The following is a 72089-nucleotide window of genomic DNA, read 5'->3' on the forward strand; positions in this document are numbered from 1 at the left end:
ACTGAAATATAGAAGACCATCTCTTTGAAACAACATATTTCCATCACTACAGCCAATATTATCATTAATCAAAAAACAGTTGAAAAGAACTCTAATTTGCTGAGACCCTAGGCACTTCATGGATTCATTTTGTAAATACTAACTTTTGGTCATTTGTACATTTTTATCAGTTTTGAAAATGAATAAATTTACTTCCTAAACTTGGAATTTTGATCAGTTATGCAATCTTTGTTTTTGTCTTTTTTTTCTCTTTATGAATACTTAGGGTTATTTAACAGGGGAGGTATCTCCATGAGCCATTTTTGACTTCTATCCTCTCCTGCACAATGTTTTTTTCTGTCTTTCCTATACACACGTATGTGCAAAATAAAACTAAAATAAATCAAAGGGAATTAAAACCGAGGACAGCTTCATGAGTTCAACTCATCAAAAGTCATAAACACTACATGATGAAGTGCTGAGTTAACGCTAATTTAGTCACCTTTAAATGTGATCATTTACTTCCCAATCTACCTTTTTTATCCACAGTTCAAAGTTCCATTCTTTTTTTGCTACATATCATTTTCTTTCTCCATCCTCCCTGATATGTAAATGAATTTTTTTGTTGTTTGGTTGTTAAACATCAACACAGCTGAAACAAATCAATTTATCAATTAGTCAATTAAATTGACTGATGACCTTTCAAGCAAAAAAAAAAACCCCAACATTTCCTAGGACAGTATTTCTTGCTTTTCTCAGCTGTATATCATCAGAAACTGACCATGTCTGGGTGTCTGGCTGAACATTTGAATACATCACACTGGATTCTGGGGAGAGTGGAGTGGATTTTTCCCCGTTTTCTGATATCTTACAGATCACAAAGTTTGTCAAGCAAATAACTGTCAGAATAGTTGCAGGCAGCCCTAATAATAAATGATAGATGATGCACTGAAGAATGATGAGAATGGTTTAAAACTAGCTGAGTATTAATAGTATTAATAAATATAGTGTAGCTAAGTTAGCACAGACAGAAATTTTAGGTCTTAATATTTCTTTTATTTTTAGCACATCTTTCTACTTGATACTTGGACTTTGCAACTGAAATTAAAACAGCTAGAGGGATAAGGGTTGGCACTGTATGTTTCTGTATACCATGGATATGATACATTTGTATGTTTTATATGTTGCAGATTTGTTGACACTTAACTTTTTTAATTTTCATTTTTTCCCAAACTGTTTCCATAGCACAACACTTTCAGGTGTCAAAATGATGACAATTATAGGCTATTCATTTTATTTTAATGAAGCAATTAACTGAAAAACCTTTCCACCTTCTTTCACCAGATAACGTTTTTGGAAAAATTCTCTATTTCTCAGGTAAAAAAAGCGTGTCGCTCTCTTGAAATGAGATAGCAGGTCACATAGTGGGAAAAATAAACCAAGATCAGCTGATAAACTGGTGAAAAAAAAACTTGTTTTTAAAGAACCTGATTTTAAAGTGAATGATAAAATAACCTTCTTTGCAGGGTTCAATAGCCAAATGCAAAGCGCCTAAACCGTCGATCAGAGAGTGTTTGTGTGGTAATGTGGCTGCAGCGACACTGCCGTGTGAATGCTGTCCTGATAAGAGAGGAGATGAGAATGTTCTGAAGTTGATCTGAACCTGTTGTGTTGCTGCTGTTATGTCATTGCTGTTGCATCACCATCTGACCCTTTTCATTCTGACCACACACGTGTCTTGCCTGGAAACAGCACAATCGGGATGAAGGACACTGAGCCTGTAGACCTCTCAGACAGAAGAGGGCCTTCCACAGCAACACTGGCCGCATTCCTCACAAGTCTTCAGCATTCCATGAGCCTAATATTTTATACTAATTATATGTTTGTCTCGTCCTTCTACACATTTAAATCAGTCAATTAGCTCTCTACTATCTTGTCATTTTGTCCACGCAGTGGTATTTTTTTAAATGTAAAATATAAATTTGAATTTAAGAGTAGGGCAAATTTTCATAAATTAATTGTCCACAATCAACTACATAACCCATCAAATACTTCAACCAATCAGCTCACATTTTAGTCAAGTCATTTAGGTTATATTTTTACACACATGTTTTTTGAGAGGTAAGTGCTGTTTCAATAGGAAATTAACTGAATGACTTACTTTTGGTATCTAAGTGGAAAAACTTGTTCCCAACATTAATATTGGTATTAAAAAATATATATAAATATGCAGATAGGAGTTTTTACCTTTACTGGTAGAAATACCTTTCAATGCATAAATATCTGAATTGTTTTGTAAAACTAGTGTTTTCTTGATCAGTTTTTTGTTCGTTTCTTTTTCAATTTTTTAGGGTATGTGTAAGCGCTTTGGCACATTTCTAATTTCAACACATGTATTTTAACTTAAAAACCAAGCCAATCCTCTCTCAACTAAAAAACAACTTTGCAAAATTGAAGTGTGTTTTACTTTCTTATTTACCTGAAGAGTATGAAAAAACAGCACAGTTTTCCTTTTTATGCATCATTAAAATGAAACCTGACAGAATAAGTAAATCCAATTTATACATCAAATCATGAGATTTAAGTTTCTACTTTTCTTCACTGATTTTTTTTTACAGCACAAACACACTCTAAAATCCCTTCATTCATTAAAATGTAGTTGTTTAAATGGTGAAACCATCTGCTGTGGAGCGTGCTGTGAGATAAATCACTTGTGTTTGAAATGCTAATCAGCCTGAGAGAAGAATTTTCTTAAACCTGGTGAAATTATCTGTGAATGGGTGGAGTCCTATGATTTACCATTTTGTTTCACTGTATTTGAAAGAGCAAGTTTTAGATGATTCCATTCAGTTTCTAATTTATTCTGTTTCAAAAAAGACATTGTAACAGGAGGCCTAATCAATATGGGATTTTCTCTAGTTCAAAACAGTGTCACTGGATTGAAGACGGATCCTTCTGCTTTGGAAGAAAAAGAAGCTGCTGGCAAATCCGTTTCACAAAACTACTCTATAACATGTTTGGTCTAATTGAGGTCCAACACCGAGCACACAAAGACTTCTGATTCATTATCTGACTTCTGCTCCATTTGCTCTGAATTTTGAACATCCCTGACAGAGTCCTTTATACTGTCAAATATCCTTTTTTTAATTTCCATAAGTTCCATTCAGTCTAAATGGGAATCAAAATACTTGGTAAATTACTTTAAATTACCTAAAAGCCTACCTTAAATTAGTTTGTCAAAGAATCAAAAAATGAAATCTTATAGAATCCTGAAAAACTCTGTAAGACTCACCAGCTCTGCTTGTTTCTGCAACACATCTTTTTTCTTTCTTTTTTTTTTTTTAGAAAAAAAAAAGATTTCCCTTCACCAATAATTTGTCATAGAGCTACAACAATTAGTTGATTAATAGATCAGATTAAATCTGAATTAATTTTGGGATTAGTTCCAGGTAAAATACCAATCACCATCTGGTTTCAAATACAAAGATTTGTTGCTTTTCTGTTTTATATAATTTTATTATAGACTGGAAATATTAAGTCTTTGGACAATGGGCTGCGCAAAACAAGACATCTAAGGACATTCCTGTAGGCTCTGAGAAACTGATTTTTTTTTTCTATTTCACAGAATCAAATTCATACAGTTGTAAGTGGCTCTGATTTCTTGTGTGTTAAAAATATTCTCATGGACATTAAATACTTTATACTTTGAGAATGTTTCAAGACAATACATCATTTTCCATTAAAAAACAATATCCAGTCACTGTGTTTTTAATGGTAACTGTACAAAAATGCTGCTCTATGATTATGTAAAAAGCAATTTTGTCAGGAGAGTTACATTACTGACTATTTGTGGCATGAGAGGAGGGGGTGCAGCTCTTGTCACAGTGCTGCTGTTGACACAGATCTACTGATAGGGGAGGGAGTCAAGTTAGGACGAAGAAGAAAACACGACATGATGGATCACATCTGCCTGCGTGGCCCCCACCCCCGACCCCTCCACCCACTACCACCAGCAGCAGCCCCTCCTCCTTTACTGTACTCCTCCAGGCTCATCATTCAAGCATCACAGTGGGGGGGTTCGCATCCTGTCCCTGCCCCACCCTTTGCCAGCCGTCCCCTTCACCCTGCCCCGAGGGACAGGACAGGCCCCGGGCTGGAGCAGGGGCTGACAAAGCACTTTCTTTCAGTGGATCTGCCCCACCGTGCCAGCCTGCAAACCCCCACAGCCCTAACATGGACCACCTCCCACCACCCAACCTGTCTCCCTCCTTCTCTCCGCTCCTTCTTCTTCCTCTGAGTTCAATTACATTAGAACAAGCACACTTCAGTGAGCACAGAGTGGGAGGGGGAAGCCAAATTCCTGGTCAATTCAGAGATCAATGGGAATTGAGTTTGTTCTTTAAATGTGGTTATGTGGACGAGCAGGAGCAGGAGCAGGAGCAGGAGCAGGAGCAGGAGCAGGAGCAGGAGCAGGAGCAGGGTTTAGCTGCTTTGTTTTCTCTGGAACAATGTGAGGCTGCAGAAAGACTTCTCAACACTTCTCACCAGTCATTGATGGGTTAACCAGCTGTACTCTAACATCTGTAATATCTGTTTTTTCTGCAGCTGCAACTAACCATCGTATTCTTTTTTGAAAAATCGGCCAATTATTTCTTAAATACTTAATATGATTTTTTTTTGCCTATATAAAAAAATTTGAACGTCTCTGAATTGTGCAAGAGAAAAGCAGATTTGGCTGTTTTCTTGATTCATTACATCATGATTTGATCTTTAAAAGAAAGTACAATATGAAAAAACGGCTAAAAGCTAGAACCAGAGAATGTTCGCCCTTATCAAAATATTTGCCAATTATGCTACTCATTGGCTTACCAAAAAAGTGCCACTTTCTTTTTAATGGATTTTATATGTCATATATATTATTATGTGATTTTCTACAAATAAATAAATAAAAAAGAAAGAAAGCAATTAACGTAATTAATCTTATTTGATCAGTCCTTTAGATACAAAAAGATGGGAAAGAGGCCAGCTGAAATGGAAATTACAAAAAATTAATTAAGCTATGTCAAAATGAAAGCCTTATTTAAAGGCTGATTAAACAATCTTCTTTGGTTTATTCCATTAATTGTCTGAATTGGTTTGTTTGTATATAGTTCGTTAATTTATGTGTTTTCTTTTATTCCATTATAACAGATACAAAAAATATATAATAGACATGATTAAATATTTAAATTCATTACTCTTTAGTTCAGCAGGACTGACACTAACAATTGTGTTCATTATTGATTAATCTGTAGATTATTGTTTCAATTGACAGAATGCTTTATAAAATGTCCTAAACAGTAAAGAAAATGGCTGTTATCATTTCATAAAGCCCAAATTGATGCTTAAAAATATCTGGGTATGTTCAACCAAATGTCTGAAACCCTAAAACATAAAAATAACAGAGGCAATAAATCACCACACTTGAGTAGTTGGAACCTGAGAGTTTTTCTGCCTGCAAAAATGTCCTTAAATGGTTAGTTTAAAATAAAAATTTGGAAGTTTATTTTCTGTGCATGAACTAATCAACAAATTGTTTCAGTAATAATTATACCATGCCTCAAAAAAAGCTTTTGAAGTGTTAAATTTATAATTTTTAATCATTTATCAACATAAAATGTTGATAAATGATTAGCCTACCTGGTGATAAATACCTTTTTTTTATCTATTTCTGGAAGTTTTCTCTTTTATTTGTAATTGTAAGAATTCTCTATGCAGATACCTCGATTACTGGGCCAAGAATTATTGGGGGACAAAACAAATCCATCACATGTTTGTGCAGACCCTCTTAACTTTTTAACTAGGCTCACTGGCCAAAGTCTTATTCCACAATCTAGTGACACACATAAAGTACCGATCAGAAAACACAGTCTGCGTCACTGGTCACGGTGAGGGTTCTCGGAGCAGACGGACTTAAAGGAATTTTAATCTTGGAAATGTCAATAAATCTTCAGTCATCCACATGCGTGCATGATATGAGACTGGCGCCTGGGACAGGCACTGCTGCAAGGCATTGTGGGGCGTAGGCCTGGAACAGGTCAACATGGAACATACGAAGAGATAACACACTGAAAGCAAACTGCACGAGACGGCAGCTGCGGGGAAACTTTTTTTTACAGTTTGGCCTCCACATATGTAGCAGCAAAGCCACATGTCACTGAAAAGCTGCGAGATTAACAGATCTGATCTCCAATCACCTTTGAAGCCACCTTTCACATTCCTCTCCTTTCATTCTCCTCGCATTCATTTCCAGCTCGCCATCCTGTGCAGCGCATGCAACACCGGATTTTGGGGACTAAACAGCTAATGGCTTCAGGGCATTCTCCAAGTTCAAAAGTTCACCTTTTACGATCTCCCCGAGCCTGACTGGCCACCTCCAAATAAAAACATTCCTACCTCTGTTCCCAGCAAGCCCAGCTCCAGCTATTACACACACACACACACACACACACACACACTCACACAAAGCAAACAAACAAATCAATAACTCCGATAATGCAAACCAAGGAAACAAACCAAACCAAACCACTAACATTTTAAGCGCTGTCTCGTGCAACTGTGGGACATTCGTTTCACTCGTTAGGCTCAATTTCACATTTGAAGTCTCAAACTTAGTTTCAGCAGATCGAAATTACCACAAAACACTTTGTTACTGTGTTGTGCACAGAAAGTGCAGTTGAAGTATCTCTGTTGTGTGTGCAGGCAGCGCCTGTGGCAGCTCGTGCAGCACTGATGATGCATTGATAGGAGCTAATCAAAAACCGTGCAGCCATGCTGGAGTGTCTGGAGGTGAGTAAAGGTGTGATCCCGCCACGGACAGCGGCACGGTGTTGTGCGGTACATGTGCTGATGTGTGTGTGTGTGTGAGAGAGAGAGACATGCTCCGGCTCGTGTTCGCTTACCGTTAACGGACTTGGCGTTGTTTCTCTCCGGGTAGTCGAACCCATTCGTCCTCTTCTCTATCTCCATCCTCCTGCATGGGCTGATCCCGAGTCAGCCCGACGTCGCCTCTCACCGCCGCCAAGCCCGTGCACGGTGCTGTCGCTGCTGCCGGTGCTGGTGAGGTGACAGTGGTGATGAAGGGGATGTGAGGCAGTCTGAAGTGGATCGAGCTGGCTCTGCTTTGTCCCTGTCCTCAGCCTGGCTGGCTCACTGCTCGGACCGCCGTCCCATGATTTAGCAGAGTGCTCTTAGTCAGCGGGGAATTACTGGATCCACACCCCCAAGGGTGGTGCGTTCAGGGCCTGGGAACAGGGTGGAACACAGTGGTTTATTCCATCCAATCACAAAGCGGAAGAAGTAGCCAAAAACACGGAAAGAGGGCCATAAGCAACAAAAGAAGGAATGACCCAAAATTTAGCAAGAAATTAAAAAAAAAAAGTACAAGAAGATTACCTGAAAATAAGTCAAACTGTAAAGCACTTTGATTTGCATTTGATTTGTTTAAAAGGCACAATTTAACTCAAATTTGTTTGATTGGTTGATCGATTGAGTAATGGACAACAATAAAATGCTGCTGTTTTTTTTTTTTGTGGGGGGGGTCAGATTGTGGTCTCTAAAGTTAAATCTTCTCAAATGATCTTCTCAAATGAAAGTTTGTGGCCTCAGGGGCCCTAACATGAAAAAGGTTGAGAACCACTGTTTTAGTATTTGGTTGGATTCCTCCTGCAGACTGAAGGCAGCACAACACACATCGGGCAGCGTCTTTAGGCTGCAGGGATCATGGGATATGGAGTCCCGTTTGAATCTGAAGACCAACCCTGTGTTCCAATAGCCATACTACCATACTATTTAGTATGCCAGAAAAGATTTAGTATGTCCCAATACGAAGTATGTGAAATGCAGTATGCCAAAGATACCAGGATGTCCTACTACATCATGCTGCATTTCACAGTATGCAAGCCAGCATGCTTTTCTGGCTATTTGACCCACAATCCTCTGCGCAGCCGATGATAGGTCACATACATCACGGTGTGTCCTGCAAATATAAACAAAGCTGAGAGAGCACAAACATTTGACAGCTCACTGACAGATGACAGTTGGTTTGACGGAATAACAATGACAGATGACAGCACATTCAAGTGTCAAGTATAAATCTAATAATGTTTTGTGACTGTGTACTATTAATATCTTAATATTCTAGCGCTGCACGAAGCTAAATGGATAAATGAGTGAAAAAATGTCAACCAATATTTGAACCAATGTTACGTCAGAATGGCTTAGTATGTCCCAATTGTATGTGCATCAGTGCATGCAACAGTATGTATTTTGAAAAGGCAGCTGCAGTACGTACTAAAAGTAAAAAGAAAAAGTATGCAATTCTGAACGCAGATCAGCTTTTACCGAGATGAGCCAAAAGCTAGCAAGCTAATGCTTATGCTGTCAATTATCGTTTGACTAGTAACACGAGGAGCCAAGTAAGTTAAATATATAGTACTATCAGAAACTTTCATTTGTCGTCAGGAGAAGTTTTTTTCAGTAAGAAATAGTCCAAAGAGAGTAGAGCCCCCTGGTGGTCACGCTGTGATACAGCATGAAAAAAAATTGTTTTCAATTAGCTTGAAGCCAGTCTCGGGGCTAGCTGGCCATCTTCCAATGATGATAAACAGTTATATGCAGATAACTGTTACCAGCCTGGAGCTAAACAATACTTTATCTGCTATCCAAATAAAAAAAACTCTTTAGCATTTCTCACAACTAAACTGACATATTTTAGCAATAACAAAAGTGAAGTCATTGCCAGAGGTTAAAGCAGTGCAGACGTCATTCATCATTCCCACCTGGTGGGAAACAGAGAAACCGTTGCAGCTCATTATTTTCAGTGCTGTTGTTACAGTCTGAAGGAAGAACAAGGTCTCTGTTTTATCAGCTGATGGCTAACTGTTTGCCCGCCATGTTAGGCGAAACAGAACTGTCTGTGACTGTGAAACGCATAAAGAGAAGATTGCCACTCCATTCTGTTGTTCTTTTAGCCCTCGTCTATTACCACTACTTTTAAGTAGGCTATGTGCATGATGCAGAGGTAAATCCATTTCAAAGGCAGTTAGGCTTTAAAGTGATTAACCCTTTGAAACCTGAGCAAATTTGTTTGATTTCTTTCAAAAACATGGAAAGAAGGCAGCAAGCACCTCAACAAGATGCACAAAATCTGTCTCAGTGTGTAGAGGGAAAGGTCAGGTGACCCAGAGTGTTTGTGACCCAAACTCACTGACAACAAGCTTGAGGAAGCTATATATCTTATAGAGTGAACTGCTGGATACCAGTAAGATAAGTACTCTTCTTTATAATAACATTTACTTTTTCTTTTTTTTTTTTTCTTTTTTTAAGATAAGGTAGTTTATGGTGATGTTTTTTTACAATAAATGTGTTAATATCTGGTTATATCCCTTTTAAACTCTATTTCATTATTATTTGTTTTGTTTTGTTTGTTGAGTAAAATATTTTGCACTATTTTTTTTCCTTGCACAGACTCAGGTAAACAAATATTAAAAAACTGATCAGGCCAACCTCCCACCCTGATGTTTTTTGATGCACAACAATGCCTTGGAGCAATACATGTAAAATTGCATTTGGTTCCCAACCTTTTTTTCTTAAGGGACCCCTTTTCTAGCACTGACTAAACTGAAACCCCCTGACTAAGTGACATATTTTATGTTGTATATATGTATATTATTGCATAATAGTACAGAACAACTGATAAACTGCCAAATTAATCCAAATAGTGAATGCAATAGCTGCAGGAAATTTGTGTAAAGTTAGTTATTTGGATTAATTTTGAGCAGAATATTTCTTGTGAGTATTGCATCAGACAGTTTGGGGTTTTTTGTTGTTGTTTTCGGAACATTTTATACAGTTCTCTGTCTGGAATATGTATTTTTATTATATTTGTGTATAATAATACAAGCCTAATAGGTGTATTTTTTGATAAATTAAATGTTCTCTTCTCCCTGAATCTTGGTTGTTGCTCTGTTGTTGTTTGTTTTGTTTAACTGTATATTTTTCAAAAACAGGACAAGGCTGTTTAGCAGAGAGTGAAGGCTCTGTGAATAGCTTGTGGTCAGATCTTCGCTGTGCCCTCACCTGTGATATAATTTTAATTTTAGATTTTTAACAAATATAAACTGACACCTAGGTTGGCAACCCAAAGTTTAATGCAATGAGGTTTCATAGGTTTTTGGAACAGTGCAAACTCTGAGAGTATTCTGTCCTCAGCTGAGCCAAGCTGCCACCTACATGGGATCAACCATTGCAGGGCCTCACCTCTGACGCCACCCTCAGGTCAAACAAAGCAATGTTTTTTCTCAATATTTTCATCCTTGCAATATTTTTTGTGTGGAGTGATCATTACATCCTTAAAGCATAGCCATAGACTTTTAGTTTGATTGTGGAGGAAGCATCTTTTTTGTTCGTCTTACACACCCAACATAATGCTTAATTCCTTCATTAAATACTTCTATTTCACAAATCTGTGAATTACATAAGGGTGATTCTTCAATTCGGGGCACTTTTGACTTTTGGAATTTTGAAAAAATAATTTTCTTTAATCTCTGTTTTTTCTATTTCAAAAGGTTTATCAATTGGTATAGAACAATGATCTTAGCATAGCTTTGATTGTACTAAATGATAATTTTGATATTATGATGCTTTTTTCAAAGTTGTCACAGCAAAATGTCATTACCATCACAACAACAAAACACTGATTTTAATAAAAAATGATTTGACAAACAAAGTTTTCACAATCATTCCAGTAAGTACAAAACATGCTCTTTAACAATCATGTTCTAAATATTTGTAAGTACATTTAAAATACATTTTAACGACATGTTCTCTCTAACTTTTTAATATATTGCCTTGTCTCAACAATGAAATATTGCGTACTAATCAGAATATTTGAATTGCAATGTATATTTTTTCAGAAAATGCAAATTAAGACTTTTAAACATTACCACAATGATTGAGGTAAAACCCAAGTTAACAAAAATGCAACATTTTCTATCAAAAAATGTACTGTGACGGTAATGACAACATGTTTTGGTAATGACAACATGTTTTGGTAATGACATAAAAATGAACACTGGTGGTTTTTTGTTGTTTTTTTCAACAAACGAAAGATAAAAAGCAACACCTTTAAAACAACACCTTTTGAACACTTAACCTTCCATTAAAATTAATCATTTGGTAAACTACCACAGCATTGCTTATGTAATAATATCTTATTATTGGTGGTTGTGGAGGTGTTTGGAGGTGTGTTTCCAGCTATATAACTTCGTATCTTCTCTCTGTTCTTATCACTAGCCCTTTTGTTTCTTTGATTAACTTTCCACTGTCGTCTCCTGCATCTTTGTTCCCGCTTTGATAATTGTGAGATGGCTTTCAATTTTCCTGTCTCTTTTCTTTTTTTGTATCTCTCTTTTTCTCTTTCAAGATATTTCTGATATTTCTCAGGATCTTCCTTGATTTTGTCTCTGTATTTTTTTGACCGTTGAGCTGGTTTAGCTGGGGCCATGTTGACATCTTCAAACAAAAATAATGTAAATTACAGTTGGTCACTGTTCAATTATGTATCATAGTAAAGTAGGAAATAGTAAATTAAGATAATATATTCTAGTTATAAGGTAATAAACAGATAAATTGTCATTACCATCACTGATTGTCATTACCATCACAGTCACTTGTGTGATGGTAATGACAATTTTCACTTTTTGCAGAAAATGTTGGTTAAGTTTTAGACTTGCTAGGCTAACTGGTTAGCTAGCATACAATGTACACTGAATATATGTAAATAAAGTGAAATTTTCTATTAATGAATTAAAATACTCAAATAGTAACTTGTTTGGTAATGACGCCTAATAAACATACTCTCAAATCAGGATTTATAAAACATCAAATTACTCACATATGTGGGCATCAAAAAATCAGGCTTCTGCCTCATGTCTGGGAATGTCCATCTGGAGCATCTAATTTGCATGCAACAATGTATGTAACTATTTGAAAAAACTTTATTGCTCTCAAAAATGTTGAGTGTGATGGTAATGACAGATGTATGAGGGACAGCGATATCTAACTGTAAATAAATTGCAAATTGAACAAATATAAACTATATGAATTTGAAAAATGGCTTTTTAAGTTGTTATGAGGAAATGAAAAGTAAAGTTTTAATGAATTTAGCACTTTTTATTGCTTTATTATAGAGGGATGTCAACAAGTCTGGGTTGGGGACAAGCCCAAAACAGTAAAATTCTTTCACATTTGAATTTTCAACAAACTGAAAAAATATTAAAATATCATCATTGAGACACAGTTATTTTTTTCATAGCTACTACAACCTAACTTTAACAAATACAATGATTGTTTTTTCTAAAAAACATTTTTTTCTTGAAAATCTACCCTGGGGACAGAAAAACTCCCTTAATTGAAGAATCACCCATAAACATGGCAGAATAACCCTTTAAATGCATTAAAACCATATGTAGGTATATTAAAATTCAGTGTCTTGATGTGCTGTTACCGTTACAGATTTGTGTTGATATGAAGTATGTTTTTGTGTCTGTGTCTTTTAGATCTTTCTGAGCAGCTGAGGGCCTCAGTGTGCTTCTACTCTCCTTTCTGAAGTGTTCACAGCCGCTCCAGTATGTTCATCTTCTTACCTGATCTCTGATGGTTTCTCACAGCTTCTGGGGATCTGGTGATGCTTTCAAACTTCACAGTGAGCAGATGACTCAGTGTAGCTGCTTGTTTGGTGTCACAGCTGTTTCAGCAGCATTATACCCACTAATACTTTTCATGACAAAAGCTTCAGAAGCCTCACATGAACTCACTGATGTAAAAATCAGTCTCATAATACACAACGTGACTTGTTATTTCTGAGTGTTTTATTGAATGCATCAGTAAACCACTGAAGTTTACCAGTGAGTGGGACAGTGGGTGTTCAGTGGACAGCTGGGATGGCGGCTGAGTGTGGTTTGGTTCACGTCCACTCTCAGGAGCTCCTGGACACAAGAGTCCTGAAACAACCAACACATCTGCTAGGGCTCTTTGTGTTATGTAAGAAGGACATTTAACACAATGGGCCTCATGCAAGAAACTATATATGAGCAACTTTTTTCTTATTTTTGGTCGTATCCAGGATTTATTCTTGTTTTGTTAGTACCCACTGATTTTTAGGATTCACCACTGTTTTTTTTTTGTTTGTTTGTTTGTTTGTTTTATTGCACTTCTCTTAGGTAAGAGAGAATTTTACCAGTGATCCAGAGCAATTGTACCAAGATAAGAGAAAAACATCTCACTTTCACAGTCCACAAATTATAGGCCAACATGAGACAAAATGAGTTTTATATTTGAAGAGCATTCTAAAAATATTATAATATTAATACTAATATTATTTAATCAAATTTAGATGGGGGTTTAGAGGAATTATAATAACTGGAATATTACATTTCAGGGGTAAAGGAATACTACTGTACCAATTACTGTAATATCAGTTACTGTGCGTCCCTCTGCTGACCACAGCTGAACTGTAATTTAGTACATTTACTCAAAACTGTACTTAAGTACAAATCTGAGGTTACTTTTACATTACTTAATTATCTCAATTTCATGCTATTTTCCCATTCTACCCCACTACACACAAACAAAAAAAGTGCAGCTGAAACAGTCAGTTGATTAATTAATCATCATTCCAGATCTCATATAACTCTATGTATGAGGAGTTGCTGCTTTTTTCATTTAATTAATTTTAATTTATAAAGTTTATTCAAACCTTTTGCCTTTTTCTGAAACAGACTACAACAGTAAAAAAAAGGATAAAGGATAAAATATGGAAAATAATAAAAAGGATAACAAAAAGAAAGAAAGATAAAAAGGATAAAAAGTAAAAGATAAAAGATACTGCCCTTAGCACTGTTAAAACCTCTGTAACCCTGTAAAAATGTGTTTTTAAAAGAGTTTTAAAAGTGGATAGTGAGCTTGCCAATCTGATCTCCTCAGGTAGGTTGTTCCAGAGGGTGGGTGCTCTGACAGAAAAAGCCCGGTCACCTTTGGTTCTCAGCCTCAACTACGGGATGACCAGCAGAGCCTTGGCTGAGGACCTCGGGTTACAATGGGCACATAGGGGGTGAGGAGATCAGATAAGTACTCAGGTGCAAGTCCACAGCATGCTTTATAAGTTAACAGTAAAATCTTAAATTCAATTCTGAAATGTATAGGTAGCCAATGAAGTGAAGCTAAAATAGAAGTAATGCGATCTCTCTTTTTAGTGTGTGTGATAAGTCGCGCTGCTGCGTTCTGGACTAACTGTAACTTTTGTAAACTGTGTTTATTCAAAACAGTGTATAGGGAGTTACAGTAGTCCAAACAAGAGGAAATAAAAGCATGAACAACTGTTTTGAAATTCTTGCTCAATAAAACCGACTTAATTTTTGACAGTCTCCTAAGCTGCATAAAACATGACTGAACAACTAAGTTGACATGCTGGTTCAGGCTCAGGTTTCCATCAAAGACAACACCAAGATTCCTGCACTTTGTAGTTATATTTCTCAAAAAAGAACCTAGGGGTGTCGTAACGTTGATGAGCCTGGTCCGATAATCATTACTTCAGTTTTACTGAGGTTTAGTTGAAGGAAATTTTGAGCCATCCAGTTTTCAATGTCTCTTATACAGTTATTCAGTAGGTTATCACTATTAAAATTGTTGGGATTAAAGGACAAGTTTTCAGGAGTGGTTGAACTATTGCTTTTTTGAAAACAGCTGGAACAGTACGAGTTAACAGTGCAGTGTTCATTAAGGTGAGGATAATTGGATGGGCTCATATATTTCTTTAAGAAATCTCACCGGCATTATGTCCAGAGCACAGGAGGAGGGCTTCATACTGTGAATTATCTTCGTGAGAGAGCTGATAGATAACGATGATAAAAGACTCTAAAAAGGCAGTAGTTTTAAAATAAACATTTGTTTCAGGGGTATGAGTGGGGATTTGCATCCTGATGCTTGAAACTCTGTTTACAAAGAAATTTAAAAATTCCTCACACTTCTTGGGAGACGAGTCCGTAAAAACACTTGTAGGAGCTTCTGTGACACAACTGATTACACTGAAAAGAGTCCTTGAGTTGTTTCGGTTTTTCTCAGTCTGATAGCAAAAATACTTGGCATTTTTTACCTCTAAATTAACAGTTTTCATACTGGGAGTTTGGAGGCTTTCCACCTGCGCTCTGCTTTGCAACAGTCCCTCTTTATGGCAGGGACACTGTTGGAAATCCAAGGCCTGGTACATATCGCCTGCTTTTTCTTTTTCAATGGTGCTATATGGTCTAAAATTTCTGTATAGTTCTTATTAAAATCATTTAAGAGCACATCAACATCTTTATATGCTTCTGCATTAATTGAGGAGTAAGCAAAAGCATCTATAAATTTGGAAGCAGAGGTAGAATTAAAAATACGAACGCATACATAATTTGGGTTATTTTGTTTCTGATTGCTTTGGACACAGGAATTAAACATGTTGCATTTATGATCAGATAGAGAAAAATTATTGCACAGGACATTTTTCATTATGAAACCATGTGTGAGGACCAGGTCAAGAATGTGGCATTTGCTGTGGGTGGGACCAGTGACCACTCTGCTTAAATTAAATGATTCAACAATATTTAAAAACTCATTAGCTAAACGATTATTGGGACAGCACACATGTGGATGTTAAAATATCCAACAAGTAGAACTTGGTTGTAATTTGGCATAATAATAGAAAGAAGCTCTGAAAACTGATCAAGGAAACCGGACACAGATTAGGTGGTCGGTATAATAAAATACAGTTTTTTTTACAGAGTTTTAAGTTCCCCTTTAATATTAAAACATAACATCTCAAATGAGGGAAAATTGTCTAGAGAGACTTGTGAACAGCTGTATCTGCCGTTATAAATTACAGCAAGTCCTCCACCTCTTCCAGATAATCTGGGCTGGTTGAAAAAAATTAAATTAGGGGGTAAGGACTCGATCAGGGGGACAGTGTCGCCCACATTTAGCCAGGTTCAGTTATCATGAAAAAATCTTAATTTCTTTATCAATAACAAAATCCTGGCAACAGAAAGATTTATTACAGTCTTATGAGATGGATTTAAAGTAATAAGATTCCCTGTATTTCTATACATTGAAGAATTGCTAGACATTCAGTTAAAACCATATAAATTGCCAACAGCAAGGGGTCTGTTACAACAGATATGCAAAAGGCAGGTGCATGTACAAGTTCAGTTGGCTGGGGGGTTTTGGGTGGAGATGAGGGGCTGTGAGTTTTAGCAACTGATTCTTTACATGTAGAATGGGATTGATGGAGGAAAGATGAAGTGGTTGGATTCTTGTTTGATACAGAACTGGATGCGCACGGCCCCTGAGAGCGTCAATTAAAGGCGGACCTGTCCGAGTAGGAGTACGGGTGACGCCCGTTGTCTCCACCAAAGTGTGAGGAACGGGAGGAGATAGAGTAAAACAAGTTTGCCGCAAACATTCGTGAACCTGGTCTACTTGGATGAAGTCTGTCTCGTTCAAAAAATGCAGCGCGCTCCAAAAACAGGTTAAAATTGTCAATAAACCTGTGAGGCTGCATTGTGACTGTAGCCAGGTATGAAGCTGCAGCAGTCTGGTAAAACAACCACAGCCGCAGCGGACAGTAGGGAGGGGGCCAGAGATAAAAATCTCATTCTCAATGAGTTTAAGGTAATTAAATAGACAAATAAAATCCTGTTTTATAAGCGCAGACTGCTGCATTGAAGTATCGTTAGTGCCCATGTGAATCACTACTTTCTTGGCGGAGGGATATTGAGACAGCAGAGTGGGAAGCTCGGCGAGAATGTCATTTACATTGGCATCCGGAAGGCAGTGTGTGGAGGTCCGTTTGGACCTGATGTCCCTGATGATAGAATCCCCGGCTATTAAAACAGCAGGCGGCGGCAGAGCTGGTCCAGTGAAGGAGAGCCCGCCATGAGCCATCACCCGTGAATGAGGGCTGCCTCCGGGAGCAGGTACGGGTCGGCAGAGCAGGGGCAAACTTTGCCGCCTACGGTCAGCAGCTCAGACAGGACCTCTGTCAGCAGTAGCTGAGGGGGTGGATCAAGGGTCAGGCTAAAGACTTCGCCACCGGGCACGGGGTGGACTGTACACAGCCAAGTTGCAGGTAGGCATGGCGTTGAGAGCACTGAGTGGCGAAGGGAGGTGACCGCTTGGGCCCGGCCGAGGGCGGCAATGACAGAGGAGACAAAGCCTCTGAAGATAGTGTAGGTAGCTCCTACAGGGGCTTCAGCGTGCCATCTCATGGGTACAGATGAGCTTCAAGCCCGCAAAGTCCAGATCCCTCATCCTGAAGAAAGGGAAAGTAGCTGAAAGGTTTCGCTTCACCCTGAGAGGCACCCAGATCTCTACAGTGTCTGAAAAAAGTCTAGTCCAGCAGACAAGGAGTGAATTGTCACCCTGGCTCTCTGCGATCGACAAGATGGGGCTACCGGGTAGATTCAAGGCTTGGATGTACCAGCATGGAGTCCTGCCAAGGACACTTTCGCCCATTCTTGTTATGAGGTACCGATGACCATGGTGGAGCAACAAGAGAGAATCATCAGCAGGTTCCTTCGCAAATGGTTGGGGCTTCCGAGGTCTTTGAGCAGTATTGCCCTGTATGGGAGATCCACCAAACTGCAACTTCCCCTGAGTGGCCTGACTGAGGCGTTCAAAGTCACCCGAGCCATGAGGACGTGATGATCACGACTCCTCAGACAGGAAAGTCGCTTCGGCTGGCATTCTCGTCAGGGCCGTAAGGAAGTGGATGGCACAGGAAGCGGTGAACAGAGCAGAGGCAAAATTGCGTCACAGCATCCTAGTAGGTTCCATGGTGGTGAGACGGGCAGGGCTGGGCAGCTACCCTAGGCCTAGTTACGATGAAGCCTGTGGGAAAGAGAAGCGTTGACTGATCCAGGATGAGAAAAGAGCTGAGGAATAGGAGGACTGATGCTGCAGGATTGTAGGCATGCACAAACAAGGCGCCTGGACCAGGTGGGAACAGACAGAATCCCGCGGTGTTGGGCACTAATGTAGAGGAGGTGAGACTGCCAATCCAAACTCTCTAGGGTCTGCATGTGAGGAAGTCCAGTATCCAGTTGCAGAGCATTGTACTGAAGCCCAGAGGGTTCAGTTTTCCAATCAGCTTCATGGGAGAGATTGTGTTAAATGCTGAGCTAAAGTCAACAAACAGCATCCTGATGTAGCTGTTGATGTAGCTGAATGAAGAGCAGTAGATATGCCATCCTTTGTGGATATGTTGGTTTTGAAAGCATACCGGCGAGGGTCTAGGTTGGCAGGGATGTTGTCTCTCATGTGCTGGAGAACCAATTTCTCAAAGTACTTCATCAGGATGGGGGTAAAAGCCACAGGGTGGTAGTCATTAGGGCTAGACACAGCAGACCTTTTGAGGTACAGGAATGATGATGGCTGTCTTGAGGCAGGATGGAACAGTCTCTTGTGAGAGTGAGATGTTAAAAATTAAAAAAGGTGATCAGCACAAATTTTTAGTACACGTCCAGGAGGCCCGCGGACTTGTTTATATTCACTCTCAGCAGGAGTTTCTCACATCTGCTGTGGTCACTGAAAGTGGCCAGTCCACTGAAGGCGAAGTAGATTTCACAGCTAAGTCCTTATTGCGGAGGTCAAAGTGAGCGTAAAATGTGTTCAGCTAGTCCGGCAGCGTGGCCTCACATATGATGGGGGCGCTCCTGCTTTTGTAGCCTGTGACATTTTGAATCGCCAGCCACATATCTTTAGTGCTGTTGCTGTTGAGGTCTCTCTCTAGTCTCTGCTGATGTCTCCTCTTAGCCTCCTTGATGACAGCTCTCAGTAATGCTCTGGCAATGATGTATGCCTCCTTGTCCCCTGACTAAAAGGCAGCTGTTTTTGGTCTGAGAAGAGCCTCCACCCCCCATTTATCCAGGCTTTCTGGTAGGGGAATGATCTCACCGTCTTTGTGATCACCACTTCAGCAACACATTTGCTGATATATGATGTCACTGAAGATGCATATTCTTCACGATCGATCTTGTTATCTTGAGTGGCATCACTTTTAAACATTTGCCAATCTGTGCACTCGATGATATAATATAATAAAACAGGCATTGTATACTGTATACAGGTAATTTACACAGTAGTAAAAATCAGTCTTTCTATCATATTATTTTCTAGCCTAGGTCACTTTTTTATGAATCAGAAACTAACATTTATTTACTTTTTTCATCCACAGTTAAGAGCAGCAGCCCTTAAGGGAACATAAATAATGGTGAGTAAGACAGACACAAAATATTTGAATTACAAGTGCTATTATGTGAACAAAAAAGTTTTGTGTACAATATCTAGCCAGTTTACACATTAGTATACATTACTCTCTGTATTTAAGTCGTCATATATTCCAGTCTAGGTCACTTTTTTTCTAAGTCAGAGGCTCATACTTTTTTTTTATCTGTGGTGAATGGCAGCAGCTCAGGTGGTGGACTAGGATTGGACTGTAGGTAGATTAAAAAATTAAAGGTTAGCGAGAATGCTTTTTGAATTTTTATAAACATATTATATTTAGAAATATATTACATTTTATATATAGTTTCTATACCTTTTTTGGCCATATTAAGGCATTTTTGGTTTCTGGTGACAGATTTTCAGGAAGTTTAATGTTCAGATTGCTTGATGTGAGGCAGACTTTAAACAAACAGTTTTGGGGGAGCTTTGTAGGCAACATGGTCCCTACAAGGCTCCCCCTGGTCCCATGGCTCATGTTCAATGTTCTGTTTTGTTTTGTTGTTGTTTGTTGTTTTTAGCAGACTTTAAAGTACTTTTGGTGAGCTTGGGTAATTTCTTGAGGTTTGCTGATATAGGACGTTCAGTGATTTTAGGTTCCACAGACTTTGAAACATGGATGGATGTCACTTTTCTCATGCTGTGCTCAGCCACCTTTCACATGTATTTAAACCTTTGAGCCCTAAGCAAATTGGCTTGATTACGTTCAAAATATTGGGAAAAAGGCGATGAACAACCTAATTTGCTAGAAATTGTTAATTTGGAAAATTATTATTTTAAAATTAAATCTATTAAACTAAAATATATTCATATAACAATATTGTATATTTTAAATTATTTTACAGAATTATTGTAATATTGAAGCACTTTACCTAACCCTAACCCTATGTCATGTGACCAATGGACTCAAAATCAGTGTGGGATGATAGTACTCCACTGGCTGCATGAGATACACCTCTTGTTTTTACATTTTAAATCTCCAAATAATTTTTATAAATTTTTTATATGTAGCATAGGAGCGAATGTCTGTCGAATATCCAACATAAAACTATCTTCACTGCGGTGTTACGCACGATAAAACATGAGCACCTTCACGACATCATGCGCAATCAAAAGCAGGGCTTCTGCTCAATAAATCACACACAGATCTGTTCTTTTCGGCACTCTAATTGTTTATATTTAATTAACATCACTCTCCCAAAAATGAGTAGATCATGCCGCATGGTGGAGACGGTGACACTTTGGACACAGGACGCGGCAGTCAATCAACAATCGCCCTTTTTCAAAAAATAATCGCGGCAACTCTTTTTTAAGAGGATGTCATTGCCTCCAATATAAGCTGTGTAAAACACAGGACGTAGCTAAAACATTTGAGCGCACAGAGCTGCATGCTCAATTACACACGACAAAACGTGGGCACCTTCGTGAAATCTAAGACAGGGCTTTTCCAAAAACAATCAAACCAAAATATTTGCTTCTCAGCTCAGTAATTATTGATATTTTTTAACGTCTTTCTAATTCATTTAAGCATTGCACACCATGCGGCGTAGTGGAGACGTGGCATTTTGGACGCAGGGCGGGCACAGTTATTACAGCATAACAAATAACTCATCTCTTCCCTTCATAAGAAAATATCACATGTACTAGCAAAGCATATTTCAGTGTTGTTACAATACTAACAGGTCAGGTAGGAGCTCTGAGTTATAACTTATTTAGGTCAAACAACCGTCAAACACTTTAATTCATTCATCTCTTTCATTCACAGTGAGAACAATATATCCATCTGTTTGTGCACTTTGTTGTCTGCTCCTTTTGAGCTACAATGTGTCAGATTACTGAACTAATTATCAGAAAATCCTCAAACATCTCTGGATAGATTTTAAGCAGCGGCCTCATCTCTCCACACAGAGAAACGGGCCCGGTTTGGTTACATCTGCACGCTCTGATGTCCTGACCTCTGCTCCTAATCGTTCCATTCTCTCCATGGCGCACAAAATAAATCATTTTTAAAGCATTATTCGAAAAATGGCCCAGGTGCCATTTTGTTTCCAGAAATTTCGAGGACGATTTTGAAAAACTCACCATTCTCAAGCAAAAGTGGCAGTGTTTCAGAATCCACATTCCACACTTTTCCCGCCAAATTCAGTACATTTTAAGCACAAAAAAAAAAAAAAAACGTGGAGTGTCACCAAAAGCTGTGTTTTGCTAACAGGCCAATTAGCATTTATTAATTGACCATCTTCAAATTCATCAATTTACCATGATTAAATGCAAATTTTTGTGGACATCCTCTTTTAAGTTGGTTATATGAGCAATGTAAGTTAATAAATCTAAATGAATTCTTAATGAATCTAAAGTTGACATGATATTAAAAGATGTCTTATTAGCAAGGGAGGTGATCAGGCGCCTGAAATGGGCCAGCAGCGCTGGAGTTTTCAGCACAGATATTTAACAATTTTTCTGTAGAAGTTGTTTGAACTTTCCAGCAGACAGGTTCACAGGTCAACTTACTGGTTTATGTATTGTTATGTTTATTTATATCTTCTGTGTAGAATGTCAGTTTTTTAGTGATCTCATGTATGTTTGTGTTCTTTTTTGTCTGACTTATTTTGTACATATTATTTGTTTAAAAAATAAAATTGTGTTAATGTAACATTCTGTTTACATTAACCCTTTGAAACCCGAGCAGACTGGCTTGATCTTTAAAAAACATGGAAAGAAGGTAATCAGCAACTTAAAAAGAAATCACCCCCCAAAAATAGCAAGAAATTAGAAAGAAGTTACAAAAAAATTACTTGAGAATAAGCACCAAAAAAGGACATGATTTTTAAAAGCGCTTAAAAATAAAATAAATCTAAAGCTACAAAATCTTGGATTTTTGGGACATTTGATGCTGAGTTGCTGATTGCCCATCTTTTTCAAAGAGAAAAATCTAAGCAACTTGCTGAACGTTAAAAGGTTTTAGGTACTTGTGAAAGGTGTCTGAATGCAGCACAAGAAAAGTGATGTCCATCCGGGTTAAATATAGTTTTCTGCTCATGTTCTTTGGCTGTCCTTCATTTGTGTTCAGTCCTGTACAAACCAACACAAAACCGAAAAGTGGCCCAAAACTGTAGGATTGGAGTTTCATAGCAATAACTGGCCAGCTGATGGCGCCAAAAGCCCTTTCAATTTCTAATGCGTTTGCATAACTGAGCTCTCTGCCTGATAGGATATATTCCTTTAAACTTCCACATAGTGATACTTCAGTGTGAGACATTATGTGCAGCGAACAACATCACTGTTGTGCTGCTTTCAGACACCTTTTATAAGTATTTAAACCTTTGAACACTGAGCGAATTAGTGCAGTTTCTTTCATAAAACATGGGGAAAAAAGCCAGTGAGCTACTTTGTGTTCCAGTGTGTGTTCCACAAATTAATAGATTCAGTAAAATTTCTTAAAAAGCTAGGTAAAATGTAAAAGGGAAAAAATCTAATTATCATAAATATTAATTTAAAATTATGTTACAAAATTATTATATTTTAGGCACCTTTTCAAGGTCATTGTCTTGCTTGTTTGATTTTTAAATTTTTCATTTTCAAGTATTTTTCTTGTACTTTTTCTTCATTTCTTGCAAATTTTTGGGTCATTTCTTCTTTCGTTGCTCATTGCCTTATTCCCATGTGTTTGAAAGAAATAAACCAGTGTGCCCAGGTTTCAAAAGTATAAAATGGTTGGTTAAATTAGTAGTAATTGAATACTAATAAATTGCAATTTATTTAAAACAAAACATCTTATTATGCATAGTTGTATACTACTACTACTATTATTATTATTATTATTTTTGTTGTTTTGTTTACAGATAGATAGATAGATAGATAGATAGATAAACTCTGCACTTCACTTCAATACATACAGAGTAAAATACAATGAAAACAACATTAAAACCCCACCCTCCTGTGCAAATACACACTACCACTAACAGCATGTTTGTACGTGTGTGTAAACCCCTCCCATCAGCGGAGGTCAGCGGATGACAGATGATGCGCTCTGTGCGCCAGGCTGAAAACGGAGCGCACTCTGCAACACGCACACTTACATCCATACACACTGTAAGATCCTCACTGTGTGGACAGGAAATGGAGTTAAAGTAGGCGCACTTCATCACCTTATGGACTAAACGCAGTGACTGTCGCTTCGGTTTTTGTGAACTTTACGCGCAGACACCCAGGAAAGAAAATGTGGAGATACACTAACTTGTTCGCCTGTCTGCTGGTTCTGTGTAAGGATGCGTCTTCACAGAGCAAGGTAAGGAAACACGGCAGAAGTGTTTTAGAAATCTCATTTCCCATGCATGATATATATCATATATATTACAAGGGCTGTTCCCAGTCAGTAATGGTTAATGTTCAATCACTGCCGGTCCTGTCATTGTAATATCTCTCTTGTGTTCTGCGTCGTGGTGCCTCTGCCTCAGACAAATAAGCTACTTGACCAACATTTCCCCCCAAGTCAAACCTGTCAATTTTCTGTCTAAGGCCAGCAGATGGTTCAGCCTTCATTTTTTCTGATAACCCTGCCAATGAGAGCTTTTGTGTGACATGAGTAACAATGGGTTTATGTAATGACACCTCGCACTCAGTGGGCTAACAGTAATATCTGGCTGCCCTTGTTTGTACAGCTGCTGGACTCCAGTAACCCCCTCACTCTCCCTCACCCCCCCACACACACACACACACACAGCCTGAAGATGACAGACATGTTGAGTACACATTATAAGACCTGAGGCTTTGTCTCATACATGTAAGACCATGTATGGTGTGTGACTGTCAACAGTTGTCTGCTCGGGTACAATCAGAGGCCAAATCAGCAAGAATTTAGGTCAGTGCAGAGTCAACCGCCCATGCCCATAGTTGTTGTTATGAAATGCTGGTAGTATTATAGTAGCAGCATTAATTGCAAACATGACAGACACAGCATGTGTTAGTATAGCCGTAAGAGTCATTGTGGTCACCTGGTACATTTCTAAGATGTTAGAAAAAGTGGAACTAATTACTGTATTAGTTTGACTAAAACGGGACTGTTAAAAATACACATAAACATCCTAGTCACCCCACCGACCTCCCTTGGTGGTTAAGGATAGGGACTGTTTGTTTTTTATGAGGGGGGAAGGGGTGCCGCAAAACAGGTCAGGCACTTCAAATTTAAAAAACAAAAGTAAACTCTGAAGAGGGACTTGTGTTTTTAATTTTGGCTTAGTTGAGGGACATACAATTTGAAAAGGTAGTATTTTATATTTATCTAAAATAAAAAAGTCACACCTTAGCCTCCCCCCTCCTCTGATAAATAAAGTACCGTCCCACAGCACTGGCACACAAGCTATATGATGTCCTGCTGTGGACGGAGCCACAGCAAAACATATTTTAGCCACCTAAAAGAAAATCAGTATCAGTTTAATTGTACACTATATTTCAATAGTGTTTCCTCTTTACCAACAAAACAGCTGATGGAGGCAGCGGTAGAGCAGCAGCTCCACTGTTCAGTGGAGTAAAATGTTTTTCTCAGTGGAGTCTGGTGTTTTTGATATAACGGCTTCAAATCCCCATCTGTAAAGGCTGTCTTACAGCAAGTTAAAGCAGTGAAAATATTTCAAATATTATGTACACTTAAATTAATATTGATTTTTTTTTTTAGGTGGTTTAAAGTTTATCAATGAAGGCAGAATTTGCTCAGCACTGTTTGGTTATATGTACATGACGTGGAGGTTTTCTACCCCAAAGTTATTGTAAATAAAAAGTTATGATTGTGATTGTGATATCTCCACCTGCAGTGGAGGAGTCGGACTTACTTCATCAATAAATGGATTTTCCATCTCTGCTTGTACTGTATACTGGGACAAAGGACAGTAGTCAGATTAAATGGTCTGATCGAACTATAACTATAGCTCCATTTAACTGTGCATGAAAAGGTACTGACTGTAAGAATAAAATATTTGTTTGAACTTAAAATTTATACTCTGGGCTGCCTAAGGCAAAAATACCTCAACTTGTTTTCTCAGATTTGGTTAAATTTCAAGGTAACCCGGACACAAACTTTGTAAAGTTCAAACAAATACTTTATTTTGACAGTGTATTGTCGTGTCTGGTTTGGTTTCGACCCCTTACTTTAAATAAAGGCAACTGTCAAAGCTACAGCTCACAATATTTTAGAAACAGTGTTTCTCCAACTTTGTGGCAACAGTTTGTGTTTGTCTCTCCTCCTACAAAGTGCTAGGATTTGGCATTCTTCCAAAGCAAGTTTCCCTCAACATGATAGGTGTTTTGTCAGTCTGGAAAAGGATTTATCACTAAAGGAAGGGGCATCCTGGTCTGCAAATTGGCTTGATTTCTTTTGAAAACACAGACAAATGGCAATGAGCAACTTGTCAAGAAATGTTCCACAAATTGCATGAAATTAGTAAAAGATGAAAAGAAAAATGACTTGAAAAGAGAGGGATAAAATGATTAGAAAATTCTGAAAAAAAGGGGGAAAATGTAAAGAGAAAGACATTCTAATTATATATCCAAAATGATGTAAGAGAAATACATTTATAGGCTATATTATTTTAGCACTTTTTAACAGGTCCTTTCCTTGTTTGTTTTGGTTTTTCACTTTTCTTTGTTGCTTATTTCCAGGAAATATTCTTGTTATTTTTACAAATGTTTTGCTAAATTTTTAGGTTATTTCATGCAAAGTTGCTCATCACTTTCTTCTTGTGTTCTTGAAAGGAATCAGGCCAATTCACTCACTACTTATGGGGTTAAATAATGACGTCACATTGGAATCAGTTGAGGTGAAGAGTTTTGCAAAGGCAACTGACGGTTGTAGAATAAATCCACTATTTCTTAGCTTTACGTCCCCACACATCATGTCTGTCCTCATAACACTGTTCCTCATCATGCAGCAGTGTCACAGCTCCAGTGTTGGGACCACTGGAGACGCCCAGTCATTGTCTCTGTCGCCAAGCTGGTGGCAACGCCATTAATGAGAGACAAAGCCTTCTCAGAGTGGAGCATAGAGGGCATGGAGGGCACCAGAGGGTGGCGTGGGAATCCGCGCGTGCACCTGCTTGGTGTTGTGGGTGTAAACAAACCAAAGGACAATTGGCGCGAGGTCGGCTGAGGGCTGGAGAGACGGAAAGAGTAGACTGGGTTGTTCAGTGTGGCTCAGTGAAACAGCAGATACAGTAAGAAAGAACTACAGATTCACCTACAGGTGCTGTCAGGTGCCTTGTAGCTGATCGCCACAGTGTTCCCGAAACGACATTTTGTCATGCCATGTTATGCCAACATGACTTCATTTAACTGCTGATGTCACATGGTGCTGATGAAGAGTCAACATTATGAGTCTACAGAGAGTCCAGTCTCTCTGTTTGTGGTTAAAACAAAGCTGCAAAGCTGGTGACCCTGGAACAACCTGTGAAAGGTCAAAATTCACCATACGACACAGGTGCACGGACTGCATGTGACCATGCTTTATACAGTGCTGGAATGTAACTACATAAGTAAGTACATTTACTGAAGCATTGTACCTACAAATTTGAGGTGCTTGTACTTTAATCGAGTTTTTTTCTTTTCATTCAAGAGTTTTCTTTTACTTTGTTACATTTCAAAAAGAAATATTGTACTTTTTACTTCACTACATTTATCTTAAAGCTTTGGTTACTATTTACTTTACATATTTTATTTTTTGCATAAAAATATGATGTTTTGTTATAAATGAAATTAACAGTTTATCCATATACAGCTGAAACAATTAGTTGATTAATCAATTTATGATAGAATATTCGTTGATTTTTAAAAAAACATTTTTTTAAGATAAACATTTAAGTCATTTTCAATAAAAAAAAAATCTTTAGTTTTTTGGGGTGTTTTTTCAGTTCCATTTATTTATTGATTTTTTTTTCTGCAATGTGCGCTTATTCTTTGAATACTTAAAGGTCATTCTCCTGATTATAATCCCTTACTTTTACTTAAGTAATACTGTCAATGCAGGACTTGAACTTGTAACAGAGTATTGTAACACAGTACTAGTACTTTTACTTTTTAGTAGGAAGAAAATAGCAAATAGATAAATATATTCATCACCTTTAAAACAAAAACAAAAAGGTACAAAACAACCAAAACAAACAATAATGAACAGATCACATAAATCAACAAAAACAGAGAAATAAGGATTGATAATATGCAAAATATGTGTAAAATCAGGTCTGATGCTGCTTGGCCTTGGTGAAAAATGCTGAACATGGATGTTACAGTGTTGTTCTTTGCCATAGATGGCAAGGATGACTTTGACCTCCTCCTACATGATTTTGAGTGTTTATAGGTTTATAAAATGTCTATAAATATTACACTAACTAATTAAAAGCTCGGCCATGAAATCAAAACCATATAGAGGGCAAAAACACAGTGGGTTTGTATTATAATAACTCAAACAAGCTGCAACATGCTTATCAGTGTAATCAAAGGGTCCACAGCAAATTACAGTTAGTAGTAAAAGAGAAGTGGAAGGACACCAAAAATCACATCACAAGCTTTCAACACAGCCTTGTTATTATAGACTCATTTACCCTCCACATGTTCTCAAATAGTGCATTTGAAAGCATCGCCAACCTTTCTGTTTGTCACGCTTCTCTACCTTCACAGATTTCAGCCTGTTTTCTCCCTCTGTGCAGATCACTTCATCCTAGAGAGCAAGATTTATGATCACCAGCATGGTTCACATTTAGTTTGTCTCTTGTCTGGAGCATTCTGGATGTCCTCATTTTTGTACGGTCTGAGTTTCATGGGATCTGTCAGGCTTAACATTTTACAGCCCTGGGCCCTTGTGTCCTGTTATTCTGTGTACAAACATGGCTGAGAAAACTTTGTGCACATCCAGCGAACAGCTACAAACTCGTGCAAAACAAATGTGCTCTTGAAAAGCAATATAAGCAATGTAGGAGACTTTCAGCTCTCTTGGCAGGACATATTTCTGTCAAGGATGAGTTGGAAATAAAAAACAGCAGAGCCATATTGTAATTTTCACATCACCTTGAGCCTCATGCATGAAATGATATACAGATTTTCTTTTATTTTTGCTTGTATCCACAATTTGTTTTTGTTTTTTTTGCTAGTACCTACTGATGATTGGGATTCACCATTGTTTTTTCTAATTTCTGTCCTTCTCTTAGGTAACAGAACATTTTATGAGTGGTCGAAAGCACTCTGACCAAGATATGAGACATACATCTTATTTTCACTGGCCAGCAGAAAGGAAAAAATGTTTGAAATTTGAGAAACATTTAAAAATGCGTGAATATCATTCACATTATATGAATGTAAGGCTAAATTATTTAATGTAATGCAGTGGGCGTTACATTAACACACACTGGACTTGACTTTCTCTGCTTATGCTGCACACTGTAGGTTCATCTAGACAGAACATATCTGCACTTTAACCTCTGCACTGTACAATTCCTACATTGCACTTTTTGTACATACATTTTGTGTTCTTTATATTTTATTTTTCATTTTATAAACTATATTGCTTCCATGTTCTATCTTATACCTTATTCTATTTCAAGTTACTTTTGTTATTCCTCCTCTATGTTATTGTTTTGCACCAATTCCTTGTATGCATAAATGTACTTGGCAATAAAACCCGATTCCGATTCGGATTTATTAGATTTAGATAATGTTTCAGATTAACTGTTATGACTAGATTACTAATTTCAGGGCCAAAGAAACACTACTATACTTCGTCCGCTAATCCCAATTACTGAACTTTCTGTTACTGTGAGTCTTTCCATTGACCAGTGGTCGAATGTAACTAAGTACATTTACTGAAGTACATTATTTATGAACTATTTTTAGACAAAATGGGCACAGGCTGTGGGTGAATGAGACAAAGGGCTTTGTCAGTCTCTACTTAATGGCAGTTCTCAGTGCCCATGTGCAGTTTCACATTGTTTGGGAAACCCAATGAGGAGAAAAATGGACAGACAGCTGGACGGAGTTTTCTTCATTTTATAGAAGGAAGTCGATCTAGAGTGATGCGACAGTTGCACTGAATTCCGAAACGGGTCTCATGGCCGTTCAGACTGAGGTCGCATTTCAAAAAGTCTGATCTGTATCTGATTTAGAGCCACATATAAAAGTGGCCCAAATCAAGCTATCATCAAACAATCACATCTGGGTGTGAAGGAAAAAATTCTGATTTGGGCCACTTGGGCCTGCAGTGTGAGTGTAAGTCACCACACCTGGTCACAAAATAGTGCAGCACATAATCCCCAGAAAAACGTCAGTGTCTTGTTTTACACTTTAAAGCTCTGTTGTTGTTTTATGCTTTTACTGTTTTCTCTCATTTCCATTATTTTTGCTAAGTTGCTGGGTGTAGATTCATATTTACGATACAAACACAAGAGTGCTGTCAATCTTCTTATTGAAGTGGTTGTGTTTGTTTCAGAGACTGTGTTGTTAGCCATCAGGCTTAAAAACTATTGTTTGTGGATGTAGATCAGATAGTAACTGTAGCTGCTGTAAAACCAAATTCATTTTTTGGCATGCTTTCATTGTGTCAGAGTGCGCATTTCTATCTACTTACTCAAACACAAATTCATCGTAACAGTGTTTCAAGAAAAAATGATTAATGGATTTTTAAACGGCTGTCAGACCAAACAATAAACATCCCTTCATTAGCTCCGATTATTGGCTATGATTAGAACCCACAGCATTAATCAACTGTTAGTGCTTCTTCACTGCCCACCAGAACATCAACTTTATGGCTGAGAATTTTATAACTTTTTTATTTGTTGGCTTAATGGCTGGAGTAATGTGTCTCTCTCTAAACATCAGCAAAGCCTGCAGCCTTTGAACATCTCCCATAAACATCTGCTGTAAGAAATCATCTGGGGAAAAGGCTTTGACAAACTCTGTCATTCCTTTTTGCTGCTGAGGTCACCAGACACACACTTATAATTAAGAAAGTGTCTCTTTATGCTTGTAAATGGTTTACTACATTATTGCATGTGGATTGTATTAGGTAGCTGTATTGACATCTTGATTTGTATCAGTGTTTTCACAGGATTTTCACCCTTAAAACAGACTGAAGAGAAAAATGCAGTTTAAAGGTTTTCCAGAGCTCTTTAACCCTTTGAAACCTGGATCGACATCACTTTTCTTTGGAAAAAAAGTAGGGAAAAAGGCAATGTGCAACTTGGCAAGAAGTGTTCTGCATCATGCATGAAATTATAAGATTTAGATTTTTTATTTTTATTTTTTTTAAGTTGGGGAAAAATTTCCAAAAAACAATACTTATATATTTTTTTAATTATGTATTTAAAATATGTTTACAGAATTATTATTATTATTGAGCATATATTTCCTTTTTTGTTTGTTTTTACTTCATTTTGTCTATTAAATTTTTGCTAATTTGCTCATTTCATCTTATGTTGCTCATTCCGTTCTTCCCATGTTTTTTAAAGAAACAAAGCCAATTTGCTCTATTTCCAAAGAGTATGTTTATGTTTCATTTTAGTATAACAATAATTCCATAAAGGACAATGTGTCTTTTTCTCTTTTATGTGCAATGATATTCTGTGAAGACTTAAGAGTTCAAAGAGTGTCGGCACACATAAACGGAGCCAGCAGGAATGTTGATATGTACCCAAAAAAGCAGCGAGTGCTTGATACACTTTGTGTGCAGCTAATTAACATCCCCGTGCTAATGCCAGTGTTGTTGTTTATAGTCGGAGCCCCTGACCTCATGTTTCATCCCCAGACTGAAGGGTTTAATAGAATCCCCCGCTTTGAACCAAGTTAATCTTTACGGTGGCACAGTAAGACTGTTTATCATAAGCACCACTAATTAGATTAAAAATCAGGCGGACTCTTTGGACTGGAATGTGGACCCCGCTTTTAGTCTTGAGTAGCTTTGACAGGAGATGATTTTAAAGGGATAATGCATCCTTTAAAATCATGAGCTTGATGGGATTAAGACTGCTTAGGACTGGTATTAATGGTGCATTTTTGTGCGTTTGTGGTAAAATAACTGAAAAAAGCAAAAAGGTTGAATGAGCTACAGGCCATAACTCATCCCAGCACTGGTGTTTGTCTTTGAAGGTTGGAACATGCAGCTGAATGTTTGAGCTCTGCCACAGGATGCCGGGCAGTTGTCCCAGTGATTCCCCCAGCTGGCACAGCGCTACAAGGAGAGGATATCCTTGTTTATATGAACAAGGCTGCAGATACAACAGGCCAGCGCTACTGAAACATGGACTTTAACTCCGAGGCTAACAAGTGCAGCAGCAGTTGTGTAACACATCTTGTGTTTTTAGCAATCCTGAGCACAATTTGGGCTTCACTTCATCACTGTCAGGGTGTGTTAGCTGTTAAAGGCTGCAGCGGCTGATCTAATGGAGCTGTCTGCGGCTCTTTTCCTCCCATTGTGCAGCCGTGAGTTCGTGTCTGAGCCGTGTTCTTTTTGACCCGAAACTTGACTGCACTTGACCCCAGAGGTCAAAGCCAAAGACTAAAAGCACAAAGCAGTAAAGACTTAAAGCTCAAAGCATGCGTTAAATACCTTGTACTCTTAATTATTAGCACTCTTAATTGTGTTGCCTGTTCTCATGCTGGTAGGTCAGCTTGGCACAGCAGCATATATGATTTGACAGGGAGGAGGAGGCAGCTGCTCTGATTGGCAGAAGGACTGAGATTTTTCATGATATACTGTTAAATCTGACAAGTTGGTTTTACTTTAAAAAATCTATAAAATTAAGTGCCTTGAAAAATGTTGGTAAATAAAACTATTAGTCTTATTTTATGTTTTTCAATTTTTCTAATTGTTAACTTAAAATTTAGTTATATTTACTTAATTTTGTGAAGTTGTAGCAACTTTAAAGTGACAAGTTAAATTAAATTAGTCTTTCTAAGTTGTAGCAGCTTAAGTAAACCAAGTTTACTGTGCTGTATATGTGTGTTCTGCTGGTTGCAAACTAGTCAGTTATATTGTGTTGTATTAACTTCATAATTGGCAAAATCCTCTTGTCTGATCAAGTTAAATCACTTTTTTGGTTTACTGAAGTTGCAAATACTGAAAAAGAGCAAGGTCATTTCACTTGTCATCTTTACATTGCAGCAACTTCACAAAATTAAGTAAAGAGAGCTAAATTTTGAGTCAACTTCACAATTAGATACTAAGTAAACATAAATTAAGATTAATAGTAATTTTATTTTCCTTTTTCAAGACAATCTGTTTCCTAGTTTATTTTTTGTCAGATCAACTTGTCAGATTTTAAGATGCTAACAGATCTCTCTCCTGCAGTAAACCATGCAAAGTAAAAGTGAGGTCCTTGACTAGACAAAGCATGAAGTACAAAAGTAAATCTGCCTGGAATTTCTCTGACTTCTCCAATTTAAAGCAACTTAAGCTGATGTTGCTATGCAGCAGTGGCTGTTGGGCTGGGGTTGAACAATGCGGCTCAGCATGGCCGTAGGCATAGCCTCCGCTAAAGAGGTTTAATCTGCTAATCCACTCTGTTTTCATGTGGCTGTAGGATTTGTCAACCTGCTGCCTTTTCGCTTGACATGGGTCAGGATTGGCTGGGCTTTTGCACACAGGAGTCCTGCCCCATATCAGGCCCCCTCCCAGTGTAAGTCTGCAGTAATGGAGGGGAGAGCACACACCCCTCCACATCTTCCCCCATCACTCAGCCCGCATTCCTCCACTAATGAGCCCCCCACCACCTCCCCCTTACCTGCTGATATCCTCCCTAAAAGACTTCCCAAACTGTTCAAGTTGTAACTACAGAAACCATCCAGTTAAAAACTTGACCAGTAATATTCCCTATCATATATCATCTACTGTTATTTTGTCCATCATCTTTAAATGGATGGATTTGGGAATTTTGTATTTCACTTTCCTATATTCAGATGAGTCATACATTTTTCACCATACTAAATTGTGTGTATGGTGGTAGCTGATGATGGGGAGAGAAGGCAGCATTTTTTTTTTAAATTTATGTGTGTCACTTTGTATCTTTCTGTGTCCCCTCTCTAAATTCTGAGGGGTTTATGGATTCTTGAACGCAACACAGGCGGAGCTCTCTATGACTTCTTTTTTTCCTTTAGCAGCAGTTTGTGACTTGCCATACGCTGGCGGCCGGCCTTATGGCACCGGTTGCGTGTGCATCAAACGCTGAAGGACAGCGTCAGGTTCCTGTGTGTGTTTGTGTGTGTGCAGCGTGGGGGTTGGGGGGGTCATACATAATTTAAACGGGTTCAGCGAGTTGTTCAATGTGACTGCTAAATTCATGCGATGTAGTACACAAGCTAACGGTGCCAACAACAGATCACAAATGTGCAACTACAATCATACTCTGCCGACACTAGATAGTCTGTCAAACAAAAGCCAGAGACTGTGTTGTATTAAGTTACTGTGAACTGCAGCTTTTACCAACAGTCAAGAGCACTCACTACGCAGCAAAGTCTGACGACCAAAATGTCCCACAGCACGTCAACTAGCAAAAACAAACAAACACACAAACAAACAAAAAAAAAGACTGCTCGACTTGAAGCTATCTCAGTTGACTAAGAGGTTTTCAAGTGAGGATTCAAATCTCTGTTGTCAGGGGCAGCTTTAGTTTATTTGCACTTATTTGTATCTCATCAAAACATTTATACACAGTCTTGGCTAACTTTTATCTGTGGACATGTGTCGGTGTTTGTATGTGAAAGTATGTGTGAGAGGCAGAGCGGGTCGTCCTCTAATGGGAAGGTCAGCGGTTCGATCCCTGGCTCCTCCAGGCAGCCTGTCGAAGTATCCTTGGGCAAGATACTAAACCCCAAATATCTCCTGATGCTGCGCCATTGGAGTGTGAGTGCATGTGAGTGGTTACTAAGAAGCAGGTGGCACCATGTGTGGTAACCTCAGTCACCAGTGTGTGAATGTGGATGTGAATGGATTAATGTGAAAATGTAGTGTGAAAGCGCTTTGAGTTGTCAAAAGACTAAGATACATCACTAGAAAAGCGTCACCAGCAAAAAACGTTTTCAAACAGCTGACGCAAAACGTCATGAGTAGAAGCAGAAGGCTGGTTAATACCAGATGCAAAAAGGACGATAGGAATTTGGGGCTTATTTCTTTGACGTATGCTGTTTTGTCTCGGAAAACTTCCTTACGAGGAAGGAATGGTCATCATTTCAGAGAGACTGAAAGACCAAAGAGATCAGTTTCTTTGAACTGAGTTTCTAAAAATGTGTTCTTCATCTTCTGTCAGTATTACCTATTAGCTTCAGTCACCTGAGGACAGGACCGCTGTCATTAATGAAGATTCTCTGCATTGCTCTGATACAAGTGATACTAAATGTGCACCCATCCTGCAGTTTATAGAAGTCCCTAAATCTCACCAGAGAGATGACAGTCCACACCTCCTCCAACAGATGCCCCCACTGTCCAACAGACTCCAAATAAACACATGCTGAACACAGGAGTAAGAGCCAGCCAGAAAACAAACCACTACAGTCATATCAGTTCTATAAAAAGCTGCTTAGATATGAACATGTGATACACAGCTTGAAATAATACATCTTGTCTTTTCAGTCACTGTGGTCATTTTCAAAAAGAATTACCCGTGGCACAAACATTTCAGACACAATACAACAACAGAGGATGCAACTGACACCTTAAAAAGACTGCACCTCCCGGTGGGTGCTAAAAGGTCAGAGAAGGTTTTATGACAGGGAGACTTTGAAGGAGAACTCCACTGATGTTACACAGCAAAGTCTTTCCAGCTGCTGGGGAGTACTTATGCATATGTGAAAAAACAGAAAAAAATCTTTAGCGTGTCCAGAGGGAGTTGTGTGAAATCTGATAAACCGCCTCAAGTGATGTCACACGAGTCAGTATCAGCTGTGTCTAAACACTACAAGATAAAAAAAATTTGGAAGTGTGGAGTGAGAGAGAAGGGAGCTGACAGAGCTGCTGCTCATCTCTGCTGTGGACTACAGGCTACATTTAGAATTGGACTTATGTTTTGACCTGCTGAATATTCCCTGCAAACTTCATGGAAAAATAGCCACAGTATTATATTTTTAAACACCTTGTTATTGAGCAAAGTATTCCAGAGAAGGACAGGTGGATCACCCATCAGACAATGATAGACGGACAAAATTGATGCAAGTTGCACTATGGGTAACGACTGACATGGTCTCAGCTCTCAGTTTGGTGCTACAGTCTACAGCAGGGATACTTTTGCATAATGACAGAAGGCCAAGGGCAAGTCACAGCAGCCCCATACATGTTTCTAGGGTTTTAGGATTGTTCTAAGACTTTAATATTTTCCAGGATTTTAGGGTTGCAAAATTTTTGGATACTTCTAGGATTTTATGATGTTTCTAGGATTTTAGGAAATCTCAATAATTTTAGGACATTTCTAGGATTTTAGTACATTAAGGGCTTATCTTGGACCACTGTTGGGTGTGTGGGGGATCCTCCACTGGCACTTTTTTGATAAACAAACTCTATTTTGATACTGTTTTATGCACTCTGGCACCTGATATATACTAAAAGTACAAAAACAAGTCCCAGTGTGAATCACTTAATTTTTATTATGAATTAGAAAATGATTCGGGGGCAACCTGGAACCCTATTGGGGGCCAGATTTGGCCTGCTGGCCATGAATTGAGTATCACAGGTATGCAGTATTCTTATTGCTACAGCTAGAGCCTGTGTGTTTGCCCAGAGTGTCTGTGTTGTGTTTGTGTGACTGATCCCAGCAGTTATATCTGCTGCCTCTCCCGTTTCTCTCCTTTTCTTTCATGCCTCTTTAAGTTTATGAACCAGAGGTGTAGAGCCTTGAGATATGCATTCTATTTTTGATCAAGCTGAAAAAAATGATCTCCAACTGTGTGCACTCACCCACTAGAGGACGACCATGGAGAGGAGTCTCACTACTGTTCCATCCCGCTCCAACAAAAATCACTCCTACCCTGTCCAGATTCTTGAAAAAATTATGTTATTTTTATCAGAACAACATATTTATCTATAAAAGCTGACCTATTGTTATTATTATTCCTATCCTGCCCTCTCCCATTGACTGTTTTTCCTGTCCAAGTTACATGATTAATAGGGAAATTCCCAGGACTTGCAGGATTCCAGAAAAATGTCAGCCAAGACTGTCAATGACCATTCCATAGCATTGCATTAACAATACATGTCAAAAAAAAGAAAGTGCTTTCCATCTGGACACAGCTTTATTCTGATATTGCAGTGGGCAGAACGATTCTTTTCACAGAAAAAAAGTGGCTCACAGTAGCCTTTTCTCTGTCTCATCAGAAGTAAATAAGCTTCTTGTTTGGAGATTACTAAAAGGGACAGCTGGCAGGATGGGACCATGGCCAGGTCAGGTGGGACTTTCTGACAGCATGTTGTGCATGTGACCCACAGTGAGAGATTTCAGTCATAATTAGATGAGAAAGGCCCTACTAAAATTGGAAAAGTCTTTCCTTTGCGTATAAACAAAAAATGCATTCATATAATAACAATGTGAGAATGATCCTTGTGTACACGGATCTGCAAAATTGTTGTTAGTTGTCCTCCTACTTGCACATAGCTGTTTGGCTGAAACATACTGTGCAAAATGAGCAACAATGTCACCGTTATCACAGGATCCACACATTGCCAGTTTACAGAGCGACAGATGGGGTGGCGTTCAGAACCTGGTTTCAAAAGTTTGCATTTTCGAAGGCCAATCCGCAGCAAAAGTTTAACGTTTCATGCAAGAGCCGTTGCTGTTTAAAAAGCCTCTAAGCAGTGGGCCCTATATAACAATATCTGTGTACAAAGGGCTTATGATAACGGCCAGTGGGAGGGTTTTCCTTATACACTGTGAGGGCCCAAGGTCAGTGGTAATGTGCAATAAAGTTTATGATATCCGGCTTTATAAATAAAACTGAAGTGAAAATTGAATTGAATTGGGAAAAGTAAGGGATTCATGAGCACTCAAACGTTCGATACAATGGCCCAATACATACCACACATAAAACACACAAAAGTCATTCCAATATACGCATTAGTTCATTTTCACTCATCACCACTCAGATCAGCGAACAAGATGTCAACTAATGGTCCTTTGAAAGGACACAGCTGTTGTAAAACTGATTGACAAATCCAACATACAGGGTTTCTTAAAGAAGCCCACTCTCCACTATGAAATAAGAGAAGATGGATTTTAGGAGACAAAGCATAGAAATTCACAATTCTCCACAGACCTCAGTGTTACCTCACCGTCACCACGTGAACAGTAACAATATGCACTGCTTCCTGTTCATTAGTGAGCTGGAGGCCAGCTGCTGATGCACAGTCCCTCTGAGTTGTGTTTGTCTCAGAGGTTTCTCTCTGAGTCACACCTGCTAACAGTCAAATAGAGGAAGTCTGTGGTTATTTTTCAGGATCACTTTTCCTCCCTTGCTTTTGTTCCCCTACAATAGAAAAAGGATTTATAACTCACAGAAATCCAACAGGGGTTAGACTTATGGAACAGATGACATTTTATGGGTTTGGATAACTGCACAGTGCAATCCAGGTCAGTGATATCCAAATCTGATGTGTTCAGTTCTTCAATAAAAACCACTTCATGCATCTAAATGAAAAAATGAAAGAAGGGCTACAGTGACAGCACAGAACAGAACACAAAATACCTTTGTACTTCGGATTTAAAAATGGGACATTGTGTCTTCCAGATCTTTGGGGAGACCGAGCCGGTCCGGATGACGTCAGAGGGCTCAGACTGTCGCTGCAAGTGCATCATGCGCCCTCTCAGCAAGGACGCCTGCGTGCGGCTGCGGAGCGGCAGCGTACGTGTGGAGGACTTCTACACTGTGGAGACGGTCAGCTCCGGATCTGACTGTAAGTGCTCGTGCACGGCCCCGCCCTCCTCCCTCAACCCCTGTGAGAATGAATGGAAGATGGAGAAGCTGAAGAAACAGGCACCCGAGTTACTGAAGGTGAGGCAGTGAAATTCAAAGTTGCTGTATGTTTACTATTTATGTGATCATAGCATCTTTCAAAGTATTCAGATGAGATCACTTTATGCTTGTAAAAAAAAAAATAGACAATTCTGTTTTCGTTAAATTTGCATAGTCTATTGTTTGTCTTCAACACATTCTAAACGTAAAGTGTTGCCAAAGTCAGAAATGTTTAAGTCCTACAAATGCAGAAGTACAAATGGTCAAAATTTTCAAAAAATTGAAAATGTATTACCTACTAATAATTGAAAATGTATAACCCTACTAATGACACTGCAGCCTCCACCAGTCATGCAGGAACATTCATCACCAACTGGAGCTGAGGAGGGGAGGGTTGTGTTCAGTGTTGCAATAAGCAGGGTGCATACAGTGGTCCAGTGGGTACAGCTCCAGTAACACACTTGTTTTACAGTTTTGCTCGTTTGTAAAAACCTTGGCAACAGTGGGGAGTAGGTCAGGAACATCCTCAGCAAATGTCTGATATAATGTATAATACACCCAATGTGATGTTTTCTCTGCGCATGTGGAAACAATGGCATGTGGCAAAAGTGAGGGAGTCACCAGAATCATTTGAAGTCATCCTCTGACAATAATAATTACTCATGCAAAAACCAATCTGAGCAGTCACTGGTCCAGAGAAGTGCCTTGCTCTGGACCATATGTTGAATAGGGACAAATATGGTGTGTTTGGTGTGTCCGTTTAATGTCACGGACAGACTGGAGAACAGGTAAACAGCAGACAGCAGCATGGACTGTCAAAACTACTGTTACTTGTCTTTACTTACTCAGTCTCTCTTTCAAACTCGGGGCAGACTTGGTGTTTTAGCACTGCTAAACCTGATGGTAATTAGCAACAGTGCATCATTGCATCTCACTATTTAAGTAGCTGAAATTTCCACATTCACAAAGGTGTTGTGTTTTCATCAATACTGAGCAGAGCCGAGGATAATAAATACCCATGACTATTCCAGAGTCATTTGACCCAGTTGTGAATGCCCATTGTACGCACTTCCATTACATTAAAAATCCTGATGTTAATGGAGTGGGTTTATTGTGCAGTGGAAGAGGCTTTAGATGCATGATAATATGTAGCGGAAAATTTACATTATTATAATGCTGAGGTAAACATGTTGTTAGGTCTGGGCACAAAAACTACTTGGTTACTTTGTTTTTTGTGATAATAATGATGTTGCCGGTGTATTATCATACTGCGACTGGTTCTGTACGGCTGACGATGTTCAGCAATGTTTCAGCAAAGAACATGGCTTTTGTTACGATCTCATACCTGAAGCACTGTCAAAGTTGCCTTATTTTATGAGTTTGGAATGAGAAGGGACTGGTGTCATGCCATCCACCATCCCCTCCACCCCCTGATGACAAAGTCAACTCATATACTAAACTTCACTTTCAAAACGTTTACATGATGCGTATGAAATGAACAAATGTAGAATTTTTGTGGTTTGCAGAAACATGCACTGATAACATTTTTTTTTCTGCTGACTGGGCTGAGGAGAATGTCAGCAAACACTGAAGTATAAAATAAGCTGTAAAATAGTAACGATAACAAGAAAAGAGAAAATGGAATGAACAGCCGAGCAGTGTAAGTACTACTTTCCCTCAGAGTGCTTGTAAAATAGAACTAAAAGTCAGAGCAATCAATGAAAGGGAAAGTCCCTGCAGTTTAAAAGCATTAAAGGTCATCCATGAACTCTTGCTGACCTGGCTTTAGTTGTATGTCATCGAACATCCTTTGTGAACACATCAGCACTTCTCTGCACATGCCTAAAGCACACTTTCATGTTTCACAGGGAGGAGAGCCACACTATGTACCATATGAAACAAAAGGCAGTTCCAGATGTCTGACTTCACTTTCTACTATAGATTATTCCTATACATCTCTGCAGGAAATGATTGCATTGAAAAGGTTTAAAATAATTAAGATGGACATCAATGGTGGTAATTAGAGCAAATGTTTTGAAAGGGCAGTTAAGCTATTTCTGCTGTTAAACAGGGGTACAGAAAGCTGTCAGCTTTGTGTTGAGGAGACGGTAAATAACACTAGTTCTCCTTTTATGGCATGAATGAGCAGCTCCAATCCATGGTGGATCTTCTGGAGGGAACTCTTTACAGCATGGACCTAATGAAAGTGCACTCCTACATCAACAAGGTGGTGTCTCAGATGAACACCCTGGAAGAGGTAAGCAAACAACCAAACTCTTCCTCATTTTATTACAGTTAAAGGGTCACCAGGACACAACTTACTGACTTTTCATGCTAACTTGTGTCATTATTTGGATCATGTTTGCTGTGAAAATATTGATGTTCTCTCACAGACGATCAAGACGAACCTCACACGAGAGAATGAATTTGTTCGAGACAGCATGACGAGCCTCACCAACCAGTTCAAGAGATATGACAACTACTCCAACATCATGATGAGCATCAAGAAGGAGATCTCCAGCCTGAGCCTGCAGCTGCTGCAGAAGGACTCCTCTGAGAACAAAGCACAGGTTCAGAGAAACACTTTCTGTGATGATGTACACACATGTTGGCATTAGAGCAACTCGCAATTCTTAGTTTTGTAGTTCTTCCAGTAGTAGTACTATTTCTAGTTGTAATACTAGTTGTAAGATTAGCAGTACATTACAAGTAGTGCTAGTCAGTGCCCTTGTGCACAGGTTCAATCTATCATTATTTCAGACTTGTCTCAGTAGGCGGAACCCTCAAATTGCACAAATTGAAATTGTGAATATAAAATAAAATTTTTAAAATTTTTGCAATAAACTTGACACACATGATGCTATGGCTATGCGCTCGTCAGTAGGCCAGCAGTAGCCTTTCCATTATTGCTCCATAACATGCCTACTACGTGGCCTTGGGTTAGAAATAATGACGGCTAGTGTGGTGGCTGCAATAGAAATAAAGCTACTAATGTTTAGAACATCCATCACCATGCTTCTTGGAATTTTATTTCCAGAGGAGAAGTCAGAGAACATCACTCAGAAACACAATCATCTAACAATTATGTTTTATCTACATTGTAAAGATTTTACTTAAGTTTTGCAAAAATCTGTAATGGAACCTGCCTTCTGATTCCACTGAACTGGTCTTGACTACAGACCTAACATAGTAATGCTTTTGACACAGACTTAATAGTGTCAGCTGCAGCACTAGTAATAATAATAGTCAATTAACACTATTAGTAGTATAGGCCTATGCATTTTTTGTACAATGTTTTTTTCACACACTGAGACATTGTCAATAGAGATATCAGTTGTAACTTTATTTAAAGTTGTATGTACCTAGAAGGTACACTAGCTGAATACATTCTTTCATAAGTATAATTAGCATATAACTAAAACCCACAGGCAAATATAACCAAGTGCCCTGACATAACCAGAGTGTCATATTTACAGGACACCAATGATGAGAAAACCAAGGATGCAGTAAAAACACCCAACAAAAAGACTTCTGCGGCCAAGCTTCCACCCAAACCGCCTAAAGAAAAAGTCGTGAAGCCCAAGAAAGAGGTCATTAAACCTGGGAAACTGACCAAGCCTGACCCTACAGCCAAAGCCAAGGTGGTTGGCAACCAGCCCGGTGTGGTGAGGGGCATCACATATTACAAGGCTGCCAAGAGCGACGAGGATGAGCACAGAGGAGGTGAGACTTTTCAGCCCGGCCGGGACATTCTGTATACTCTCCCAGCATAGTGGCCTGTTCATAGAAAGCCACCCTCTCTGAGCTAAAGCAAACATTGTGCTTGTACTTCAGCTGAGTTTGCACTCCCATCTGTGTGCGATCATCTGTGCGTGATCAACTGTGGGTGTTGAAAATGATCCAAATTTGTTTCTTCAGCGATCTAATCTAACCCCACATGACACTGCTGGATCAGGATCAGACAGCAGCCATAGAGTCGCCGGACCCAGAGTCACGATCTTCATTAGCTGAATTTAGTTTCCCATAGAGGACAATATAAAGCTTTCCTGAGAATGTTGTTTTACACAAGTGTGAGATAAGGCTGTGATTGTGTTGCAAACTTGACACTTAAGCGCAAGGCAATAAAACAGGGAATTCATCATTGTGTGGCACACGAGATCCCCTCGATGCAAGATTTATGTCTGTGTTGTTTTAAGCAAAGCTGGTGTAGAGAGCGCAGGTTCGGATTGCTGGTGCACATTCAGCGAACAGGAAATCCAAATCTTTTATTGACAAAATACATGGAGCTGATGGAATGCTGTGTCAATGGAGTGCTGCCACATCCATGACATGCCCCCGCTTCACTCCGCACAACAATGTGTGGGGACCCTCACCACGCAGAGAAAACATTTCCTGACTCCTTACAATCCTCTTTAAGTCTAGCTGAGTGAATAGGTATGCTGCGTTTGCACAGGGCACACGCATATAACGCTGTCAGACCGTGTGTTCTGCCGTGTATATGAACCTCAGCAAGCCCGGCCACCCTTGTCAAATCACTGAAACCAGTCAGATTCATTTCCATAATCTGTGACGAAGAGCAGGCCACAGGAACCTTTATTCATCCAGGAGAGGTTAATACCCCTCAGTGCTCTTTCCTGAAATGGCTAAATGCATCAAATTTTGTTAGAAAATGTCAAACACTCACTTTACCTCCCTGCAATGAAGCCCCATTTCCACTGCACAAAAAGCCAGCTAACACCCACTAACATCTGGTTATTTAATGTAATGGGAAAGGTCACAATCGACTGTCACACTTCCATCAAATGACTCTGCAGCAATCACAGGTATCATCACCTCCAGCTCCAATGGGCATTAATGGAAACACAACACCTGCGCTAATCAAAGTGTTAATTTTAGCCCCTTAACCACTTAAAACCTGGCTCTACAACAGTTGTATTGTTCTGTGTTAAGATGCCTTTCACAAGCTATTTAACCCTTGAATTCTTGATAAAATACATTTGATTTCTTTTGAAAAAATGAGGAAAAAGGCAAGAAATAAGTAATAAGTGACTTAAAAATTACCTGAAAATTAGTTTATAAAAAGATTAAGATTTAATATTCTAGCAAAACATGTCCAGAAAAATATATGTATAATTATTATTAGTAGTAGACCATTTTTGGGGTCATTTTCTTGTTTGTATTTGTTTTTTACTTTTCTTCTTTTTTTCTTATTTTCTGGTATTTTTCTTGTTACTTTTTTCTTTTTTACTTTTTACTAATTTCCTGCTAATTTTTGGACCACATTTTGAGAGTTGCTCAATGCTTTCTACCCATGTTTACAAAAGTCAAACCAATTTGCTTTTAAAGGGTTAACTGGCAAGGTGCATGACACCCAAGCAGTACTAAAACATCAATCCAAATCTGTCTCTGCCCAGTTTGAAAGAAAGACTGAATAACAGATATATAAAGAAGTAACCAGTGTCAAGTTTTCACAGGCCTCTATCCATGCTGCTTTCTAATGTTTACAAACGGGTTTGCCAGCCTGTCCATGATGTCAAACATGACACACCAAAAAAAAAAACAAACAAAAAAAAAAACCCACACACATAAATGCATTCCTGTCTTCTGCAGAGCCGTGTACACAGCTTTGGTCTACTAGCAACGGGAAAGGAGTCTATAGCTAGAGTCCGTGTTAGCAGACTTGCCTGTGCTTAAAAAAAAAACAGCATAAATGTGCTAATTGTAGTGGAAAATTGTCATTATTTTACCAGCCTGCACACTTGTATCAATAACTTTGTATGAATTGAGAAACTCACTATTTACAATTGGAGTTGTAAGATTAAGAAGATGTAAGCTGATGCTGAATATGGTTGGCAGTCTTGCGCACGACCTTTCAAAGTCTGAAAAAGTTGCATTACCACGGCATGAAATGCTGCAATAAGTGCTGACTGATTTGAAAAGTCTGCCCTGCAGCATGCAACGAGAATGCAACTTTGACAGCAATATAAGCAAGTACTGTGGTCCTTTGTTCTTTTTCCAGGGTCTCAAAGACCATGGTATGGTTTGGAAAAATGTTAATGAAAAAAGTAATGTCAAGCATATTGGATTGGACATATGGGCTACAGCATGCAAAAGAAAAACAAGCATGGTCCTTCAAAAACTACATAAATGTCTTCATCACAGTATCAGCATGTTTTAAAGTGGTATTTGATCTGTGTTATAGTAAAGAAACAAAAGTACAATGTGCATCCCATCTGCTTTACCGAACACAGATGTGTAGATGTCCACATGGATGTCACCATGTACTCTCCATAGAGTGTCATCAGCTGCACTCAAACAGAGAAGCAATGATTGTAATGATTTGTTTCTTAATTTTGGTTTGGAATTAGTGTCACATTTAATTCCATTTACAATTTAAAACATCTAAACATCTTAAAGGAAAACTTCACCCACAAAATAACCAAATAACTGTTTCAAGACACACTTAGGGTACATTACTTGTGGATGAAAGTGTTTTATATAGTAACATTTTCACAAAAATGCATGTTTGGGACATACTGAGCAAGTTGTGTAAGTGAATTTCTAAATATATGATTGTACCCCAGACTCCGATCATTTACATCCATGAATAATGTTCACCTTTGTTGATTTCTCCGTTCACCATTGAGGCATGCCAGAAAAACAAGTTTTCTTCATGAGTTAAAGTTGACTAAGTGATCATTTTGTGGGTGAAGCATTTCTTTAAGAGATTTATTGTCTCTCTGAAAATTTTCACTGTTAATTGTAAAGAACTTCTCAGAACACTGTTTCTAGTCCCTCGTCAGGTCCACGTGTTCCAGTGTACGTGTGGGAAGATGCACAGCTTATGTAGCACTGCTGTGATCTCCCCACATCTGTCTGGCAGCACAGGACATCAGACTATGAGGACCAGAAGGAGAGCAGACTCTCTCTCTGCTAAGACCGTATTTCTTTCAGACTGTTGTCTTTTTCACTGTAGACCACAAGTGACTATAGAAGCCTGAAACAAAGAACACAAAGAGTTTGACCAATGTAGGTTTTGATTTAAAAAAAAAAAAAAAAAAAGAAGAGTTGCATTGAATCAGGATATCACCAAAGAGACCTGAACGACATCTGCATTTGTATAAAAGCCACTTGGAATGCCGTCTCTCTGAAATGACCTGTGACTGGCCAAAATCTCCTATCACAGGCTAGATTTTCTAATGCCTGCACACAGAGCTGAAAGGAGGTGCAGAAGGTCAGTGTTCTCTCTGGCCACCTGAATACTTTTTAGTTTAGTTTTTTTAGTTACTCCAAAGATCAATTTAAAAACATTTGTCACAATTTTCATTTTCAAATGTTGTTTTTAATTTAGCTTTAGCCCCTTTTTATTGTGAAAATGTTGTCAATGAATATTTTCTGTCATGCTTTTCATTGACAAAATCAACACTGGCTGTTTGACAATCTGACAAGCACTTCATTTTCAAACATAGTGAGACGTTAACACTCTCCAATGAAAGCCAAAAATATAATACAGCAGTTCAAGGTTGCAGCTGTATCAACATTCTCAAGCATCTTACTAACAGTTTTGTTAAAAAGCAAAATGCTACCTCAGTATCTTTTACTGTAATAAATCAGCCTAAGCTCTTCGATAGCAGATCAAACAGTTAGGAAGGAAAAAAGAGAAAAAGCTTCAGAGAAAAGGAAGGAAGTTGATGTTCTCTGTGTGCTGCATTGTTAATGTGCCAGAACACAGCAGACTATAATATGTCTCCTGCTGTCCAAGAAGCGTATACTGTATGTCCTATACAGTGAATGAAAGGTTTAAAAACATGTTTAAATGAGAGCCCAAAGAAAATTTTATGACAATATCCCCTCACACTATTGAATCGTTCTGCCCTAATGTAACCAACCATTGACAAGAACAAGTCACTTGTTCAGTATTAGTCTCCTCTATCACTGCTCAGCCTCAGGACTGCCTCAACTTGATTGTCCATCTGCTGTATTTTTATTGAAATCAAGCTTGGTAGAATCTTAGATATCTTCTTTCCCCACTCTAGATAATTCTGCCAAGACGTACACAGTCCATCACATCACGGAAAACCAGTCAGAGGATGGAGGAGCTGAAATGGTCTTGGAAACATTGGACGCCACTGTGGCTGAACCCACAGCCACCACTACAGTTCCCACCACTACAACTACCACCACCACCACCACAACTATGGGCACCACAACTACACCCACTACTACACCCACTACGATCACCACACAAAGCACACCAGAATCTGAAAGACCAGCTCCGACAATTGTGCTGGTGCTGGACAACTCCAACAACAACAGTCGGCCCACTCTCCACAGAGCAGGTATGAGCTAAATGCCCAACTGTGATTAAAGGGATACTTTGCCAATTTCAACCAGCTTTTTATCAAAACAATGTGGGTAGTATGTTTAGATGAACTGTGGTAGACATCCCCCTGTCTAACCAGTGCCTAAATATCACCATCGACCAAACACCACTAAATAAATTGTGTAATTTTGTGGTGTTTCTTGGGGCTGTTGCTCAAACTGGCTGTCTGCCAACCAAGCTGTCGCCACCACAAACATAGAGTATACAGCTGTTTAAGAGATAGACCCATCCCTCTCTGTCTCTTAGACCTCAATCTGAAACATATTCTAAAGCCCTGTTTCCTTGTAATAACGAGAGTTTGTGAACAGGAAGCGGGCGCCACACTGCTTCCTCCGCAGTGAAAACAGAGTCCAAAAAAACGTAGATCAGACAGTAAAACCAAGCAGCGCTGATCAAATATAAACCAAGATTCTTACAGTGTTGCATATTTCTCGTCTTAAATATTTTAGCTTACTGTTTAATTGTAATGCAAGATCCAGTTGGCCGCCATTGTTTCAAACGGAACAGGTTGCAGCACATGACCCACCAACCAGCAAGAATGTTTACTGCTCCAATTCATTCTGGTAATTGTTGGTTTTCTACCTTTTGAGCAAAAGCCAATGTCACAGTCCCTTTCAGACTATTGTCTCTCTACAGATGGCTTAGTTACATGGGAGGACTCTCTTTATCAGTGAAATACTTAATTCTAAGCTCAGTATTCTGTTGTGGCCTGTGAATGTGGTAGAAAAGTGTGTGAGTTTACTCTGCCAATAAAAGTCTGAGTGTGAAATCAATTTAAGCCAGTGTTAATGCATGTCATTCTTTCCCATGCAGACATGTTAAATGATGTGCTTGTTCCTTCCAGGGAAGATCCTAAACTGTGAAGGCACTCTGGCATCCATCGATCAACCAGAGAAGCAGCACAGTTATGGGCGCAACGAGGGAGCCTGGATGAAGGATCCTCTGGCTAAAGACTCCAAGATCTACGTCACTAACTATTACTATGGCAATAACTTGGTTGAGTTCCGCAACCTGGATAACTTCAAGCAAGGTGTGCTTCAACTGGGTCATTTTACAGTGCCTACCATAAGCCACATTTAAGGGCTTAGGTTTCAATTGTTAGTTCAGCGTTGGGTTTCACTTGTTGATGGCACCCACACAATACCAAAGGAATGTTTTGTACTTTATCAGGCCATATCTTGCAAAGGTTCAAATTACAGGGAGGAATATGATGCTTGGAGTCCTCCAAAACAGGTTAAAAGAACAGGGGGAGTCGAAACATTTATAGGTTTCATCCTGTAGATGGAAATATCACAATTTATTTCCCATATTCATGCCTGAAAGAATCTTGTAGTACGATTTCAAACACCTCTTAAGTGCACCATACCAATTCTTATTTTTGATGACAGTTGAATGTCTAGTCTACCTCACTCACTCCCATCACTGCAATGGCTGCCTTCTTCATCATCTGTGCCCATGCTTGTTGTGCAAGTCAATGGTGTAGGGTAATGTAAGCAAATGTCTGCAAAAGCATGTCAGTCCAAGTTTTTATTCCCTCGGTTTCTTGCCCCCCAGCCCTGTTGTCACTGCATCATTAACACTGGACAGAGCAAGTTACATCCTGGTCACCTCTAGACTTGTTTCACTACCCGATACACCACTCCCATAGAATTACCACTCATTCACTGTGACCACCTATCACTGGGCCATCCTGCTGTGTAGTTGCATTTTTGAGGATGCAGACAACAGCTCAGTATGGCTTATAGCAGATGTTCTGTGAAGCTTGTCTCCCAAGGAGGTCGCAGTTAACTTGAAGGGAGGAGGGACACAGAGGGGAAGATTCGAGAGAAAAAAGAAACTGTAAGATGTCAGCAGTGGCTGTAACCAACAGCTCATGGAGGCAAGTGCAGCACTTAAAGAAGCAAAGTTAAACAGCTTTTGATACTACAGCACTGCAACCTGAAACTAGGGGAGGAGGGTAAGAGGATATCTTGATTTTGTAGCTTCACTCAGTATGTTTACATGTACAGTTAAGTGGAGTATGGTTATAGTTTGATTAGGCCATTTAATTTGACTTCTGTCCTTGTCCAAGTATACAAGCACCAGAAGAATCAATTTATTGATGACTCCGCCATGGTGAATATTGCACCTTTTTCTGGTTGACCTATTATGTCATATAGCAGACAAGTTAGCAAGCAGCAAGGTGGTTGCATATTGAACAGTGACAGCATGGATACCTAACCCTAACCCTTGATTCCTTTGTCTTGTTTTGTTCGCCTCCCTTCTTCTTCTTTTGTTTTTCTGGGTCAAAGCCCAGTGCAGGGACTATGGAGCATGTGCAGAATGCCTAGGCTTGTTCAAGTCCTGTTGAGGTATATACATAAAAGAAAAATCAACCCCCAATCACATTTTTCTAACATCATGTGAACGTACTGAGTCAAACCCTTCAAATCAGGACCATAGATCGCTATTGTCTGAAGCACACCCATGTTCCAATCCCATGTTCGAAAAGCCACAAGGATGCACCCACATGTACCTCCACAGTCAGATGGTTTATTAAGGCCTTTTGAGAATGAAATATACTTACAGGTACATTTTATTGATTAACAGCAAGGATAATAATATCAATAGCCACAGCCAAAATGCTAGTTTCTACACGCTAACTATGACTTACAAACTATATTTTTGTCTCCTAAACAACAGATATCCATCAATCCACGGTGTGTCATGACTTCCTGTGGACCTCATAGGACCACTATAATAAAATGTGGCCCCCTCTGACTTGCTCTGTTTTGCTTGCTCCAAAATCTGTGTAGATTCATCTGACAGATATCTTAACTTTTATATCTTTTTCATCATCTAATTCAAAACACAATTATCATCCCAGCAGACCTATCTAACTCTAGCATCACCCTGTTTTTATGTATAGTTGTGTTTTCTCTAATAACATTGATGACAATGATTCATGCTGATTATCCAATGAGCTCTGTTAGACTGATGAGACCTCTGGAATGCAGGTCTTAGCCGTTTCATGGCTTCAGTGGGTGGGAAAATCAACTTGGAATCAACTGAGGAATCGGATTACACTCTCTAAGAGAGTTAAGATGATCTCCCCTCGTAGGACTAGGCTTGTTGATCTAGATGTGTTTGGACAATGGGTTTTCTAAATGCACTTACATGCGAGACGTCCTGCAGGGCGGTGAGCTCACAGCTGTGTGCGGATGACTAGGTATTTGGAGTGGCGGTGATTCCTGCTGTTCTCGGACATGTGCTTTGGCCCTTCCTTTGAACTGGGCACAGCAGAGAGGGATTAAGAGTGTGGGCTGGCCTTATGGATGGGGATGGTGGGGTGGGGGTGTGGGGGTGTTCTGCTCTACGTTGTTTTTGTCCTTCACTTGGCTTTCCATTTATTATCATTATCTAAATCAGACTTCCTGAGGTTGGAAGGTTAGGAAAGCAGATAGGATGTGATTAGAAAACGACACCTAGAGTATACCACGTGTTTGTTCAGGAGTGAACCGCTAAACAAACTGTGTCACTGTCACATGAAGCCAGTGTGTACACAGTCTGGCTTTGTACAAACATTGTCATTGGTTTGTTGAGGGGCATAAGATCAGCTTTGCACACACACTGCTGAATGTATCTAACTCATAATCAGTAAAGAATAGTGTGTTTTAATATGTACAGCAGCACAGCAGAGGAACGCTCTAAAAATGGGTTTGCTTAATTTTTGCGAAAATGGCCAGCTTGCTATTTATTACCCTGCTTTTTGCATTTTACTTCAAGCTAACATCAACACAAGTTGGCCCCTCAGGACTGTCTAAAAGAAATTTTTCATGGGGGAAGTCCAAGTCGGTTCACAAGAAATCATAATCAAACTGCATGTCAGCTGCAAGTTTTGCAAACCTGAGTATCTGAGCATTTTCCTTTTATAGTAACGTGAATAGTGTTTTTTGAATAGCTGAGACCCTGCTCTTTCAATGCATGGGCCTATCTCATATCTGCATGATACGCTGCTGGACAGCGTCAGGTTGACAAACTGCCGGTCACAACATAATAAAAGGAGTATAAAGGTCCCTACAGGGTGCGCAGGAGGGGTGGTGGATGGATCCAACAAAACCCAGACTCCCTTCCCATCTGAAATTGAGTTTTTTGCTACACCTTACAATGTACCTCCTTACTCTAATTCTAACCATCCGTGCCCCTGTTGCCTAATCGTAACCTTCTATGCCAGCATGTGCATTTGTTGACGTCCCAGCATTGGTTGACATCTGCTTTTGTTGCCCTAAACATAACCATGTGCTTGTGTTGCACTTATGGTAATGGCATCCCTGAAATGTCAACAGTAAAGTCAGTGGGATACTAAGAGTGTAATATGTCGACGCGGAAGTCCACTGCAAAAGCGGTAATAGGTGACAATTTAGGATTGGAGTAGAAGTCGGGTATTGGAGAGCTGTAGGTCAGGCCTAATCATTAGTTTCAAAGCAAGCTCTTTACTACAGTTAACAGAGGCAGATACCCATCTGCAATCTCACCTGTGCATTTACCTCACTGGAAAGCCAATTTACTTGTTATCCTTGAACAGTTTACTGGTAAAAAAATAAAAGAAAAAAAATATAGCATACGGATACTGATTTAGGCGTCATACACCATGGCAACGATTGAAGCTTTTGCGTTAGATTTACATTATTCAGACATAATGTCTGGTTACGCAAGGCTTACATACTTTATAGGATGTTATCCCATCAAAATCAAAAGAAGAACCTTTTACTCGCTGCTGATCAGTCAAGGTAAACAAGACAAAATACCAGCCCATCCATCCATAAAGAAAATTCTGTTTGATTATCAGCTAATTACATCAGGCAAGTACATTTTGAGTCATAAGTCCAAATTCTTAGTCAACAGCTCAGCTAAAGACAGAATTTTTAATACAAGGTGCTGATAAGCAAATCAACAGAACCTTGGACTGTGGAGCTTTCTGGTCATGGAATGAAGACTAGCACAGACATAGTGTGATGTCTTCCATATGTGTCTGTTAAGGGACACTAGAGACCAGCATTGCATTTATCCCTTGATGTTAAAATCCATAAGGAGCAAGCTGCCTGTTGCTGAAGTGTTATGAGAAGGATTTTTGAGCGGACTCAAATACTGGTGAAAATACTGGAGGCTGACATTACTTTAGTTCAGAGGCTGTGGTGCGCTCATTTTTTAAGCGTAAGTCTACAGGAAGGAGGCAAAATAATACTCTAAACTTAGGCTGAATTTTGGCAAGGGAACAACTGGCATGGCCATGTTCACAGGGCTCCTGAACTCTTACCTCAAGGTATCGAATGAAAATGGGTTCTATGGGTACGCACAAGTCTTAACTAAACTTACAGAGGCTTGATCTTAGTAAATGTTATGTTTTTATAACAAATACGCTTCTTCAAATTGAAGCTTCATAGTTGCCTTTGGACAACCAACCAATTTGAAGAACAATCATTTGCCACAAACGTACAAATGCATAACACATTAAAACAGGGTGGCTGAGGAGCCCAAAATGTCACCTACTGGTCTATGCATATCAGATTATTAGTAATATTAAGAATAAAAAAGCATATCAGTGTGTAATTCCTTACTTTTGCAAATTGACATAGTTTTAAACTATCTCATTTTTCAACAGCATAATTCAGTCCCTGAAATTCAGTTATGGCTTTTGGTTTTGGTGCCACCCTAACATTTTTAGTGGCCCCATTGAACCGCCCCTATGAAAAATATCTGTGGATGTCTTCAGAGATGACATAGTGTTCTGTTTTATAGAACAGAATGTGTTCATTGGTATGTAAGAATTGATTGTTTACCCATACCTGGTAATAAATAAATGAAGCTAATGCAATATTCTTGTTTATCCTAGGCCGATGGAGCAACCTCTTCAAACTGCCTTACAACTGGATAGGCACAGGCCATGTGGTCTACAATGGAGCCTTCTACTACAACAGAGCCTTCACCAAGAACATCATCAAGTATGATCTGAAGATGCGATATGTGGCAGCCTGGACACTGCTGCATGACGTGGTCTACGAGGACACCACCCCATGGAAATGGAGGGGCCACTCAGATATTGACTTTGCAGTGGACGAAAGTGGCCTGTGGGTGATCTACCCCTCCATGGACTATGACTACAACCAGCAAGAGGTGATCATCATCAGTAAACTGGACCCTGGAGACCTGTCGCTGAAAAAGGAAACAACCTGGAGGACAGGTCTCAAGCGGAACTCCTACGGAAACTGCTTCATCATCTGTGGCGTCTTGTACGCCGTCAATGTGTACAACCAAAAGGAAGGTGAGGTGAACTTTGCATATGACACCCACACCAACACGGAAGCCATCCCACGCCTGCCCTTCACCAATGAGTACTCCTTCACCACCCAGATAGACTACAACCCCAAGGAGAAGGTTTTGTATGCCTGGGACAATGGACATCAGCTCACATATCGGGTAAACTTTGTTGACCAGTGAGCACAGCTAGTTTGTGGTACACATCACCTCCCTGTAGGCCTGCCAGTATGGCACCTAAAGAGAATGAAGATTTTCAGTATTTGACAGTCTAGAAGCAGCCATATTGGACTCAGGACAATGGATGAACCTTCACCAGCCTTCCAGTACCAATGCACGCTATTCAAACACCTGACCTCACAAAGTACCAAACATACATGCCTCAGTGTGTATTGGGATGTGACTGTACAAAATGTCAATAGAATGGACAATGAACAGTGAAAATAATCTCACAGGTTGAGTTAAAGCTCATCAAGCAGATCTAAGGAAAGCATAGATTTCACTGAGTAGATGTTCATTTACGAAATGTCAGCAGGCTGGCTAACTAGCAGACAAATAGCTATATATGGTTAGTTTAAAATAGGCAAACCATGTGTAACATCATAAATTGGTTTGTATAGGTACACTTTTAGTGTTGTGTTCGATTTATAACTAGGATGTTATTTTAGTCGTTTCTGAGGCTTGAAAACTCAAATTTTGGTGGAAATATGAGCAGTGGCTGAGTGCAATGGGTGCACGTCAGTTGAACAGATACCCAAGATTTGCCTTACTTCATCCTACCTGAACGCTGTTATATTTTTTCTTTTTCAGAGAGGAGTGTTCTTGAAGTTAACATCTAATGCAGCATGAGAAATTACCATTTACTTTCAGTATTCAGACATGTTTGCTGTCACTTGGTTTGAACTTTGAAGCTTTGAAACCTGAGCACATTGGCTTGATTTCTTTCATAGGCATGCAAAGAAGGCAGTGAGCAACAAAAGAGGAAATTACCTAAAAATAGCAAGAAATTATTAAAATTTGTTTGTTTGTTTTTTTAAAATGCAAAAATTAATTTAAAAAAAGAAAAAAATTAAAGAGCAAATGACCTGGAAAAAAATATTAAAATATAGTAATTTTGTACATACATTTAAATATATAATTATGGTATTTAGCTATAAATATAGTTTTTCCTGAGCATTTTTCTTTTTTTTCCCCAAGACATTTCCCCCTGACTTTTTAAAAATAATTTTGTAACTATACTACTTTCTTGCAATATGTGGAACATGTATTTCCAAGTTGCTCATTGCCTTTTTGCAATGAAATTGCACCAATAGGCTAAGGGTTCAAAGGTTTAAATATTTGTGAAAGGCATCTGGAAGCAGCATAAGAAAAGCAATATCACTCCAGGTTTCAAAGGGTTAAGATTACCTTACTAGCTAATCTTTTCGTTAACGTAGCATAGCAACCCCCATCAGGCTCCTCTCAGTTAGATACCCCATGTTTTATCTTTTGCCTTTTAAGCGGAATTCAAATATTTTACACAGCTAGTGTTATTTTGCTCCTCCCACCAACATTTAACTCAACCAATGAGATTATTTCTGCCTCCAGAGTAGCTCTCCTTCTGAGAAATGTTTGTAAAACTAGATTATCAGCTATTGTTTCACTCGCCCATCTACTCCATCCTTTCACCAAGCACTTTGAATCTGCTTTCACTAATATTCCGGCCTCATGATGCTCCCTGTTTCTTTACCATTGACGTTTTTTTGAGGGATGTGTTGAATATAATATGAACTCCAAAAACAAAACTATGTACACACGTTTTTAAGCTTAAGATTTTTTATATTCATTGACAGTATGATATTTTTTCTAATTTCCAAGTTTGTTGAATTTTTATGTTGTATAAAAATGCAGCTTTCATCATTGTTAATAACATTTACATAACCACTTCATTTGTTGTAATTACTGAGCATTTGAACATTTTCACCTCAATGGAAATTAGCAAGGGTTATCAGTAACACTAGTACAATTTTGGTCAAGTGTACTATTATCTGTGCTACCTTTAATGATGAAAACCACATACCATGAATGTTTTTTTTTTTTTTTTTTTTTTGTCAATGACAGACTACTATATGAGGCACATAATGGGAAAGGTAAGCTTTATGACACATGAGGTAACTTCAAAATGTTGTTTTGGGTTTGTTCACCGTTAATCATTAACAACCACATTATCTTGCTTGTTCTTGAACTATCAAGTGTTTTGTTAAGTTTATTCATAAAGAGGTATGCTGATTGCAATAAAGTCATTTGTTCAATTGCAAAGTCTTTATGTATAAATAATCATGGACTGTAACACAAGCTTCGAAACCAGCTGTGTGTGTGTTTCTGTGCTATGAGAAAAACTTCCATAATAAACCATTTTTTTAGCCTTACAGTATAAGTCAATTGGCAGTGACCCAGTAAATGCCATGGGATAGCAGGACTCGCCTTGCCCGCCTTGTGTTGAAGGGATGATGACTCGGATCTTCTGATTTTTGGATTATAAAGCTCTCATGAGCTGTGTTTAGTCCTCGGGTAAAGGTCACCATGCTCTGCTTGATCTCATTCCCAAAATACACTAAAAGGAGCAGCCCTGGGTCATGGTAATAAGGGCATGGCCGCCTGATTTCTTGGCTCGAAATTTAAAATTCCAATCTAAGTCATGCAATTCTGAAGGGAGACATTGAAATATACCAAGAGCTGACTAGTGGGTGTGGTAGATCCACGCATGTGGTCCTCATTTAAGAAAATCAACTCTGCAGTTCTATTTAAAGCAGATTTCAGTGTACGGTGTTCTTTTTTACACCCACATAATGAGGTTCATTAATGAGTGCAAGGCAAGGCCTTAGGTTTGATGAGTGCAGCACTAATGGTGTGTTCAATCACGAACTCTGTCACGAAATGTTGACATGTTGTAATGGAACAATGATGTCCAAGCTCGCCGTAGTGATGAACACTGACAACTCACATGACCTATGCTTCTTCAGTGCCTGCGCCTCATGGCCGACACAAAGGCTCTCCTGTTGCTAAATAAGGACTCGACTTGATCTTGTTCACATCAGCAGGGCCTCTTGTTCATCACCATCACATACTCATCATGTACCATCATGTCCTCACAGTGGCCACCATGTAAAGCCTTTGTCTCCATGTTACATACCACTGTGAAGCCAGAAACTGCTCCATTGAGGCACATCATTCATGTTTAAGAAGTAATGAGGTTAATACAAGACGACTCTCCAAGACCCCCTCACAGGCCTCTGCTATGCTGACGCCTTTAGGGGAACCTTCCATTGCTACTAGCCAACATACTGTACACACTCAGCCTTGCAAAACACCCACCACTGCAACACACCCAGCCCTGCACCACACCCTGCCCTGCAACAATTCATCAGGACCTCTGTACATTGGTGTTATTTTTTTAAACATAAAGAAAGCCCACATGTCCAGCCAAGAATATGCCAAAATCTTGAGTTGTGGAGTCAGGTCACATGACATGGACTCAAGTCATGAATCTGATGAGTTTAGACTTAGAGTTTAGACTCAGCTTTTACTTATCATCAATGACTTGTGATTTCACTTGGACTTCTGACTTTTGGCTTGGTATTACTCACCAAGCCCAAAGCCAAAATGTTTTTTAAAAAGTTACAATATTTTAAATCAACTTCTGATCACAGATACTTTGCATTAATCCAACAGCTGCCAATCATGTTGCACAAGCTGGCAGGGAAGGTGTGTTTAACAGAACAGTCCAGCAGGTCCGTCAATAAGATATTACGTTTAAAGTATACTATGCAGGATTTTCCTACAAACCATATATATATTCATTTTTTAAAAAATCCTATCAATCACCACTTATATTTATCATCAGACTCTGCCCTCCTTCATGACAATGGAAAGGACAGACTGACATATGGGTATTTGGATGGACAGACAGCCTGAAAATATAATGCCTCCAATCATGGCTTTCGTCAGCGTGGAGGCACTTCTTGGCGCGGACCTGCAACTTGATTTGGGACTCACTTGAGACTAGACTCTGGACTTCACAACCCAGAAGAGACTTACTTATTACTTGAAAAACACACTTTGTCCCATTTCTACCAGAATCATTCTGAACATTGGAACACAGGAAAAGAAACGACATAATGACTGACATGGCATGGTTTTCTGATGTGCTTCAGATCATACTGCAGCTCTCTGCATGACATGCTTTTACAATTAGATTAACGTTTTCAAAACTGAGCAAATCGGAAGAAGGCAATAAGCAACTTGGGAAAGAAATCACACAAAAATGACTAAGAAATTAGTAAAAAATTACAAAAAAAACCCCTGAAAATTACCCCAAAACAAACAAATGAGGAAATGACCTGGAAAAAGTGCTTTAAAATAATTATTATTTAACATAATTTATTATTTTATTCAATGGATATAGTTTCCTGAGCTCTTTCCCTAGCTTTAAAAAATATATTTTCTAAGTTTACAAAAATCTTTGCGGGACATTTCTTGCCAAGTTGCTCAAACCAGTCTTTTTAGGGTTCAAAGATTTAAGACGCACCGTATCACAAGAAAAGTGTGCTGATCCAGGTTTCTAAGGGTTAAGAAATCACAAGTTTTACAAAAAAGTGTAAAGCACTGCAGTGTGAGTCTTTCATATGGATCTTGTAGAGATTAGCACAATGCTGTAAGGTTTTAACAAAAACATATTGCAAACACATTAGTGCGCACATTGAAGCATGTGTAAACGGAAATGGGGCTTGTGACAGCTCAAGTGTTGTGCTGAACAGAATACGGAGAACTTCAGCGTGACTTTAATTAAGACCCTTTGGGCTATTTCCTGTAGCAGGCACTTAAGAGAACAAGTTGGCTGGACAGGATGTAAGAGCAGAGGCAAGACAGGGAACATGTATCCTTTTCAGTGCTGTATGGAAACTTATGCTTGGTCAGCCTTCTGTCAATCCCCTAATCTTTATGGAATCTCGTGTGTCAAATAAAGCTGGAGGTCTCAAACTCAATAACAGTCCAATCATGAAGAGCTTTTCTCTGAGCTCATCTATACGAGCTAAAACACTCTTAATAATGCCTCATGTCTTCTGCAGAAGGGGCTTTCCTGAGGTCTAGCCTAGTGACTGAGAAGCACACCAAAGAAGTCTATTGTACGAGACACAATGGAGGCCATTGGAAATTATGGAGGAGGAGTGGTTGTGTAAGGACCTCACAACATTTTGCAGCAGAGGCGAAGACAAAGATGCCCCAAAACACCCACGGATTTTGGCATGTGATAGGGACAACACTGAAGGGCACAAACAACTCTCAACAAAGGTTATTTATGAAGGTGAAACATCCTTCCAAATAAGGAAGCCAATAATGAGTCTGAAAAGCCCGAAATCTGTACTGACACTCTGATGGGGGCAATTTTGGGTTCAGTATTTTGCCCATGGATTATTTGTGATTACTGTCAGCATTTGATACCTGATGCTGTCCTTCAGTGTTTCATGCACACACAACCGGTTCCGTCCGGCCACCAGCATCCACCTGTGTATAATTTCAACATCACTAGTTCTGTCACGTTCTCATCTAATGCCATTCCAGTTGCATGCAGAGGGTGGCTTTTGGCATCACACTCATACACCAAAAGCACTGACAGAGTGGCGCCATTTCCCAACTTCAGAGTGAGAACAGGCTGAGAAGGACCACTCACGAAAGTATGTCTGAGTAGTTTTTCTGTAACTTTTCACCCCCATTTTGAGGACAAATTTTTGAGCTGTATGTTTCTGTAAACCATGGATAGGTAACATTTTTACCTCATTATGGAGAGAATATGTTGAAACTAAGGGGGTGCGATTTAACAATTTTAGGTCGTGAAGAATTACAATGTGTCCATGATCCGCCATCACGGAGAGATCATTGTATTCTGCTACAGTGCACATTCTATCTCTTGTAGTTCTATGCTCATACACATGATGCAGCCAAACTTTTTGGCTGGACCGCAGAATGTTGTTTGGCTGTGAGAGTGGCTGCGGGCAGTGCATCCTCCGTCGGTCACACGGGGATGTTCATCCCCGGGTCTGAGCGGAGCTGCAGAGGGAGGATGTGTTAATGATCAGTGGGTACAGCTCCAGAGAAAGCAGATGCCCTCCACTGTGTGACTGTGTTTAACATTGTAAGTGTATTGTTCTGCATTCTAACATATTTCAGGTTTGCCCATTCTCACACTCCTGGCATTTGACACACGCTTTCACCGTCACTTTCACACCAAAGCAAATCTCCGCCAAAACACTGCATGAGCAGAAGTGTAGAACAATCAAGTAATGCAGTGAAGGTATGACTGCAAAATACAGTCAATTATTTGTAAAAACGATCAAACAGCCGATCACCTGACAGCGCAGCGCGGTTCAAGAGAGACAGACAAACAGAGCGGAGCTTCTCTTTAAAGCACCAAAGTGTCTGACTGAACCAACAAATACTCAGAGGTGAAAAGTGACTTCTTTAGACTTCTAAAGACTATTTTGTGTTAGTTTCAGGTTTAGTCAGACTTTATGCGTATCGCTCCGTGTCTCATCCAGCAGCTCGCACTGAGCTCTCATTATTATTACCACGGGCAGACATCGTGATTTGGGGGCCTGGGGCCACATGCACATTGCCTTATTTTCAACCTTTCTCTTAATTTAATATGAAATATCCCTAAAATATGTCTTTAGTGTATTCAGTGATAGTAAATAAGTCCCTGAAAGAAAAAGGTTGTAAAGCACTGTACACAGTCCAGCCATATACTTGGTTTTACCCTTGTCTTGTTTTTTCACAGCTGAAGCATTATTTGCTAGTCCGTTTCATGCCTTCCCTATAGACACACAGATAAACCAATCATAGCAAACCGTCAGTTCTTGGCTTTCTTTCCCCTCCCCCTTTATTTCACAAGTGAGAAGTCATGGATGACAATGAAAACACAGAGTTCAACATTCAACATTGATAATACTTCACCTGACAAAATATCCCATCAAGACAGTGGAAAACAGAATTGCACACACAGATTAAAATCTGTTCAAAAGGGTGCTTTGGCCTAAATGTTGTGATATTCTTTTTTATTTTAGGGCTATATTTTTTTTAATTGGGAAATTTGCTTGGTTTTAAAATCTCAAATTAAAAAGAATTGTGATAAAATCGTGATCCTGTCTTAAAAAAATCTTGATATGATATTTTTGCCATATTGCCCACCCCTAATTGAAACTTTTTGTTTCAACAACATTGTGGTAAATGTGTGGTTATACTTAGGAACAAAAAACACTTGGTTATGGTTAGGAAAAGATCATGTTTTGGCTAAAAATAGCTGCTGCGGTGGAACAATTACAGCTGAAAATGCTGTGAATGTCTCACTGAAAAACAACCAGTTTCGTTGTTTGGTTGTCTTGAATAGTGGTTTGCAGCTGACAGTTGTCTCGCCTAAACGCGTTTATATTCATATCTGCACATCTATACTGCACAGCACCCCTTGGCAAAACTGAGTTCCGTGTGCATGTCCATAAGTCATCTTGATGAAGTGTTGAACTCTTGCCTCTGCTTCTCTTTGATCTGATGAGATGATAAGACAACAGTTGGGTTAATATATAGAGCCTTAAATAAAACTCCTGATGGAATCTGATATGTCATTCCAAAATAGATAGAAGATCTGCTTTTTATGTTTTGGCAAGGAAGGGAGCTCCATCTGTTCACTATGGTGACAGTAAAATAAATCTGTCAACAAACAGGAACAATAGAGCTGCTGCAGCTGCGTGACTTCTCTGTGGTGCTGTATCACATAAGATAAGATGAAACTGATAACATAAATGAGAGGCTAAACCGACCATGAAGCAGTGCTTTTCTTCACATTCATACAGTGCCATCCATTCAAACAACGCTGCTCCACAGTGTAAACTACAGCCAGTGCAGTGCCAGCAGCTGGCTCACACTGCTGCTGATAGGAGCTGAGGGCATGTGTCCACCACATTTTCCCAGAGCTTTACCAAAGCGATCAACATTCTGGCTCTTATCTGTCTATTTTTGGTTTTGTTTTGCTGTTCTCCATGTAATTCTATGCTCATCAGTGGGTTTTATTCAATCATGTAACCCCTTACAGTAATCTGATGGCAATGAAACATGTCAGTTTCTTGTCTGAATAAGCACTAAAGACACTTTTACATTCAAGTCACAATGGCAGTCTTATTACTGTAGATTGGACCAAGTATAATTTCCTGAACATTTTCAGCACAGCATATGTTTCATTATTTAATTATTAGATTAGTATAAAAAGACTGAAGCACCACAAGATACATGGAGAAAAATTTAATCCATGGCCGGTTTGTGTTTGAAACACTCTGAATGAGACTTTTTTACATTGCTAGGAGATTCTTGTGTCAGATTGAGCAATAAAAATAGTTCATTTCCCCTCCTGTGTGATGCAAAAGGGATAAAAATCCCTCTTACAGCCGCCATAGGAATCATATCAGCACTCTGTCCTTGAGCAAGTGTGTATTAACCCTTTGAAACCTGGAACTTTACTTCACATTTCTTGTCATTTCAGGTGCCTTTTACAAGTATTTAAATTTTTGAACCCTCAGCAGCTGGGTGCATTTCTTTCAATAAAATGGGGGAAAAAAGGCAATGAGCAACTCTGTAACCTATGTTCCCCAAGGTGCAAGAAATTTGTAGATTTTGAAAATCATTTTTAAAAACCTTCGGGAAAATGCCCAGGGGAAAACGAAAAAAAAACCCAACTATATTTATAAGTAGAATTATCGCTAATTATCATAATTATACATTTAAGACTGTGTAACAGAATCACAATTTTTTAGCATTTTTAAGACCCCCCCCCCCCCCCCCTTTTCATAAACACATTTCTTATGTTTTATCTGTTTTCCCACATTTTCCCCCCACATACAAGTAAGGTTACACATGTGTTTCTTTTGTACTTCTTTATGGGTTGTGGTACATTTAATATCCTCCCATCTGCTCTGTTATTACTGTTTTGTTTTTGTTCTGCTCCAGCAATAGCCCATCTCTCACAGAGCAGGACTCAAGTTTCATTGTACATATCCCATCTTCAAATCCAGGTCACCACGAGGCCTTATCAGATTCCATGTCGTATCCCAGTTACTGTCCTAAACACACACACATTTGCTCCGAACGAATACTGGTCTCCATTGGTGTACAGTAATCACACCATCTGACTCCTCCTGGACCTCTCTCTCCAAAAGAATTGAAACAATAGTGATGACTCTTTTACAAGCCAGGCCCAGACAGAGACAGAAACATGGAGTCCGCCAGAGAGAAATCCCCTTGAAAAAAAAAAATCGACAAATTACTTCCAGACCGCATTCATACTTGCAACACCTTCTATCCTTATTACTGTGAAACAAAAGCACAAACATATAGAAAAGCTATCTATATATATTTTTCTGGGCTCAGCATGAGAGGAGAGAACTGGAATGTGTTGGGATGGGTAACCTGAGGGGGGAAATGTGGAGGGAACAGGAGGGTCCTGCTCTTGCTTTTATGCCAACAACAATGTACTCCACTGGAAGGCCTAATGCAATCCTCACAGCCACACAGTCCCAACAGCTGCCCTTGGCTGGGCCCACGGTACCAGAGCAACTTCAGCCTCAGTCAACCCTGCCATCCGTCACACTGCCCCACCCAACACCAGATGCCAGCTCCAATGAGGCCAAATATCGACACCACTTTGCAGCTGTTGAGGGGAAGAAGGAGTGTTGAGGTGATGCCTCATAGGAAACTGGATTGATTTGTTCTAAATGTCAAAATTCTTCACAGCTGTCGAAGAGCTGACTCTGGTGAACAGAGGAGGTATCCCAGAAACAAGGCACAACAATTAAAGCTTGCCTTATTGTGGAAAGCTTTACTTCACTCAACATTAACAGCTCGTTTGAGTTCAAAATATTCCACAAAACAACTCAGTCCTGACACAATCCTCCTAATGCAGGCCCATTTCCTCGAGTCAAGAGTGCATGAATTTAAATTGCAAACTTGTAACAATTCACCTTAAAAAAAAAAAAAAACAAGGTTAAAAGGTAGTTGACATTGTCCAATACCCTTAAAAGAGAAAAGGAAGCAACAACAAAAAAGTTCCTTTTCCCCACGTCACTTCTCCTTATAATACATCAAGCAAGTAAAAATGAATGAATAAAAATTTAAATCTATAACAAACATCAATCATATCAAGTCCATGTCAAACCATGCCATAAAAGGAAAGATAAATAAACAGGAAACTGAAGGTACTCATAAGTTCAGCATTCAGAATAAAGCCCTAAAAACATATTAAAACCCTAAAAGACTTGTCTGCCACGGAATGCCTTCGGTGGACCCAGATGACCTTCACCAACTGGCACAGATGACATTCATTCACAGAGGAGATGATTTACAGAGTAAGCTGTGACATTCACAGCTACAGCTCAGTATTACAAAGGAAGGGACTTTCTAGGGACCTTGAAAAATGTTGCCTGAAATTTCTCCAAAGGTGACAAATGTCCTGAAACTTTACATAACAATGAGGACATTCCTAAAATGTCCTACTTAGGGTCCAAGTTGGTCATATAATAACATTTGCTATGATAGAAGTTCCATTTTAGTTATCATATTGTCACATAGCAACATTGCAGGGTGGACATTTGGGACATAAACAGAACATTCCCCATAAGGGAATGTCATTTAAGATGTTTGTTTATGTTTTGTTCAGCTGTAATATATTCTACTTTTATTGCTGCCCATGTCTGTGCATAGCTTAGGTCTGTTTTTGTTTTTACTGTAATTCATATACTTCATCATTGTTCTTAAACCTGTTTCTTAATGTTAGGCTTCCAAACCTAAACCAGCAGATAAAAACTAGCCTCCTGGCTAATTGTAGCATATTTACAGTTGCACTGCCCCTATATGAAAACATTTCACTGAGGACTTAATCAGAATGTTTGCATATGGATCTATGTTAGTCATATGAGAACATTCCCTATATGACTTTAGAGGGACAGTCAATTTTGGTTATTTTATGTACATATAGCAACGGTACAAAATGGACATTTGGGACATAAACAGAATGTTACCCTGTGGTCCCCTGTTGGTCATATGAGAACATTTCATTAAAGACTTAATAAGAATGTTTGCATATGGGTCTATGTTCACAAACACAACCAGAGTGGATATTATCTCCACCAGGCTTAAGCCTGAAAGGGACCCCGTGTGTGTGTGTGTGTGTGTGTGTGTGTGTGTGTGTGTGTGTGTGTTTGTGTGTGTGCGCATGTGCATGCATGTGTGTTGATCAGTCTGTCTACGCTTCAAGTGGCAGACCACTACTTGACAATCAGCTTCATATTTTCTGTGCACATTTCTGACTGTATAGGCGAGCTCCTCTTGTAGTTACTGTGGTTCCCATATAAATGCATATGGCGGTGTATAAATGCATATGGCGGTGTATAAATGCACATGGCGGTACATAAATGCACATGGCGGGATGGTGCTGCACATGGTTATGTTTAGACGACACAAGCACATAGCAACCAACGCCAGAACATCAACATATGCACTTGCTTACATGGATGGTTAGGATTAGGCAACAGGAGCACAGATAGTTAGGATTAGGGGAAGGAGGCACATGTTATGGTGTAGAAAGAAATTTCACATTTAAATGACTCCACATTATAGTCCCATATAGTATGTTGGACCCATTGACCACCTCACCCTCCTGCCCTTCCTAAAGGCGGTCTTGTCTTACACTCCTTACATTATGTCATTACTAGCAGCTTTTCGAGATGACGTCATCCTGCAGCTTTTCATGCAGACGCAACAGGTTCCAACAGGTCATGTTCTCAAGTGATGCCACCTGTGTGCGCATAATGTGGATGTGGCAGGTGCTGTCCGGCCATCCACCAGCGTTTAATAACACCACGAACAGTTCTGTCCATCTGCATTCTCAGCTGATGACATCCAGTGGAGTTTTATGCGCTTGTGAAAGGTGGCTTTTGGCATCACGAACTTACACCAAAAGCCCTGTCAAAGCGGCGCTGTTTTACGGGTCCAGAATGAGAATGGGCTCTATCATCAAAATCACATGGAAAATATCTACTATTTTGCCTTATTATTTACAGAAAAAAGAGGATAAACTGGGAAAAACTAAATATTAAAAATAAATAACCGGAACCCCTGTAAACCCCTGGTGATTGTCAAAGCCCCTCTTCATCCCTGTGCCTTGAGAAAATCTTGTTTTCATACATTACTTTACACTGGTTTATATTTGGACATTGCTTTAGCTCCACATTAAAACTGTTTGAGCTTCCTGGTGGTATTAACACTGTAAGTTTTGAAATAAAATTTTTGCCTTAAATCATAACCTTTCCCTCCATCACTGAACATTTTTTGAGTATTTCCTGGTCATAGGTTATTGTTAGCCTGAAACATTATTTGTGCTGTTTGAAATTCCACAAGATCTGTAAATTTTAATAATATTTTTTTTTGTTCTGACTTCATCTTTTGCTTCTTCTTCTTCTTTTATTGTATATATTGCATTTTTAAAATTGTACATTTTATGTTATTTGTGTCAAGCAAAGGTTCGCAGAGGGAAACACAGCATTTCACTGCACAATGTAGAGACATGTTGATTATATGACAAATAAAACTTGAAACTAGTTGACCACAATGTGTCTACATTGTACTTTTACTGTCACCTCTCTGCCTTGAGCATGCCCACCATCACTCACTACACACACACTACACACTGAGCTACTCCGTACAGGAGTTACACTACACTTGCATCATATGTGCCAAACAGACAAACAAACAGTAGCACCAAAGATATATTTATTTATATTTATTTCAGAAATCCCTCAATGCAGCTCAAGTAAACGCCAGGAGAGCAGAGTTCCTGGTAGCGTCAGTGTATTTCAAACTCTGCTTGTAACTGTGCAGAAAGTAAATGTCATTTTGTAAAGGCTTTGATCAAAGCTTTTGTTGATGGTTCCACGCAATCCCAGACATACTTGACATTCAGCACAAAGCCAGTTTCTCCCCTGGCCTTGAGGAATGCTGGCTGTATGACAGCTGTCTGAATCTGGGCTAATAAAGAATGTGACCATTGTTGTTATGGTCAGATCTTCTGCCACCATGCACCACACACAGCTGTTGTCTGGAGGCTAAAGGCTCTGACACATATTTCTCCTGCATTCACACACTCACACAGGCTTTATTCATCGTACGATACTCAAGGGGACTTCTACGAGTGATCCATGCAGCATTTGAATGAGTAAGATGATGGGGAATCTTGAAAGATAAAAGAGTCCTCCCTCAAAGTGTTAAGTGCTTAGGGGCTGTTCTGTTCACATAAGTGGCCTTACTTACACACAAAATACTTCCACAAACTATCCCACAAATTCCTAAGGTCACACACTGCAACAGCCAGGTGTCATTTCAGTGTGTCCTTTGACCTGTTTCTGATGCTGTCTTCGAGTGGAAGTGGTGATCCAGTTCCACATTTTACATTTGAAGAAAGCGAGGCTTTTATCATGTCTGCCATCAGAGAGAGAGCAGCATGACAAGAGTCACAAGTCTGCCTCTCCTCTGAGTCAATCCCAGCAAAAACAAACACAAGTTCCTTTGAAATCAAAGCTCACCATGGTTAAACCAACTGAGGAATCCTTAGAAATACAGAATGTTATATCGACATCATGAGCATCTTTGATTTGCTTCTTCTTACATAATGGAATAGATGAGGTATTCAAGAACTTGTAGCCTTCACAGACAAGTCGATGCTCCCACTGATGTACTTTTCACTTAAGTTGGGTTTCACTTTTGTCATTTGGCACAACTTACAGCTTCACTAATCAATATTTTCATATCAGAATGGATCAAATGACTACAGGTCATGTGGAACTGGTTGTTCATAGTGACAAAGAGAGAGAATTATCACCAACTCTGTGTTTTACACCATGCCTAAGACACCAATGCCAAAAGCTACCTTTAAAATCCACATGCGTCGCTAAGGAATGTTGTCCACTGAGAATGCAGTGGGACAGAACTGTGGATAGGGGCAGCATGATACACAAATAGTAGGCATCAGTCAAGAAAGCAGCTGGATTGAACCTGTTGCATCCGAATGCTACGCAGCTAGACAGCATCAAGTTGAAGTGCTACTGGTGACACTGAATTTTAAGGAGCACAAAAGTGCCTAAAGAGTGGACAGGAGGGGTGGGGTTGATGGATCCACGAACCCTGGGCATTCATGCGGAACTCCACAGTTTTTGCTTCCTATCTGAATGTGATATTTTTTTCTACACCGTACAATGTGTCTCATTCCGCTAATCCAAACCATCCATGACAGCAGGTGCATTTGTTGACCACCCACTGTTGGTTGCCATGTGCTGTTGTTGCCTAAACAACATGCAGCATAATCCCGTCGTGTGCTTTTGTTGGCATCATGTCAGCAGCATCCTGAAAAATCAACAGCAGACACAGAAGGATACCTAGAGTGTAATGAGTACACAAAGTCCACTGCAAAGCGGCAACATGTGCAGTGAGAGGGGTAAAAAATGTATTTTAAGATTTTGAATTAGGATTGCACTGGGCTATTTTCATTAGCTGAATTGTGAAAAAAATTCTCATATTGATGTTAAATTGGGCTCCGTTGTGTCTAGGAGACAGGTTGGACAAAGAAGAGATCTTAAAGAGATCTTATTTTGAACTTTCTTCTGAACAAGTTCACTGTTTTGTTTCACTCTCAATGCTCTCAGCTCATGTCAAGCAGCAGCAGGCAGCTGTTTACAGTGAAAAAGTTCTGATAAATCCACTGAACACTACCTGCTCAGAACAGACAAAGTTAACAAGCTGGTGAATATAGTGGAGCATATAGAGGCTACAGGGACAGATGTTTTTCTCAGGAGTTGGTTTAGACTACAACAACTAAAAGGAGAGTTATTGGACTTTTGGTGACCAGAAACATAATATGAATGAAACTGAATGCCAAGTGTAACACTGCCTTTATAAGGTTACATGTTGTTATATATTTAAAGCTTGCTCCACTACATGGCCAAAGAAATCAATAATTACTGCTTACTGCTTTAAATGGCATGTGGAGAGTTCCCTGAGCTACCACCTTATCGTGGTTTGCGTGTCCCAGTGATCCTAGAGCTCAGTTGTCGGGGGCTTCATGCCCCTGGTAGGGTCACCCATGGCAAACAGGTCCTAGGGGAGGGACCAGACAAAGTGTAGCTCACAAGACCCTTATGATGACAACCAATGGTCCGGAGTTCCCCTCGCCCGGACGCGGGTCACCGGGGCCCCCCCCTGGAGCCAGGCCTGGGGGTGGGGCCCGAAGAGGTGACATGGGACCTCCTTCCTGTGGGCTCACCACCCGTAGGAGGGGCCGTAGGGGTCGGGTGCAATGTGAGCTGTATGACCGGTGCCGGAGCTTGGTCCGCATTGCCGGCAGTAAGTCAAACTCGTTTCCGGTGAGGGTTGGACTCCGCCAGGGCTGCCCTTTGTCACCGATTCTGTTCATAACTTTTATGGACAGAATTTCTAGGCGCAGTCAGGGTGTTGAGGGGGTCCGGTTTGGTGACCTCAGGATTGGGTCCCTGCTCTTTGCAGATGATGTGGTCCTGTTGGCTTCATCGGGCCGTGACCTTCAGCTCTCACTGGATCGGTTCGCAGCCGAGTGTGAAGTGGCTGGGATGAGAATCAGCACCTCCAAATCTGAGACCATGGTTCTCAGCCGGAAAAGGGTGGCGTGCCCCCTCCGGATCGGGGACGAAGTCCTGCCCCAAGTGGAGAAGTTTAAGTACCTCGGGGTCTTGTTCACGAGTGAGGGAAGGATGGAACGGGAGATCAACAGGCGGATCAGTGCAGCGTCTGCAGTAATGTGGACTCTGCACCGATCTGTCGTGGTGAAGAGGGAGCTGAGCCGAAAGGCAAAGCTCTCGATTTACCGGTCGATCTTCGTTCCTACCCTCACCTATGGTCACGAGCTTTGGGTAGTGACCGAAAGAACAAGATCGCGGGTACAAGCGGCCGAAATGAGTTTCTCCCTTAGAGATAGGGTGAGAAGCTCTGTCATCCAGGAGGAGCTCGGAGTAGAGCCGCTGCTCCTCCGCGTTGAGAAGAGCCAGATGAGGTGGCTTGGGCATCTAATTAGGATGCCTCCAGGACGCCTCCCTGGTGAGGTGTTCAGGGCACGTCCCACCGGTAGGAGGCCCCGGGGAAGACCCAGGCCAGCTGTGAGACTACGTCTCACAGCTGGCCTGGGAACGCCTCGGGGTCCCCCGGGAAGAGCTGGACGAAGTGGCCGGGGAGAGGGAAGTCTGGGTTCCCTGCTTAGGCTGCTGCCCCCCCAACCCGACCCCGGATAAGCGGAAGAAAATGGATGGATGGATGGATGGATGGTGGAGAGTGAGTCATTGACTCTGATTGACTATGGCTGCTTAAGTTTCAGATGCTTGTCTTGCTGACCGTCCACGGCAGACGCACGGAGCGAAAATAGTATTATTCCCTTACGCTGCCGACTGTCAGGGTGACCCCACGGACACCACAGCGTGTGACAAAGACACACACAAAAAAAAAAAAAAAAAAAAAAACACAAAAAGATTGAACAGAGCAGCTAAATTAATCTGTCTTGATCAGGTAAATACAATTCATTCAATAAATCCCCTCAGTAATTACATAATAGCACCCTCTTGTGTGCAGTTTAAATATAACAGTTTCTACAATGATAATGTTAATAAACTGATAATAAAACGGCTCAAATGAAGTCTAAATACCTCTCCTCTGCCGTCCCCTATTAAAGCCTTTTTCCAATTTCTGTGATGTTAGGACTCTCATCTTGTAAATTATTTCATAAATTTTCCTGGTGTTTTAGGTTTTTGCAATAGTATCCTTCAGGATTGAGATACTTTGGACATGTATCATATCGAAGTCATGATTTTGGTATCGTGACAATACTATTGGAGAATTCAGACAAACCCCTGACTTTCATGTTGGAGTCTGGTGTTTTCCTCCACTCTGAATGTTTTGGTTTTTTTTCTAAACCTTACCATGTGCCTCCTTCCCCTAATCTTTAACATCTGTAGCAGCATGTTGATGTCCCAGCATTGGTTACCATGTGCTTTTGTTGCTAAAACATAACTACATGCAGCATAATCCCACCATGTGCTTGGGTTGACAACACGGCAGTGGCATCCAGTAACATCAACAGCAGATGCAGATGAATACTTAGACCGTAATAGTGGCAATATGTGATGACTTTGGATGAGAACATGTTGGATTGAGAGGTTGTCAGACCATGACAGAGCTGAGATGACCAAACACTTACAACAATTGGCAGTTTATGGAGATTTCATTCAAGCTAGCCTTGCCTGTTTTTGCACAGCGATGGAAACGTGTAAAATGTGGAAAGACAGAATTCTTTCATCCTGCTAAAGCTTACCTCTGAGTGACCATGTAAGCCTTAAAATGCTGAAATGACCTACATTTGAAGAGTGATACTACTCTAAAAGAGCATGGTCACACTCTTGACAGCAAACGTGATGTATTGCAGCCAACTGCTGCTTAAATCAATTTCACCCTGAAGGGAAAATGTCAGAGGGGGAAAACCCTGTGTAATCCACTCTGGCTGTTTCAGCCTGACACCCATCCAGCGGTGCAGATCACTTTCACCACTGTATGAGCTTTGGCATCTTTAATGCACTTAATGCCTTAAAATCCATAGAGACGTGTCAAATATTCAACACCTCATGGTGCCTCTCACAGACGTCGGATTACCAGCGCTCTGACTATGGAGCTGACAAAAGACAGCTCAGGGACCTGAACATGTTGTAAAACATGAGGTGAGATACATTACAGCCCTATAATGACTCATGCTTTGTTTAAGGGATGCTGATGTATCTCAAAGCCACTCTTGCATCATGTTTCAAAATGAAACACTGTTTACATTTATAATCATCTGTGCTCAAGATGTGCTTAATCTAATTAGTAGGGAATGTATCTGACACCCAGCCTGCAAATACCTATGAAAAACAAAACAGTTTCATATCTCTGCCCTCTCACCTGGCCTTCTCCACTGTTAAGCCACAAACTGAAAGATTCTTGTTTTCTTTCATTTTGCTATGTCCTATTATTGTGTTATTTAAGTTGAAAAAAAATAAGAAAAGAAAAGGAGTAGTGATGAGCTGATCAATAGGTGTAATAATGCAGGCGCCTGCTGATGCAGGTAGAGAGAAAGAGAGAGACACTGCCTGATATGTAATTAATATCAGCTGTGCGTGTGCGCTTTCTTTGTTTGTCTCCTGCAAAGAGGAACAGGTCAGAGAAAAGTTTGCATCAGTGTTCAGACAACCATAGAGACGTTATTGGTAAGTATATGATTATATATATATATATATATATATATATATATATATATATATATATATATATATATATATATATATATATATATATATATTATATTTACCAGTAAAGTAAATAACATCCGATGGCAATCAATTGTTTATGTTGCGCGCGAGTACTATCGTTACGCATGCGTCCGTGGCGATCCATCCATTCATTCATTTATTTATTCACGCCGTTTCACCTCTGTGTTCGGTGAGATGGTGCTACGTTACACATAATATGATCGTGACTGGTCACTTCGGCATTGAAATCGGTAATCTATGGTTGATCTGAATCGTTTATCTATAAGATTTTGTTTGTGCGCGGACTTACCACTATACTTCAGAGCTTAGGTGTGAATGAAGTGAAGGACTAGCCCATGATTTAAGTTCATTTACACAAATATTTGATCAAAAGATTAAGTGATTCATTTATGTAGTTTATGATTATGAGTCATTAACACTGATTGTGCTTTAAAGTAAAAGTTAGATCAGAATAATTAAACAATGATTGCAAATATTATTGTAACAGAGCATAAATCTAATTTGAAACCAACCATAAAAATAAAAAAAAAAGAAAAAACCCAATTTGTAATATGTTTAAAAAGAATGTGGCACAGTATGATATTGATAAAATCAAGTAAGCCTACCATATTCAACAAAACAATGGTCCCACTTAATTATCTGATAATGTTAAGTGATTTTATTTACGAAAT

At 39.5% G+C, this 72089-nt stretch overlaps 1 protein-coding gene across 1 annotated transcript; it reads left to right on the plus strand.

Moving 5' to 3' along the window:
• Positions 1-23393: 23393 nt before the first annotated feature.
• olfml2a (olfactomedin-like 2A) lies at positions 23394-53946 on the plus strand. The gene is made up of 8 exons (XM_042488328.1): positions 23394-23620; positions 38071-38334; positions 40445-40552; positions 40689-40865; positions 41772-42018; positions 46332-46634; positions 47523-47708; positions 52551-53946. Exons 1-8 carry the CDS (start codon positions 23552-23554, stop codon positions 53153-53155), a joined length of 1959 nt encoding a protein of 652 aa, XP_042344262.1. The 5' UTR covers positions 23394-23551; the 3' UTR covers positions 53156-53946.
• Positions 53947-72089: the final 18143 nt, after the last annotated feature.

Source organism: Plectropomus leopardus, chromosome 6, assembly GCF_008729295.1.
Source record: "Plectropomus leopardus isolate mb chromosome 6, YSFRI_Pleo_2.0, whole genome shotgun sequence".
In the NCBI taxonomy this organism is placed as follows: Eukaryota; Metazoa; Chordata; class Actinopteri; order Perciformes; family Serranidae; genus Plectropomus; species Plectropomus leopardus.

Bases quoted from the DNA above. Each gene is read 5' to 3' on its own strand.
- olfml2a (XM_042488328.1), top strand. From the start codon at position 23,552: ATGTGGAGATACACTAACTTGTTCGCCTGTCTGCTGGTTCTGTGTAAG. The intron at 38,335-40,444 runs GTGAGGCAGTGA...ATGAATGAGCAG, and splicing joins AGGCACCCGAGTTACTGAAG to CTCCAATCCATGGTGGATCT. The intron at 42,019-46,331 runs GTGAGACTTTTC...TCCCCACTCTAG, and splicing joins CGAGGATGAGCACAGAGGAG to ATAATTCTGCCAAGACGTAC.